This window comes from Solanum verrucosum, unplaced genomic scaffold (assembly GCF_900185275.1).
Source record: "Solanum verrucosum unplaced genomic scaffold, falcon-dt-bn FXZP01000294.1, whole genome shotgun sequence".
NCBI classification, from domain to species: Eukaryota; Viridiplantae; Streptophyta; class Magnoliopsida; order Solanales; family Solanaceae; genus Solanum; species Solanum verrucosum.
The window spans coordinates 713,647-774,594 of NW_026019925.1; the positions used below are offsets into that span (position 1 = coordinate 713,647).

Below are 60,948 nucleotides of genomic sequence, written 5' to 3' on the forward strand. Positions count from 1 at the left end.
ATTTTGAGGCATAGTGAGTCTATTTATGTTATAGCCTCTCTTAAATCTTCCTCTTGACAATAGTGATCTGCTTCAAGCAAAGCAAGATATTCTGCTTCCATGTTTGTTGCTTCGACTTTTCCTTTCGCCCTTGCATATAACAGGTCTCTTTTAGCATCTCTCACCATAAAGCCTATTGAGCTTGCACCGGTATTTCCTCTTGTCGCCCGTCTATATTGCATTTTACTCTATTTCTTTCAAGTTTCCTCCAGATTACATAGCGGTGATATAGTTTAGGCTTGTACTCTTTTAACTTTGTGACAAACTGGGGCTATGTGTCCTAAGATGTATCCAGGGGTATAAAACTTTGATGAGCTTCCTCACTTGTTTCTTGTACTTGCATCACCATTTCATTGTAGTTCCTTCATGCTTCAAGCTATTCCTTCTTTTCCATATTGTCCATAAGATGATTGTTGGCATTGCACTCAACACCACTTTAAACTTGGCATTCTGATTTTGCTTTCACCAGGTGATTATTAAGTGTTGTAATTGCTTGTTCTCCATATTTATACCTGCAAAATTAGCAAACTGCCTTCAAAGCCTGTTGGCAATGGGGATTGTTAGAAAAACATGTGTCATTGTTTGCTCTTTCTTATCTGAACAACACCAACATCTAGACGCTATCTGAATTTTCATCATCTTTAGATTGTCATCAATCGCAATTCTTCTTTTCTATAACCTCCACAAGAAGTTCACTTTAAAAGGTAGCCCCTTGTTCCATATAAATTGATAATCTGGCCTCCTTTCATGTTTATGTCTCATTATTTCCCAGGCTGACTTGACTATGAAATTGCCTTAGGTACTCCCCATCCACCATGCAACATCATTAATGTAATCTTCCACTGGAGGCTTAATGGACTCCATTATGTATTTTTTCATTTCTTCTAATAGCCTACTAAGTAGTTTCACTCTATCCAAGTTTCCTTGATAAATGAAACTATTGACCTCTAATTCTTCTTCCCTTGCATTTGTATTCTCCACATGCCACAGTGCCCCTAGTTTAGTCCAATTATCAAACCAAAAGCTAGAATTACCCGCTTTAACTTGCCACCAAATGTTATGCTCTATCTCATCTCTGGATGTGATCAATTTTCTCCAAGTATGTGAGGCCCCTTGCCTCTTAGACACTGTAGGATGCTTTTTCCTACGATACTTGTTCCACATATAGGATGCCCATAATGAAGTTGTTGTAGTTCTGAAATTCCACCAAAGCTTTGCACTAAAAGCTTTTGATACATCATGCAATGAGCTGAATCCTAAACCTCCCTCCTCTTTTGGAAAACACATTTTGTCCCAGGCTACCCAATGCTTATTTCTAGCTCCTATTGAGTTACTCCAAAAGAACTTTGCAAAAATCTTGTGTAACTGGTCTATTACACCTTTAGGATTCATAACAGATAGTAAATAGACTGGTACTAATTGTAACACGTGTTCAATAAGAACATACCTTCCTCCAAAGTATAGTAGCTTATTTTGCCAACTGTTCAATTTCTTCATGACTTTCATCAGCAGATTCTCAAAATAGCTCTTGTTCTTCCTTCAATAAAAAATTAGACAACCTAGATAGATGAAGAGGAATGATCCTTGCTTGATACTTGTGATTCTTTTGATGCGACAACTGACCCTACTTGGCACTTTATCATGTAAGTATATCAAGCTCTTGTCCAAGTTAATCATTTGTCCAGATACCTCCTCATATCTTCTCAGAATGTCAATAACTTTCGTGACATATGTCTTTTGTCCTGAGCAAAATAGAATAGTACCGTCTGCATATGATAAATGATTAATTTTTGGACCTCATTTAGGCATCCCATATCCTATGTACTCAAGATCTTAAAATAAGCTGTTTAGACCTCTTGATAAGACTTCTGTTGCAATAATAAATAAGGTAGGTGATACAGGGTCTCATTGCTTTAGTCCTCTAGAAGATTGATAGAATCCAAAAGACTGTCCATTCATCAATACAAAATACCAGTTATCGCTAATGAGTCTTACAATCATATCTATCATTCTTTCAGCAAATCCAAAGTTTCTCATTACTTTCACCAAGAAATTTCACGACACTCTATCATAAGCCTTTGTCATATCCAGCTTCACCACCACATTTTGGTTGTTGTTTTTTTGTTGATACCTCTGACTATCTCATGTGCCAATAACACATTTTCTGTGATACTTCTCCCTTTAACAAATCTTGTCTGATTTTTTGAGATCAATTTAGGCAACACTATGACAATTCTTTCATGAACCACTCATGAGATGATCTTATTTGTAAAAGTACTAAGATGTCTGAGATCCCCAAAAGTGCTCACCTTCTCCATCTTAGGAATGAGTACCAAATTAGTGTGTGTAATATATCTGGGAAGTTCTTGCCCACATAAGAATGCCTTTACCATTTTAGTCACATCTTCCTCTACAATATCCCAACAACTCTAAAAAAACAAGCTTGAAAAACCATCTGGACCACTTGCACTATCCCCTTTTAGAGCAAATACCACCCTCTTAACTTCTTCGTTAGTAGGTATTCTCACCATTGTAACACCCCGTATCCAAAAATAGAGATTTCAGATTTCTGGTGTTACAGGTGGCACTCACGGACACCATCCACAGACCGTAGATGGAGTCACGGTCCGTCCTGCAGGTCCGTGGTTCGTGACAGAAAACTTCCCCAGAACTCAGTCAGAAAATTTGGCTAAGTCCCGACTCACGGACAGACCCACGGTCCGTAGATTAGACCATGGTCCATGGTTTGTGTTCGTGGATCGAGACTTCCCTTACCCATCCTCTGACACAACCTATGGTCGACCAGCACAGACCGTCATTCGATCCACAATCCATAGGTCTGACCGTAGATGAGGGTCAGCAGCCAGTTAGCTGAAAAATATTGATGGGTCAACTTCAGATGATCATAACTCTTAGCACAAAATGAATTATGTGTCTCATGACCTATGGTTAGATATATAATTGAATTATCTTTCCAACGCCACCAAGTTTACTAAATTCTGACCTCCGAGTAAAAAGTTATGCTCGTTTTAGTGAAGCTTTGTCGGGCAGACTCGACCTACGGACCCAATCGACGGACCGTCGATTGATTGACGGACCGTAGGTCCATTCCGTCAATCACTCCGAAAGCAGTTAATTCAGGGGTCTTTTGGTCTTTTCCTATTTCATTTACCCCTTAGATACGTCGTTTAAACCCTAAATCATGTGGTTTTAATCAGTTTAAGCCTAGAAACATAACTAGAACTTATCCAAGTCAATTCATTAATCAAAATCTTAGAAAATTAGAATCAAGAGAGGAGAAAAAGGTCAAGAACCCTAGTTTAAGAACGCAGCAAGGTTCCATCAGTTCCAGCCTCGAAATAAAAGGATTTCCCCGTGGAATTCGTCACCAGGTATGTGGGATTTCACTAGTGGGTTCCTTTCGCCCATTAGGTCCCTAGAATTCAGTCAGATTCTTGATTCCATGATTATGAACAAACCTAGGGTTTCTAGAATTTCAACAGATCATCATGAATTATTTATTTAAATATTCCAAATCAGATTATCATGTTATTGCTCAGTTTCTTACATAAATTTCAGAACCCTAGCTATGTATTTCATTAGTTCTTGAATTACACATGCTAGGTTAGATATTTCAGTTATTCAGATATACATGCTCCAGTTTTATGCCACATTATCAGTATATTTCAGCATAAACCCTATTTTGAGTTATAAATCATGAGAAGCTTTTCTTTAAGACAACACTTGAGTTTTAAACTGAGTTTTTGAGAAAGTTAAGATGAGTTTTGAGAAAGAGCTTCTAAAACATGATTAGTATGACAATTGAGTAGGTCATCAATGTATGAATAGTATGGTATCTAGATATACCATCAATGTTTATGCAGTATGACTTCCCAAGTCATCAATGATCATAGTATAATATGATGTTGAATTGTTTTTTAAAAAAAAAGGGGTTTTCAAGTATGAGTATCTACATGTCAGTATTTTGAGTTATTTAGTATTTCAGTCATAATATATTCAGTTATACATGCCTCAGTTTATGAATGCATCATTATCAGATTAATTGTTGCATTCTCAGTTTGCATGTTCAGTTTCGAGCTATCCAGTATTTACAGAAACTCAGTCATAATGTGTTAACCACTTAATCTATTGGGAGTAGCATAATACCGAGTTGGACTAGGGTTTCAGCGTACCCATATAGTCCCAGAACTACAAGCCACGTAGGTGTAAGTCCCCTCTGTGGGCAACATCAGTTTAGTGATCACGCCAGTCATGCCTCTATACATTTGGCCGGGTATATTGGGTCCTCTCAATGGGGCGTATACATCGGACTCCACATTTAGCTCATGTGGTTTTATGTCGGTTATTAGTAGCTCCCATAGTTCAGTCAGACTCTATTGCATTGACCATATTTCAGTACAGTCAGTATTCAGTCTCAGCATGTTATAAATTTGGTCATTGCATTAGTTAGCTCAGTATTCAGTATTTTCAGTATCTATATCATGTTCAGATTATTTCATTGCTTTATTACTTTGTTCAGTTATATGTTATTTCAGCTTTACTCTATCCTGTATGCTCAGTACCCTTCAAGTACTGACGCATACGTGCGCTACATTTTCTCGTGATGTAGGTTCAGGTTTTCAGCATCCAGATCACGCTTAGATCGATTCCCGATCTTCAGTTCAGCAGCACCAGTGGTGAGTCCTCATTCTTCGAGGACTGGTGACATGTTTATCTTTATCTCTTTTAGTCTTTAGTTTCAGTTTTGCTAGATCTAGTTGGGGCATGTCCCAACATTTCTAGTCAGTTTAGAGGCCTATTTCAGACATAGTTAGATTCAGCTTAGTGTTTTGAGTTTGATATTTCTTTTGTATTAAACTCTCAGATTTGATATATTCAGCTATAGTATATGGGTATTCCCCATCCTTTCAGATTTATTTATGATTTAGCTTCCGCATCAGTTTATTATCTTTAGTATGCTCATGATCATGCCAGCAGGGTTAGCTTGGGATCACTTGTGGTCCTAGGTCCTGTGTCCGCGTCTCGGGGGTAGCTCGGGGCATGACAACCATGATGTCATTCTGGTCCTCTGTGATAACACAAGGAATGTGTGTTAATATGCTGTAATTAGTAACCTCTCTTTCCTCCTTGAACTATTTTTTGAAAACAGTAACAACTTCTTCCCCAATGTTCTGAGTTATAGTGATCATGTATCCCTGCATTGTTTGGATTACATTGATCACAACTTTCTTCTTCTTCCCTTCACATAAGTATTAAAGAATTTCGTGTTCCTGTCCCCGTCCTTAAACCAGTTCATTCCCGCCTTTTGTTTTCAGAATTCTTCTTTTATATGCTTGTATTTTTTCAGCTCTGCCTCCTTCTTGTGCAATTCTGCTCTGTTGCTCTCTATGGGTGCCATCTCCATTTGAATTTCCTTCGCTTTTATCACATCCTCTAGTGTAGCTATTTGCTGAAAAACATTCCCAAATGTCTTCCTTCTCCACTTTGCTAACTCCATTTTAACCCTTTTCATCTTACTGTGAACCACCATAAAAGGGCTGCCATTTATCTCCTCCTCTTTCCACACATCAGTAATTAAACTTTTGAAACTTTCATGTATGGTCCAAAAATTCAAAAACCTATATGGCTTTATAACATGTTCCTGTGAAGTATTACATATAACATGTAAAGGGGCATGATCTGATCCTTGCATTATCAAATGGTGAACTTGACTGTTAGGTAACAAGTTCATGAACTTATCATTTCGAAAGACCCTATCTAGCCTTTTGAAAATGCATTCAACTTAAATTCTTCCATTCCACCAAATGTAAGAGCTTCTTGTAAAATTGAGTTCATTTAAAGCACACGAGCTAATACATTGGCTAAAATCTATAGTTTCCAATTGTGTTACTAGAAGTCCTCCCAATTTTTCTGATTCACTCCTTATAGTATTAAAATCTCCTCCGACCAACCAAGGTTTCTACATGTTCCCTGCAATTTCTTCCAAAGATTCCCACAATCCCAATATTTCCAAAGCACTGCACATTGCATATATCTTGGAAGAAATTGAAGGGAACATGTAGAAACCTTGGTTTTGAAAATTGTTTGTCATCTATTGGCCAGTATCAATACTCTTTTGTTCTTCTTATTCGTCATCCCAGAAGATCCAATATTTTGCCGAAGTGCTTACCTTTGCTTTGGGAAGACCCAATTTTAGTCTATACTTCTCCAGTTTGGATGGACTTTTAAAAGGCTCCAAAAGAGCAATGTATGAGTATTGATTCCTTTTATGTAGGTCCATAAGTCTCTCAAAAGATTTTTGAGTTCTTACTGACCTAATATTCCAAAACATTACTTTGTCAATCATTGATTACTTGTAGATGTTGACCCTTTCTTGTTCCTTGTATTGATTTGTGATTGTGTTTGAATCTTTTCTCCTTTTTTTGCTTCCGCCTTAGCTCATTAATCTGCCTTGGTGACAGATCCCCATCTCTCCCTATACTTTCAATATTCTTCTACATGCATTAATCCTCGTCTCTATCTTGCCTACCCCTCTTTTCTTGATGTGTCATCTTATCTATCTCGGGTGCCTTTGTTGTCTCATTTGTATTTACTTGATTCTGTCTATCAAAGTACCCTGTTTGTCCCTCCTCTTGTGCTTCATGTGGTCCCTCCTCGACTTCTTTCCTCTTCTCCTCTGTAGTATGTTTCCTTTCCCCTTTAGTATTTGTTAATTGAATACTTGATAGTGAGTAATTGTGATCCCTGTTGCTTCTCTTAGTTGATTATCCTACTCCACTGTGTGCATCTGCCAGATTTTCCTCAGCTTTGGAGCCAATCAGAGTTTCGGGATTCTCATTTTTCTCATCCAGTATCCCCTTATGATTTTCTTTTGCAGCTTCAAAGAATTCCGTTTCATTAATTTGTCTTCCCCATTCTTCACCTCTTCTTCCTTTGATAAACTTCCAGATTGACTGTCACCCAGGACTCCAAATTTGTTAGTGGTTTCCAATGTTTTGTCTAATTGTTGTGGTCTTGGCTTCCACACCTGTTCACCTTTACCACGTACATTATAGCCCCCTTTATGTGCCCATATTCCTTTGTTCCTGAAATACATTGGTTTCCCCCATTTTGTCTTTCCCTTATCGAGCTTTCTCCGGCTCCTCTGCATTTTTCTCATCATTCTTTTTCTCCCCTCTTTTTTATTTTTCATCCTCTTTTATTTTGTCTTTATCTTCCTCCTTGGGGTATAATTCCGGATGAATAAAAAAACATTCCTTTTCACTGTGTCCCTACCGTTTGCAGGTTTTACAGTACTTTGGAACATAATCATATTGAATCGTGATCCACTTTTCCTTAATTTCCCAGTCTTTCTCCTCATTCACATGTTGATCCGTTTAGGGAAATCTCCCATCAGATCCACTTCTACCTTGACCCTAGCACAACTAGGTCTCATCTTGTTTTGAGTTGCCATGTCGACCTGTAGAAGTTTCTCCACAGCTGCTGCCAATGAGAAAATTGCTTCTTTTCCAAAAAAGTTTGGCGGAAGTGATGGGAACGATATCCACGCTATAGCTATCGACGTCTCCTCCTCTAGATTAAATAATGGATCCCACTTGAGAGTTCGCATTGGGTAGGACCAATATTTATGAGTAATAGACAATTGTGGTTTGGATATCAGACTAATATAATCCTCCAACAAAGTAGCCCTGATCAGAATGTATCTATTACTCAATAATCCTATATTCACCTCCCCTTCTAGCTCACATTGTTTGGTTACCAACTTTCTTAGTTCTTGTATGTCCGACCACCCATATGAAAATTTACCAATAACTGCGTATTGTAAATTCTCATTACTGATGTTGTCTACTTCCTCCCCTTTCCAGATTATGTGTGGTTCTCCATGTAGATAGGCAATTTGCTTCAAAGGTAGAGACTTAGATTGTGGTTGTGACGGTTTTATGGCGTTTGCATAGGTTTGCAGCCAAAAGCATATGCAAGTGCACGTGCTCACTCAAGTAGTACAATGACTCTTTCGATCTGGATTAATCGAACCCAAAGGATTTCAAATAACAAAAACACTAACTTTATTGTAACTAAAATAAATTTACTTATGCGACAGACAATTTAGGAATTTGTTTGTATCAACTAAATTGAACAATTTCAAATATTAAATACTACAATTAAACAGTTGTAAACAAATGAATTTCACAAAGTGGGAAATATTCCAGGGTTGTAGCATATACATATTTCAAACATAATAAAAACTTATCCTAGCATTCGACAGGTTAACCACATTATTGATTCACAAGGTTAATTTTATGATCATGTTCTCCCGACCTCTAATCGCCTACCACCATTAACTGCCTAACTACATCGTTGAGCGGGGATAGGCATGAACCGATGGAGGACCATTAAGCTATCATCTTTCCCATTAATCAAACGCGGCATATAGGTATAATAGTATCCTATATACAAAACACTCTAAGTTTTACCCTAGAATGAACTCGTTTCCCACATTCTTTGGTCTATCCCACTATTCGTCTTCTGAGTTCAAGAGTGGACAATGAGTTTATTTTAATGTTGATCAGTCATTAAAAAAGTTAAACAAGAATGTAAGCATAAATCATAAGAAAACCCATCTCATGCTAGAAATAAATACTATTACACCATTAATCGTAGCAACAATCCTAGAATAAGGGAATTTAGCTACTCATAGAATAAAACATCATCAAATAATGTTCAAACATCATAGAGGTGTTTACCAAAATAAAGGAGTAGAAGAAAGCCCTACATAATTCAGCAAAATCGCCCAAATCGTCTTTTCCCATTTTTCAAAAATTCGATAATAATAAAATAACACAGCTGGGCTATTTATATTCTAAAAGATAAAACACGTGGTGCAAATCTAGCACCTAGGTCCACGACGCGGACTTGTTCCCTCAATGTATGTTGTGAACAGATCAATCCAGTTCGCGACACGCTACCATCGCCTACTCATCTGTTAAACTACATTGTTTTCCACACACTGGCTTCAGCTCCGCGTCTCGGAGCTGCTCCCTCAAAATGTATTTTTCAACCTTCTTGGCCATTTCTCCTTAGCAACTTCGACTCTAAGCTCTGACCCCATGCATGACGTCCTCTTTCGCTCTTTTTTTCTTTCTTTGCACCCTGCAACATCTAATTATGTTGGTTTAAGGAGATACTATAAATGGACTTTAAAATTGCACTACCGATTAGTAATTTTCTCTCAAACTTAGCTAGATATATGGGATAAATTGGTTATTAGGCGCATAAATACGCCTAAGATCACCACCCCACACTTAAAGCTTTGTTCGCCCTCAAACACTTCCACTCTTTCATGCATACGACGACTCTACTACACTTCCATATAAAGGCATTCCAGCTTTGGCCACAACAACTACAAGAGCTTCACAATAGCGCGGCAACATCATTCACTCATTTGGACAACTCATACAAAACCTTCTAGTCTCAAGAATGGACTCTTAGAGCGTAGCAAACTCATGCACAACTTTTGGATACACAGTTATATCAGTTACTACACCTCATTAAACATGTGCCCTCACCACAAGTGAACACCCATATTTACTCACACATAAAAATTCACACAATAGGAGCGTGAATGGGTGTGGGAAGCAAATTTCGCTTACACTCTCAAAAGAATTCACATGCCACAACCAACGAACCATAGGCTTAGCCTTAGTGTACTGCATCACTACTTTCAAAAATACAGAAGTTCAATATCAATTAGGTCTTTTAAGGGTTTTAATGTAGGCTAGGTGGACGGGTAGGAACTATTTTTGGATATAAATAGTGACTACATTCCCAAGCGCTTTAATACAAGACAAACTTCATTTTTGGACCTTCTTTTAATAACCTTCTTCTTATGCCCCTTTTCTTGAAACCACTTGTCCCTTTGTTGTAAGGCACTCAACATTCATTTCTTCCCACCATTTTTATTCTCAATTCATCACAATTTGTTTTCTTTTTTTTTAACGAGTCAGACTTATGTTGGGGATTCCCACTCATTCTTTCATTTCCTTCACTATTGTTCACACAAAGTGCTTAGGAGCTTTTCGATCAAATTTATAGGCCATAAAAGGAACAAGAATTAGCTTCATGCTTGGCTACCAAAGAATAAGCTAAAGGCTCGAAGGGGTTAACTAAGGATATACATCAAGGTGGGTACATGAAGAAAACAAACAAGGCTATCAAAGAAATGCCTATATCACTTCCTCAACTCCTTATCCTTTTTTTCGCTTTGCAGACACACCAGGCAAGTTTTGGACCTCAATTAGTAGCAAGGAATACACAATTCTTACACACATTCAAATTAGAACTGATCACTACAAACTACTTCCCAATCACTGACACAAATTCATTTTAAGCACACGCCCTTTAGAGTCACATAAAAGAGCCTAAATGTCTCAACACAAAGTCATCCATTATTTTCAACCTTCAGTCTAACTCAAAGCAGTTGTGCAGCCTTAGCGAAATGCCAACCCTACAGACCCAATGAAGGAAACTGCCCTTAAGACGGTCGTCATCCATCTAACATAGGGCAGCTTGACTCAACTATGACATTGACTCAATCCTAAGAAACAAAATCTTTTTTATACAGTTCAACGGGACTATCCTTGGCCAAAGAATCAAAAACAACTTCCAAGGATCCCAAAATAAAATAGCAAAAACATAAATATTTACACAGATATAATACTCCCACCCCACACTTAAAAATGCAGCATTGTCCCTAGTGCGCATATATCAAAATGAAAGCAAAGTAGGGCAGGTGTACTTCCCTGATCACTTATCCATGTCGGCATCACTGTCGATGCCCTCAAGAGCCAACAGGTCACCCTCTTCTGCATCAGAATCAGATTCACTATTCGACATGGTTCGTCTCTTGTCTTTATCAGTTGGAACATCACCCCATACGGGCTCCAGAAATGCAGGCCTAAGTCCCAGCAATGCATCAACATGTTCATTCAGGGGGTTCCTCATTGAATCTCGTCCAACTGCTCTTGAGTTGAAGCGCGACACCCATTTCTATGGCGCAACATTTTGAGTCCAAACATGCACCCCGTGATCAGATCATCCCTCTTGTTGCGCTCAGCAGTAGTGAGGGTGAGTTCATGTAAATTTTTCGGCCCCGTTCTCTTTGTGACATCTAAGGGTGTAGGGAACAAAGGTGCCATGTAGTCCACGCTTTCCTCTGGTACTCTAGCTCACCTGCACAAATTAGTGATTAGTCCCCCAAAAGCATACCTTCGACCTCGATGCACTCTAGCCTTTCGCATGGCCGATTTCAACACTGCGCCTATATTTATGGGTACATCTTTCATCATAGCATAAATCAAGCACACGCGGTCTCTTGTCATTTCAGTGAAATGAAACCCCGATATTAAGCAATTCATTACAATTTTTAGCTACATTCGGGCATCACGATTCATGTGAGTATAATGATATGATTGATGATAACCCTGGTGCCCATGCCTAATCCACTTCGCAGTGAACTGTGCTCCACATAGAGTGTGTCTAATCTGCTGATAATGAGGGCTGACATTTATCCCAGTGAGGACATTAGAAGGCCCATCTGCGGTACCCAACATTTGATTGATAATTGAGGGTGTCAAAGGGACCTCCATACCACACATTGTTACAAAGTGAGAACGAGCATCGGGTTTCCAATTAGCATAGAATTCTTAAACCACACTAACATTGCACTCCGTTGGATCTTGAAAGATGAATCCCATGTGCAACTCTTGTAGGCGGCGCATAATTCGAGGTAACTCCCTCTTTAATTGCACATCATCAAGTATGACATCCGAAAAATACTTGGCTTCAGTGTGTGATTTATACCACTTTTTGCCCTGAGATGTGACTGCCTTAGCCCCGTAGCATTGGGTATGCCCTCGTGGGACTGCGGGTGCTGGGGGAATGGTTGAGCCAGTCCTCACTCTCTTATGGCTGCTAGACGCAACCGTTTTTCTAGACCTTTGTGTGCTAGACATGTTATCCTGCAATAAGACAATTATCATTTCATTTAATGAGACCTAATAATGAAATATCACCCCACACTTATTTTCAAGCACAAATTTCACAAGAAACACGGTACTCAGACTTCCCATTGTTATTTTAAGCATACAAACCCCTTACTACTTTGATTCTACTCCAGAATTCGAACCAACAACCATGATTTACTCCATCATACCCTTCATAACATATTTCCTACTCAAGACTTCATAAAACCCAATTTTCACCCAATTAATTCAAAGTTACCTCTTTCTCCTTCCCTCATGGTCATTCAACAAGTTATACATACATGGGTTCCATAACTTAGGTTAAACGATTAAATCAACTCACCTATTATCACAGTTTATACCAAGAAGAATCAATTTCAGAAACATTACCCATCAATCCCCTCCGCTTCATGAACTTACATCAAAATTTCACCCCAAAGAGAGAGTAAAAAATGTGAGAAACAAGTGTTTAAAAGAAAGAAAATTGAAGAACTTGATGATGATATTTCAACTTCGCGACAGAAATTTGATTGAGGAAGAGAGCCAGGGTTGATGGGGAAAGGGAATTTATGAAATTATGTGGAGAGAAATGGAGTTAAGGGGCGGATTTGGGGAATTAAAAGATCATGGAGGTCAGATTTTTACCTTATTACCCGGGTAAAACCTGACATTTTAATGAAAAAGTCAAAATTACTTACTAGGTCCGCGACGCGGAGCTGTCGTAGACATGCCTTGCGAATTTCCCTTAGTCACGCAGGAGAACTTCTATGTAGTGGAAATAGGTCCGCAACGCGCTCTGGTTGCGGACTCAACTATTTATCCCTCATAATTTTCGTCATTCTCATCAACGGGTCCGCGACGCAGAGCTGTAGCAAACATGACTTTGGATTTCTTTATTTGCATGGGGGATATCACCTTGCAGGAACAAGTCCGTGACGCGGTAAAGTCATGGACTCCACTATTTTTTGCCCAAAATTTCCCTTCTTTTTTTTAATATTACAAATTACAACTTCTAAAATAAATAAACTAACCTATTACTAACAACAACGAGAATTAACCTATAAAAAAATAAAAAGTAAATATCCTTTGGAGTACAAGGTCACAGGTTGCCTCTCGAGTAGTGCCTGATTTAATATTGCAACACGACTCAGCTCCCACTCATTCATTGCTCAGATCCAAACTCTCTTCTTCTCGATCCACCTCTTGTCCAAAGTAATGCTTCACCCTCTGTCCATTCATTATGAACATGCATTTCTTACCTTCATTCCCTAACTCTACAGCTCTGTGGTCGGTCATGCGTACCACCTCAAATGGTTCGCTCTATTTTGACTTCAACTTACTTGGAAACAACCGCAATCTAGAGTTAAGCAATAATACCTTTTGACCAAGCTCAAAGAGTCGGGGAACAATATGCTTATCATGTCAACGCTTAGTCTTCTCCTTATAGAGCTTAGCATTTTCATAGGCATGGAGTCTGAATTCCTCCAATTCATGTAGCTGACCCATCTTTTTTCTCTCGGCTAATTACGGATCAAGATTCAATTTCTTCACTGCCTAGTAAGACTGATGTTCTAATTCAATTGGAAGGTGACACGCTTTACCAAACACCAAGTGATAGGGAGAAGTCCCTATTGGTGTCTTATAGGCGGTCCGGTACGCCCATAATGAATCATCAAGCTTCATTGCCCAATCTTTCCTTTGGACATTCTTTGTTTTCTGCAGAATCTACTTTACCTCCCGGTTTGACACTTATACCTGGCCACTACTTTGAGGGTGATACGTTGTAGCCACCTTGTGCCTGACTCCATATTTAGCTAAGATATTCTTCACCAATTTATTTATGAAGTGCGTCCCTCCATAACTGATTATTGCTCTAGGAGATCCAAATCGAGTGAAGATATGTTTCTTCAAGAATTTCAACACAACTTTAGCATCGTTAGTAGGCAGAGCTACAACCTCAACCTACTTTGACACATAGTCCACAGATACCAGTATATACTGATTTCCATTGGATGAAGGGAATGGTCCCATGAAATCGATCCCCTAGACATCAAATATTTCAACCTCCAAGATGTTATCCAATGGCATCTCATGTCGTCTGGAAATAGACCTCATTCTTTGGAATTAATCACAACTTTTCACATACCCTGCAACATCTTTAAATAGAGTAGGCCAGAAAAAACCTGATTGGAGCACCTTATGTGCAGTGCGCTCACCTCTATGATGACCTCCATATGCAGATAAATGACAACTATCCATCACTTGTCTCATCTCAGATTAAGGCACACATCTCCTCATCATTTTTTCAGGACCTTTCCTGAAGAGATAAGGCTCATCCCATATGTAGAACCGAGCATCATAAATCAGCCTCTTCTTTTGATGTTTGGTTGCACCTGGTGGGAACAATCAGTTCACCAAATAATTAAAAATATCTGCATACCATGGTAGTTGTGTCACCTCTAATGCAAATAGCTGTTCATCCAGAAACTCTTCCTGAATCTGACTTTTCTCCCCCACATGTGACGAACTCTCCAACCTGGACAAGTGATCTGGAATCTGATTTTCAGAACCTCTTCGGTCTTTGATTTTTATGTCAAACTCTTGCAACAACAGAATCCACCTAATCAACCGTGACTTTGCATCCTTTTTATTGAACAAGTACCTGATAGCTGCATGGTAAGTGTAAACAACAACTTTAGTCCCTTTCAGGTAAGATCTAAATTTTTCAAAAGCATAGACCAAGGCTAGCATTTCTTTTTTGGTCATTGTGTAGTTGGTTTGGGTTGTATCCAATGTTTTTCTTGCAATATATATTGATTGAAATACCTTCTCTTTCTTTTGCCCTAACACTTCTCCTACATCCACTTCACTTGCGTCACACATCAGCTCAAAAGGAAGCTCCCAATTTGGGGAAGTCAGGATTAGAGCTTCTGTCAACTTCTTCTTCAAGGCTTCAAAAGCTTGAATGCATTGTTCATCGAATATGAATTTCATATCCTTCTCTAGGAGACTGCACATGGGTCTCCCAATCTTAGGAAAATCCTTGATGAATCTCATGTAGAAACCAGCATGCCCAAAAAACTTCTCACCCCTTTAACAGAGACGGGGGAGGTAGCTTTTCAACAACTTCCACTTTGGCCCGATCAACTTCCAGCACTCGCTTTGACAACTTATGACCCAATACAATCCCTTTCTTCACTAGAAAATGACAGTTTTCCTAGTTTAGGACGAGATTAGTTTCCTCACATCTCGCCAGCACCTTGTCCAAATTCTCCAGACACCTGTCAAAAGACTCCCCAAAGACTGAGAAGTCATCCATGAATATCTCCACAAAATCTTCAACCATATGCATCTTTGGAAGGTGGCTAGGGCATTGCATTGCCCAAACAACATTTGCTTGAAAGCATATGTCTCATACAAACAAGTGAATGTAGTTTTCTCCTGGTCCTCTAGTGCAATCATGATTTGGTTGTATCCTGAATAGCCATCCAGGAAATAATAATATTCTTGCCTATCTAATATGTCCAGCATCTGATCAATAAAAGGAACATAGTAGTGATCCTTTCTGGTGGCCTCATTCAGTTTCCTGTAATCGATGCATATTCGCCACTCTGTCACTGTCCTGGTTGGAATCAACTCATTATTTTCATTGGTGATCACTGTCATGCCTCTTTTTTTAGGCACACACTGAACCAAGCTGATCCACTTGCTATCTGAAGTATACAAACTTGCATCAATCCATTTAATCACCTCATTTCCCACTACATCTTTCATCATTGGGTTTAATCTGCGCTGAGGTTGTACACTTGACTTGTGGTCCTCCTCCATAAATATCTTGTACATGCATAAAGCTGGGCTGATGCCATGTATGTCAGCCATCTGCCAGCCTATCGCCTTTTTCTTCTTTCTCAATATTTTCATAGAGGCCTCAACCTGCACTTCAGACAAAGCAGAAGAAAGGATTACAGGTAATGATTCATTAACACCTAAAAATGCATACCTGAGATGAGAGGGGAGAGCTTTCAACTACAGCTTTGGTGCTTCATCAATTGATGGCTTGGGGGGTGGTCCCAAGACTCTGTTTAATGGCTCCACAAACTTGCAAAGCATACTCACATTTGGGTCATCTAGAACACTAGCCAACTCATGGGCTTCAGCGTCTCCCTCAATATCCTGCCCAATTAACACTTTCTCTAAAGGGTCTTGAGCTTCAACATATTTAGTTGTTGTTTCCTCATCAATGACAGTAATTGCGGACAACTCCTCATATATTGCAGGCAACTTCATCGCCTTGTACACATAAAATACCTCTACCTTGTCATGAGCCCTCATTGTTAATCTACCAACCAGCACATCAATTAACGCGCCACTGGTTGCTAGGAATGGCAGTCCCAAAATAAATGGGACCTCTGGGTCAGGCTCAAAATCCAAGATGACAAAGTCTACAAGAAAGATCAGAGTCCCCACTTGGACTAAGACATCCTCAATAACGCTATTTGGCCTTGCTACCGAACGGTTGGCTAATTGCAACATAATAGTTGTGGACTTGGGCCTTCCTAGTCCCAACTTAAGAAACATGGAAGTAGGCATCAAGTTGATACTTATGCCCAAATCGCACAACCCTCTTGCATCAATGCACTTACCAATTTTTATTTGCATAGTAAGACTTACTGGATCTTTCAAGTTGGGAGCCTATTCTGGATCCTAGAACTGCACTCCTCAGTGAATTCCACTATTGCATACTCCGCCAATCTACTCTTGTTGGATACCACATCTTTCACATATTTGACATACTTAGGAATTCCATGAAACACATCAATCAAAGGCAAGTTAACATGTACTTGTTTGAGTAATTCAATAAACTTACCAAAACATTCCTCCTCCTTTTGCTTTTTGAATTTCTGTGGGAAAGGAGGAGGTGGTTTTTCTTTTGGTTCCTCATCCACCCTTTGCTCACTTGATCCTGCTTCATCAACATGCTTTCCTTTTTCTTCAACAAGTTTGGTCTTTGGCAGTAACTTCTCCAACCCCTTTGTAGTCGAGAATTCTGTGCACTAGCGAACTGCCCAAACTACTTCTCCAAATTCTAAGTTGCTAATTGATTTATTCGGACATCTGCTGCTAACTTAGCTTGGTCAACCATGATTTGTTTTAGCATGTCCTCCATACTCATATCACCTTGCTTGGCAGCTTGCTGATTACTATGACCTTGTTGGTTTCCATGGCTTTGCTGATTGTAACACTACCTTGTGGCCTGTACTGGTTCTGTCCTTGGTGTTGGTTTTGATTGCCTCCCCATGAAAAGTTTGGGTGATTCCGCCAGCTTAGGTTGTAGTTATTGCCATAATTTTGGTGATTTCCTCCTCGCTGGGCATTACCTACAAAATGAACAGATTCTGGGTTTGCTCCACATACCTCAGTAGTGTGATCTCCACCTCCACATACGTCAGACCATGTTGGTGGTTGTTGCACCATATTAACTTGAGTTTGTTGTTGTCCTAGTGGTATGTTGCTGAAGTGTGTTGTCATCCTATTCTGTATTGCTGCAATTTGTACAGTAAGGGATGTCACTGCATCCACTTCCAACACTCTAGCAGTCTTTTGTGAAGTAATGTAAACAACTCAGCATATGTCTTCTCCAAAGCTTTTCCACCTGCCGCAGAATCAAGTAAAATTTTCGTGTTTGGTTCCAACCCTTCAATAAAGATATGGACCAACACTTCGTTAGCTTGATGATGATATGGGCAACTTAACAACAGGGACTTAAACCTGTCACAAGCTTGGTACAAGTTTTCTCCTCCTTTCTATCGGAAGCTTACTATGTCGCTTCTTAGCTTGGCTGTTTCCCGGATGGAAAAAACCTTATCAAGAACGTTTGGGCAAGATCATCACAAGATGTTATGGAATTTGTGGGCTCAGAGTTCAACCATATTTTTGCTTCCCCTAGCAGAGAAAAGGGAAATAAGGTGAGCCTCACATAATCAGAGTTTACTCGAGTTGGGGTGTACGTGTCACTGATCTAGATGTTATGGAATTTGTGGGCTCAGAGTTCAACCATATTTTTGCTTCCCCTAGCAGAGAAACGGGAAATAAGGTGAGCCTCACATAATCAGAGTTCACTCGAGTTGGGGTGTACGTGTCACTGATCTTGAGGAAATTCTGAATATGCACTCGTGGGGTACTCATGAGATATTTGCACTATGTTTTTTTTTAATTCAAATCTCCCACCAACTGTAGGTTTTTGCATACTTGAAGTAACACTGGTGGTTTGTGGGATTGCCACGTCTCTCACTTTCATTTCTGCCATCACTGCAGGTGTGTCTTGATCCCCCCCTTTATTCTGGGATTTCTAGTTCACTCGCGACAAGAGGAACATGATATGTGAGTCTTCTTTGCCTTCTCCGGTAACGAACAAATCTCTCTGATTCAGCTAGAGGCTCTACGAAGTCCTGGTCGTCTTCCAGTGTGAAAACTTGACAAAATCTGTGAAATGAAAAGCCAAGATCAAGTTGTCAACACTTGTACAAATAATTTAGAAACTCAAAAATTAAATATCTGCCAATTTTAAAGTCCCCGGCAGTGGCGCCAAAAACTTGTTGCAGCCAAAAGCACACACAAGTGCACGTGGTCACTCAAGTAGTACAACGACTCTTTCGAGCCAAATTAATCGAACCCAAAGGACTTTAAATCAATAAACACTAACTTTATTGCAACTAAAATAAATTTACTTGTGCGACAGAAAATATAGGATTTTGTTTGTATTAACTAAATTGAACAATTTCAAATATTAAATACTACAATTAAACAGTTGCAAACAAATGAATTTCACAATGTGGGAAATATTCCAGGGTTGTAGCATATACCTATTTCAAACATAATAAAAACTTATCCTAGCATTCGACAGGTTAACCTCATTATTGATTCACAAGGTTAATTGAATGATCATGATCTCCCGACCTTTAATCGCCTAGCACTATTAACAACCCAACTACATTATTGAGCGGTGATAGGCATGAACCAATGGCAGAGCATTAAGCTAACATCTTGCCCATTAATCAAACGCGGCATATAGGTATAATACTATCCTATATACGAAACACTCTAAGTTTTACCCTAGAATGAACATGTTTCCCACATTCTTTGGTCTATCCCTCTATTCGTCTTCCGAGTTCAATAGTGGACAATGAGTTTATTTTAATGTTGATCAGTCATTAAAATAGTTAAACAAGAATGTAAGCATAAATAATAAGAAAACCCATCTCATGCTAGAAATAAATATTATTACACCATTAATCGTAGCTACAACCTTAGAATAAGGGAATTTAGCTACTCATAGAATAAAATATCATCAAATAATATTCAAAGATCATAGAAGTGTTTACCAAAATGAAGGAGTAGAAGAAAGCCCTAGATAATGTCAGCAAAATAGCCCAAATTGTCTTTTCCCATTTTTCAAAAACTGGATAATAATAAAATAACACAGCTGGGCTATTTATAGTCAAAAAATGACATGTTCCCTCGCTATATGTTATTAATAGATCAATCCAGTCCGCGGCGTGCTACCATCGCCTACTCCTCTGTTAAGCTAAATTGTTTTCCACACGTTGGCTTCAACTCCGCGACGCGGAGCTGCTCCCTCACAATGTATTTTTCCAGCTTCTTGGCCATTTCTCCTTAGCAACTTCAACTCTAAGCTCTGACCTCATGCATGACGTCCTTTTTCACTCCTTTTTTCTTTCTTTGCATCCTGCAACATCTAATCATGTTGGTTAGAGGAGATACTATAAATGAACTTTAAAATTGCACTACCGAATAGGAATTTGCTCTCAAACTTAGCTAGATATATGGGATAAACTGGTTATTAGGCGCATAAATACGCCTAAGATCAGTATGCTTAGGTGAAATTGGGTTGGTGATGGCTATCACTGGCCCTGCCTTCACCGTAGGAGGGTGACCAGTGGCCGTCGAGGCCATGAAATTTGATAGGCAAGGCAATAATTGGGTTTTTGGCGGTGGCTCAATTTTTTATCTTTCCTTGTTCAAATATATGATTCATGAATTGTCTATATTAAATTGCAATAATTTATATATTATTTTATGCAAAATAAGATTAGAATAAGAAAACGTTTATCAACAATGAGGAAATTCAACTTTTTAAAGATAAAAAATGCTCCTTTAAACTTACCGTAAGTATTTCATATATAATAACCTTTTCATTATTAATCATCACATAATAGTTTCAAGATTATTAATTACCTTATAAAGCATTCATGCATTATAATTAGAGAAAATTATACCCCATGATTAAATAAGACCATATATCACTAATGTAGTTTTTTCTTATTTACCAACTTAATAAATATATAAACTATTGTATCATAATTGAGATTATCCACAACCCACAATTTCAGAAAAATGATATTTTTTCTCGAGAAAACTATACAAATTGGATCCATTAGGAAAATATTTATCCCCATTGGACCTAACCCAATATGTTTAGTATAATTTTTAGGAATCCCACATAGTATAAGGAGCAAATTATATTTTATTCCTACTCTTTTTCAATCTCCAAAAATCCCTTCAAATTTGTGTCATCTGGATACATCTCATTCATCTGGATACAACTTGTCTGTTGATATTAAAAAGGAAAATAAATGTAAAATTAAATGTCAATTCCTCAAATCAACCAAATCAAATCAATGTGAATCTCTCCCAAATCACAACAGATTCAGACAATTCAAATTTCAAAATTTCTTCTCTCAAATATCTCCCAAATCGTAAAAGATTAAAAAAATTTGAAAACAATGGATGATACATGATATATATCGACTTTGTTGAGACATTTAGATATGAAAATAGACCAGAACCCATATGTATCACAACAAAAAATAATAAAAATCAACTAGTTACTCTATCAATTGTGTCATATACATAACTATAAATATGATACAAACTAATATTATTATAAAACATTGGTGTTTATGTATCAACAATAATATTTGATAGTGTCTACAGATATATAGTCTTCTAGTTGAATAAGTTTAAGTGTATGTATCTGGTAGTAAAAGACGACCAAATTTGTAATAGTTATGTATCAAATACATAACTATGAACATGATACCTACTAATTTGTGTTTATATAAATTAAGGGTATGTATCAAAACTAATATTTGAACACGATACATTGTGCATGATAAAAATATAATGTATCATAATGTTGAAACGAAGACATTATATATTAATTTAAAAAACAAAAATAACTAGGTACATCAAAAGTCTTAACCCATAAGTATTAGAAAAAGAGGAACAACAAAAGATCGGAAAAAAGTCCAACAATATAATATGATTTGTTGAAAGCAAAAAGAAAGATGAAGAAATCCTTTTACACTTTCTCCTTTTCTTGTGCTAATGCATTTTGTATGTTGTCACGACCCAGGGGTACCCCCTAGAAGTAACATGGCGTCCTTGACCCCGAAGGGGTCTCATAGAATCCCTTAGCATATCACAAACATAGGTAATAGAAAAATACAGGAAAATTTAAAACTTTTACAATCGAAATCATTTTCATAAAAGAAAACGGAAGACTTTCTATACTTTATCTCAAACCATCTAACACAACTTTAGAATAAACGCTTGGGACACAACTCATACAATAGTCTCAACATGAAAAAAATTGAAGACATAAAGGTAAGGTGGATTTTTTCCTCGAAGCTATGAGGACTCACCAAAATCTTCAACTCCTTAGCTCCTTAGAAACCTAGCTTCAAGATAGCACTCAAGTATCCAAACCCTACATTTGATTAGAATGTAGGGAAAGTATGCATTAGTAAAAAATGTACTAAGTATGTTAGCTAGCATAATCATAAGAGCATAAGACAAGGGTTAGTCAATATAAGACATAATCCAAAATCATATGAAATACCTCATGAAACATCAATTATAAACATAAGAGACAATATCATCATAATAAGCAAAGTCTCCAACATAAGCATCATATAAGCATTCTTTGACTCTTAGTCATTTCTACGATAATAGTACTACTCTCAAGTAACCTCAAAAGCATACATGTGCAAAGCATGAATAGCATCCCATAATACCACCCAAGCCAAGTATCCCTTTTTGGTCATCTTAATCATAACCTATATGCATGGTCAAGTCTTAAGCTTTTCTACCATAAGGGAACCATACTCCTAAGTAACCTCAAATCACACTTGTGCAATGTATGAAAGGCATCCCATACTACCCTTCACACTAAGCATAACCTTGAAGTCATCATAGTCATATTTACCCTACTTTGGTCTAATTACTAGCTTATTTCATATAGACAAGGGAACTATCACCTTAGTCAACCATATCATGTCAAAGGAAGGCAATAATAGCACAACCCTATCTAAGCATACATTATATAAGAGAAACATCTTATGTGTCACCTTAAGGAAAGCTTGTGTCATGCATGAACAAGACCCCATAATCCTACCCATTCTAAGCTAGACACTTTAGGTTCATCATTCATGTTCATCATCTCTTAACATCATAAAGACAAGGGTAATCACCTCTTAGTCATGCATGAAGTGGAGAGGTATCTAGACTTCCTATCCAAACTAGTCATGCTCATGTTCACAAATGCAAAGGGGAGTCACCTCAAGGCATAAATGTTTAGTTCATCATGAAAGACAAAGGGGAATCACATCAAGCCATATATATCATAGAATCATACAAACAAGGGTAATCACCTCTTGTCACACATACTAATAAATCATAAAGACAAGGGGAATCTCCACAAGTCATACGAGTTAATGAATCATAGGTATTCACTTCCATGTCCATTTTAAGGTGATATAGGTATTCACCTCCACATCAACACATAAGGATCATAGGTAATCACCTCCATGGTCAACATAAAGGCTAATGGGTAATCACCTCTTGCCTTATGAGTCACACATATATAAAGGGTAATCACCTCACACTCCCCACATCATGACATGGGTAATCACCTCATGTTTAACTAATTAAGAGTAAGGTAACTCACCACACATTCCTATCATGTAAAGGTCATTTAGGGCAATCACCACAAGCCTCGTCACATTTTATAGTCCTAGGACTTAGATTCATTTTAGGTGAGAAAACGTTTCAACCTAGAATCATTTTATGTGAGAGAACCTTCATGTCATATCATATTTATGCATAAAACCATATCTAGAATTGTACATTAGTCATTGGTATCATTATGACTTAAGTGAATCTATCACTTCACATACTCAAGGCTTTATTAGGTAGATTAGGTAGGCAAAGATCTTCCACAATAACTCTGTCTATCAAGCTTATATTCTCATTTAGACTTTACTCTCAAAGCCGTAACATCAATAGTTAATCATATTAGCTTCACTCTAAAGCCCTAACTATTATGATCACAAGCCTTTATCTCAAGCTTTATTTCTTAATATTATCATTATGCCTAGATTTCAAGGTATTTCAATCATATCTTTCATTACTAGGTGATTCTAGTCACAATTGATCATAAAGGTTCACGTTCAACTTTACATGTCAAGATCTTTCATATTCAATAAAGTCTAGTTCAATTCATGATTATATGATCCTAACTTTTATCAATTACTACACATGACATTGATTTAAGAAGATCACCTTAGAACCTTCAATTTCACCTCTAATGGCATAAACCCACAAAATATAAAATTCATCAAGTAAACTAGAGTTAACCATAGAAATCACATGAAATCATCATAATATCATAATTCAATGCTAATACAATCATAATTAGATATTATCCACTAGATTGGAATCATACCTAAGCCCAGCCCACAATGTAAGAACAACCCTAGCTAGAATTGGGTTTTTGGCTTCACGATTGGGGGAAAACTAAGGGGGCTCTACGGGTGGAAGAACCCATAGATGAATAATCTAACATACCTTAATTCAAAGCCTTAATCAAGCTCTCATCAATGGAGGAATTTCGACCTAGGTTGTTTCCCTCTTCTCTTCTTCTTCTTCTTCTTCTTCTTCTTCTTTTTCTTCTTCTTCTTCTTCTTTTTCTTCTTCTTCTTCTTCTTCTTCTTCTTATTCTTCTTCTTCTTCTTCTTCTTCTTCACTTCTAGAGAGAGAATTTGGGGTTCTTAGATGAATGAGTTAATGATTTAGTTTAAGGGTCTAATAGGTATTTATAGGTGGTTAACTAACTAACTAACTGACCTACCTTAACCCCTAATTAATTACAAACTTAATCCCCAAACACCTAACTTAAACTAAAATCTTAAAAATCTGCTTGACCTACGCCTCCTCCACCCACAGACCGTTGGTGGAGCTACTGGACATGCTGCACCTCCATAAGTGAGGTCTGTAGCTTAATTTTTGTAGGCCATTACAGGCCTTGACCCACGACCCCAATCTACGGGGCGTGTCCATCTACGGCCAGTAGATGCCATCCGTAGGTCACTTAAATTTGGCAGTTTTGGGGGTGGCTCTGGGGTCCTCCTCAAGGACCCCTTTGGTTGGTCCTTATGGGGTCGTACCTCGACGTTTAACCCCTAAAACCTCCATTTTAAGTACGGAAATTGTTTTTTACGACTTTTAATCCTCATACCACACTCCAAAACTCTTACAAAAAACTCTAAAACTCTCTAGTTCAACTTACTAGTTTCCGGGGCGTTACATATGTATTGAATGGGACCGAGTAAAAAAAAGTTGTTTTGGAACAAAAATATATTCTCTAAATTGTTAAATGTACTTATAATCTTAATCCTGATATAACTATCATGATCTATATATATTAATCATCGTTTTGATTTATTAAAAGGTGAGATTCTGAGATGGGTCAATATGCCTGGTAGATTGGATGATAATAATATATATATATATATATATATATATATTGGTGAAATAACAAGAAAGTTGATGGAATTCATGTCTCGATATAGAGATTGATGATATGCCTTTTTTATAAGCTTATAAATTTTCATCGTGTCAAACCTTGCAAGTGGATTTATGAATCTGACATATGAAATAGGTTAAGAAATGCTCTAAAAGAAATTAATCATTGATTTAAATTCTTCAGTAATTTAATTTATTGATTAGTATATGTATTCTTAACATAGGGAATTTCAAAATATAATAGAGAAGTGCAATTATGAATTTCTAGTGGAATAATTTGTAATTTATTATGGTAAGAATAATTCAAATTAATTATTTGAAACTATTTCCATAATAGGAAGCCTCGATAATTAATTATATGGTCCCTACAGTACTCATATTTAACTAAAACTCAGAATTCTATTTCTAAAGGAAAAGGGAGAGACTCTGAGTTTTCTTTTAAAAAGAAAAACATGCGTGCCTTTTTTCTTGAAGAAGAAAAATATGTCTTTTGGTTCTCCTCGTTGGACTGGTGTAACACCTCGGATTCGAGAAAGGTTAGAAAAGGAATAAGGGGCAAACTCACAAGCCAAAATGTTACCATGGGACCTCCATGGAGCCCCACATGGGCCGTGAAGGGAAGCACAACTTGTTTAACGGATAGTGGTAAGCTTCCCCCAGACCTGCCTCGCAGGTATCCCTCCAACGAAGGCCTTGACGGCTCGTGGAGAGGGAGACGGCTCGCAAAAGAGCTTGTGGGAGCTTGGCAGTGGTTGCCATCACCAGCATCCCTCCCACAGAGGCCTTGACGGCCTATGGTGAGGATGATGGGCCGTGGTAGTCTCCGTCAAAGTGCCTCACCAGCAGTGGTCTTATCCCAATAGCCACTAGTCCAAGGACAGCGACTGCCAAAACAGCTAGTGGTCCCTTAGACGGCTCGTGAGGACCACTATTTTGGGGGTTGCATCAACTGTAAGTCATGGGCTTTTGTGTCTTTTCCTAATTATTCCATCCCAATACTATGTCAGTTTACCCTTACCTAGAAGTCTTATATAAGTGTTTTTAACACCGAATTCCCCAATTGAAATCATTCTCTAAAATTCCTAAACGAAAAACAAGTCTTCCTCTCAAAATATTTCTCTCTAGAAAACTTGAAGAAGAAGGGATAAACCTAGGGTTCAAGTCAAGTCTCCAATTCTTTCTTTGAAGGAAAGCTTTTGGCATTAAGGTATCATAATTTTCATCCATGGAGCCCTCTCCCTCATGGAATTCCTAATTTCTCCAATTTATAAAGTTAGAATTCCCCAATTGAGTTAGGGTTTTCTTCTATGTCATGGGCTCCTTTGAATATTGATTTATTTGATTGTTTTATGATCTATCAAGCATGAATTGATATAATTACATGATTTTATGATGAATTCCCATGAACCCATGTCCAACCCATATTTTCTAGATATTGATGATTGAAAGTGGGTTTTGAACCATGAAAGGGGAATTATGGAATTATGCATGTTCTTATGAAATTGATGTAAATACTTAAGGATGATTTGAGAGTGAAGTATCAATGATGTTGTTGTTGTTGTGTTGTTGAAAGGATTTCTCACGTACACATGAAAGCATGATTATGAAAGGATTTTCTTAGATAAAAGGGATTCTTAAGGTTGAAAGGATTTCTCACCTAAATGAACCAATGTTAAGGAGCTATTCTAATATTAAGGCAAGATGCGATTACACATGCTCTCGATTGAAATATAAGAGGTGATTACCCATGTCACGTTATGTAAGGACAAGAGGCTATTACCCATGTTCCTATAAAAGATAAGAGGAAAATAATAAAAAACTAATTCGTGGAAGTTAAGCTTAGAACCAGTGGACAAGTGATGATTACCCGTGTCCCATAAACTATGTGCCAACATAGGATTGTCTAGATAGACATTAGCTAGTGGATCCACATAAGCTAGAAGCTCATGGTCATTACCTTGGCAAGTAGGACTCCTTTTTTGGGTATGGGAGACACCAAATTCCATGTTGATAGCTCACATGGTCTTCTATGTCGGTTAAGGCTACTTCCCACAAGAAAGCTATGATGAATTAAGGTTACTTCAAGTAAGTATCTCATTCATGTTTAAGATGATGACTATGTGCATTGACCATGTTTTATGACTCATGTTTTCTAACTCTTTTATCTCATGTTTTAGCTTGTCATTGCATCTCATGAAGGTATATCTTTTAAGTATGTTTTCAAATGTTTTATGCATAGCTATCATACTTGGTACATATTTTGTTCTAACGCATACTCTTTCCTACATTTCCTAAAATATAGGGTCCGACCTTATAGATTCGCACTTTCGTTGCTAGGGATCCCACATAGAAAATCAAAGTGTTGGTGAGTCCTCATACTATGAGGACGGATATTGGTTTCCCATTTTGTCTTTACTTTCATATTTTGAGAACTTGATGTACAGGTTGCGCCCCGATAAGCTCTTATGTACTTGATAACTTGAGACGATGTTTAGATTTCCACTTTTCTCTATAAAACTCTTATATGTTGAAACTCTCTTTTAATCTCTTGATTTCTATTATCTTGTCTATGTATTCTAAGTGGCTTGTATGGGGCCTCTCGGGGTCATATACGTCATGTTATGCTTAGGAACTACCTTGTATTGTGACAATATTGGTAATCAAAGCACAAGGTTTAGAAAGGTCCTAGGAAGTCTCATAAGTCACGTCGAGTAGAGTCTTGTTCATGAGTGTGAAACGCGTCACATTTATGAATAAAAGTCTATAAGATGTTTAGGAAACTCCACTTCTTTCATTACTCTAAAGTCGTGCGATAGAGTTTAACTTTATAATGTCTCTCTCCTAATCCTTATCTGATGATCTACAAGATATGGTCACTCGAAGGGCATATGCTAGAAGGAATGCGGGAGAGAATACGAATCAAAAGACTCTTCCTTAAGCTCCTCAAGTTCCAGTCGATCCTTTGGCTGAGCAAGTGACTAATGCGGAGTTTAGGGATGCTTTTCAAGTATTGTCTCAAGCCATGATGACCCAAGACAATAGGTAAGTTGTGGTCCCCGTGAACCCAAATATGGGTATGACGACATCTAGAGTGAGGGACTTCACTAGAATGAGTTCTCTGGAGTTTCATGGTTCTAAGTTTGAGGAAGACCCTTAAGAGTTCATTGATGAGGTTTACAAGGTGTTCATGATCATGGGAGTGACGCCAGTTCAAAAGGCGTAATTGGTGCTTACCAACTTAAGGGTGTCACCCAAATATGGTTCAACCAATGGAAAGAAGAGAGAGCGAAAGATGTGGGTCCTCTTGATTGGGAAAAGTTTAAAGTTTTTTTCCTTGATAGGTTCTTTCCCCTTGAGATTAGGGAGGCAAAGGTTCTTGAGTTCATCAAACTTTGTCAAGGAAATATGAGTGTGAAGGAATATGCTTTGAAGTTCACACAATTGTCTCAATATGCTCCTACTATGATTGCCGACCCTAGGGCAAGGATGAGTAAGTTTATGTTGGGTGTGTCCGAGATGGTGGTTAAGGAATTTCATACTGCCAATGCTTGTCAATGATATGGACATCTCTCATCACATGGTTCATGCTCAACAAATCAAAAAGGAGAAACTTTAGGAAAAGTCTAGGAAGGCAAAGAGGTCTAAGACTGGTGATGGTAATTTCTCACATTCAAGGTCTGATGGACATGGTTGTTCTAAATTTTGACAAAGGTTTTCTTTTCAAGGTTCCTCCAATGTTCCTTCTAAATTCAACAAAGATAGGGTGTCTAACCCTAAGCCTCAAGGAGGAAATGGTAGTGGATCTTCATTGTCTACTTGTGGTAAATGTGGAAGGAAGCATGAGGGTAAATGTCTAGCCAGTTCAAATGCTTGCTTTGGTTGTGGTAATATGGACCACAAGATAAGGGATTGTCCCTCAGTTGCTAAGAATGAAGGAGATAGTCATCGACGGGCTAAACCTAATCCTTCATCTGGTCCTAGTGGAAGTCATAAGAAAAACAGATTTTAGACTCGTGGTGAACAAGAAGGTTCTCCCGATGTGGTAAGTCTTCCAACTTGATGTTTATGCTTTACTTGATCCTGGTGCTACCTTGTCTTTTGTGACGCCATATGTGGCTATGAGGATTGATATTCTTCAGGAAATGTTGTTATATCATTTTTCTGTCTCTACTATTGTTGGTGATTCTGTTGTGGCTAAGAAGGTCTATAGAAAGTGTCATGCGCCTTATCACATGAGTCACTCTTGTTGCCCTCGTAGAGTTTGATATGCTAAATTTTGATGTTATCCTTGGAATAAATTGTTTGCATGAATGTTACGCCTCTATTGATTGTAGAACCTGTGTAGTCAAGTTTCAATTTCAAAATGAACTCATCCTAGAGTGGAAATGGTGAAATTCTATGCCTAATGTCAGTTTGTTTCTTGTCTTAAAGCTAGAAAGATGATTTATAGGGGTTGCATTTATCATCTAGTTAGGGTAAGGGATATAGATTTTGATACACCTACGCTTGAGTCGGTCCCCGTTGTTAATGAGTTTCCAGGAGTGTTTCCAGAAGATTTATCCCGTATTCCTCCCGAAAAGGAAATAGACTTCGTTATTGACCTTCTCCCCGATGCACAAACTATCTCTATTCCTCCTTATCGTATGGCCCCAGCAAAACTTAAGGAATTAAAAGAGCAGTCGAAGGATTTGTTGGATAAGGGGTTCATCTGACCAAATATCTCGTCATGGAGTGCTCTAGTTTTTGTTTGTTAGAAAGAAAGATGGTTCGCTCCGTATGTGTATTGACTACCGGAAATTGAATAAGGTAACCATTAAGAAAAAGTACCATCTTCCAAGGATAGATGAATTGTTTGACCAACTTCAAGGGGCTAACTATTTTTCCAAGATTAACCTTCAGTCGGATTATAATCAACTGAGGGTGAAAGAAGATGACGTTTCGAAAATGGTTTTTCAAACTCGGTATGGTCATTATGAGTTTTTAGTAATGTCGTTTGGTTTGACTAATGCTCCGGCAACATTTATGAATTTGATGAATAGGGTGTTTAGACAATACCTTGACATGTTTGTGATTGTGTTCATTGATGATATATTGGTCTATTCGAGAAGTGAAGACGAGCATACCAATCATTGTGTTGCAAGTACTCAAGGACCAACAATCTTTGCAAAGTTTAGTAAATATGAGTTTTGGCCAAAGTCTGTATATTTTCTTGGGCATATTGTTTCCGGTAAGGGTATTGAGGTAGATCCTAAGAAGAGGAACGCGGTTAGAGTTGGCCTAGACCTCTCACCCCTTCGGATATTAGCAGTTTCTTGGGTCTAGCCGGTTACTATAGGGGTTTTTTTGAAGGGTTCTCTTCGATCACTTCTCCATTGACGACTTTGACTCAAAAGAAGGTTAATTTCTTATGGTCCGAAGCTTGTGAAAGAAGTTTTCAAGATATGAAGGACAAACTTACTTCCGCTTCAATGTTGACATTACCGGAATGGACAAATGGTTTTGTCATTTATTGTGATGCCTCGAGAATTGGGTTAGGATGTGTCCTTATGCAAAATGAGAAAGTTATTGCCTATGTTTCAAGGCAACTTAAGATTCATGAAAAGAATTATCTTACCATGACCTTGAACTAGCGGTGGTTGTGTTTGCCTTAAAAATTTTGAGGCATTATTTGTATGTAGAGGCTTTCTCCCAAGGGGAAGATGGTGTACTTAGATATCAAGGTCATTTGTGTGTTCCTAATGTGGATGACTTGAGAGAACAAATCTTATCAAAAGCCCATGGTTCTCGATATTCCATACACCCGGGAGCCATCAAGATGAACTGTGACTTGCGGGAGATCTATTGGTGGAATGAGATAAAGAAAGATATTATGGAATTTATGGCTAAGTGCCCCAATTGTCAACAAGTGAAAGTTAAGCATCAAAAGTCGAAAGGTTTATCTCAAGATATTAGCATTCCTACATGGAAGTGGGAAGACTTGAACATGGACTTTATTGTTGGGTTGCGTCGCACTCGGCGACAACATGACTCAATTTGGGTTATTGTAGATCAGATGACAAAATTGGCTCATTTCATTACCGTCAAGGTTTCTTATTCGGCGGAGGAATATGCCACGTTGTATTTGAAGGAAATGGTGAGGTTGCATAGAGTGCCCTTATCCATTATCTCCGATTGTGGTACCTAATTCACTTCGCAATTTTGGAAATCTTTCCAAAAGGGTCTTGGTACTCGTGTTAAGATTAATACGACATTTCATCCCCAAACCAATGGGCAAGCGAAGCGTACTATCCAAACTTTTGAAGATATGTTGAGAGTATGTGTAATTGATTTCAAGGGTAACTAGGACGATCACTTGCCTGTGATTGAGTTTGCATATAATAATAGTTATCACTCAAGTATTGGTATGGCTCCATCTGAAGCTTTTTTATGGTAGAAGATGTAGATCTCCTATAGGTTGGTTTAAGGTGGGTGAAGTGATAAGTCCAAGATTTGGACTCATTTAGGGTTGTATTTACAGTGATTTAGTGTCCTCAAATGCTTATTTTGTGCCCATATAAAACCCTTGATTTCCAAGTATATGGATTGAGGAACAAAGTAAGGACACTAATCTACAAAAAGGAACAAAGTGAGCTGAAAGAACGAAGAAATGCAAAGCCTGGTGATCGCCAAGTCCATTTGGCGAGTCGCCGAATGGGCATTTGACTGCCTAAAGTTCCAGTGTGCCAAGTCCTGAAGGAAAGAACCAAGTTGGCGAGAGAAAGAAGCAGTTGGTGGATCGCTGAGTGGTTCCACGATGCAGTGTTGGATCCCCCAAAGTTACAGACCTTGAGGATGCTGAAGGCCAAGGCGAGAAGGCAATGGACTTAACAAAAGGGCGGATCGCCGAGCTGTTCGGCGAGCCTGACTTACTTCGCCGAGTGGCTCTTCGCAGCACATTTTTGGCGACTATAAATACATTTTTGAACATTTAGTTTAGTATCTATCTAATTATCAACCTTTCATTATTGAATTGTTGTTTAGTTAATTTTAGAACTCTGAGTATTGAGGTTAGATTTTCTGAAGCTTTGGAGAATTGAAGTTTTTCACTTTTGAGAAATTGAAAGTGGGTCTTTGAGATTCTTCGACTTGGAGCATTGTAAGGACGAAATTAATCTTACCCAGTTGATGGAAACTCAATTTGGTAACGATTTTTATCTTTTATGATGTCTAGCTAAAACCCCAATTCTTGGGGTGTGATTATGGGCTGATTTAGCTTATGGGTATTGTTAATTGTTAGTTTAAATGTTGTTTAGAAGTGAGTTCAATCATTAATTGTGGTTTAATTTAAGAACTATAGTTGCAAATGCAGTTCTACCTTCGTGTTTTTGTCTTGCTCGAGAGAGAGGTTTTAAAACCAAGATTATTGATTGATGGTTAGTGGGTATTGGGTTGTCATGGGTTCAACTCGACAGAGTGAATACTAAACCCAATTCCACACATTCAGCTCGAGAGAGTGAATGGACTAAGGTGTGGGTTGTTCTTATTTTGTATCTTGTCGATGTTCGAGAGAAATCGACTTGATTCGGGGTAAATTGTTCAATATAAAGTTTACCTCCTTTATAACCTAGCTTACTCACTAATATCTAGCTCTTTACTAATAGTTGCAATTACCCTTTTGTCTATATTAGCCTATAATTGAATCACATCCCAAGAACCCGTCTCATTATCGTATATCGTATTGTTTGTTGTTGTTGTCGTTGATAATTAAACCCAAAACCCCCTGTTATTTGACATTCGTGTCACCTCCTGATTTGAATTATGTTTTTATTCGATAATGTTTATTCCTATGACTGAGTTGACCATATTCATACTTCCTATTTGATTCTCAAACACGTACCACTTCCTGTGGGATTCGTGCCAACTTATTTAGTTGGGTTATATACTAATTAACGATCGTTAACACTTAGAATTGGATGAAGTGTCTTTGAAACGTTATTAATCATGAAGTTTCTTTGTTAGGACTCGAGTTGGTTCATGAGGCTATGGAGAAAGTTTGGCTTATTAGAGAATGGTTGAAAATAACTCAAAGTCAACAAAAGTCCTTTGCCGATGTGAGAAGAAGAGATCTTGAGTTTGAGGTAAATGATTGGGTCTACTTGAAAATCTCACCCATGAAGGGTGTAATGAGGTTTGGGAAGAAAGGGAAGCTTAGTCCCCGTTATGTGGGTCCATATCAGATTTGAGACATATTGGAAAGGTTGCTTATGAAATTGATTTGCCTAATGACTTGGTATCGGTGCATTCTATTTTCTATGTCTCCTTGTCGAAGAAATGTGTTGGAGATCCGAAATCTATAATTTCCTTAGAAGGTTTGGAAGTTGAGGAGACTCTTTCATATGAGAAAGTTTCGGTTGAGATTTTAGACCGGCAAGTCAAGAAGTTGATTCCGTAAAAGTTCTTTGGAGGAATCAGCTAGTTGAGGGTGCTACTTGGGAGGCCGAGGCCGATATGATATCCCGATATCCTCATCTCGTTCCCTCTGTCCCTACTCAAGCTCGAGGTATTTAGCTCCTTATGGTTTACTCATTAGGTGTCATGTGTCTTAGATATTCCCATGATTTCCTCATTATGCATGATTTATGAAAAGCTTAAGTTTTGAGAAAATGAACTTACATGATTGATACCTACATGTTTATGTGCATTTCAGTATGAGTTTTATATAGACTTTATGATTTGATGTTTTGAACATGTTTTAGCTTGAAGTTGATGTTTCCTCCGGATATGTGCACCTATGTGATAACATGCATGTTGGTCTGTTAGGTTTGAGTTCCTACCTTCCTTATAATGTCTTGAATCTTATTTGAGGATGAATGACCCCAAGGGGGAGATAATGTAACACCTCGAATTCGAAAAAGGTTAGAAAAAGAGTCAAGGGGAAAACTCAAAAGCCAAAACTGGACCATTGGACCCTCCATGGAGCCCCACACGGGTCGTAAAGGGAACCACGATCCATTTAATGGCTCGTGGTAAGCTTCCCCCAAACCTGCCTCGCAGGGATCCCTCCCACGGAGGCCTTGACGACTCGTGGAGAGGGAGACGGCTCGTGAAAGAGCTCGTGAGAGCTTGGCAGTGGTTGCCATAGCCAGCATCCCTCTGACAAAGGCCTTGACAGCCCGTGGTGAGGATGATGGGCCTTGGTGGTCTCCATCAAAGTGCCCCACCAGCAGAGGTCTCGTCCCAAGCCACTGGTCCAAGGATCACGACTGCCAAAACGGCTGGTGGTCCCTTAGACGATTTGTGAGGACCACTATTTGGGGGGTTGCGTCAACTGTAAGTCAGGGGCTTTTGGGTCTTTTCCTAATTATTCTATCACAATATTACATCGTTTTTCCCTTACCTAGAAGTCCTGTATAAGTGTTTTTAACCCCAAATTTCCCCAATTGAAATCATTCTCTCAAATTCCTAAAAGAAGAACAAGTCTTCCTCTCAAAATATTTCTCTCTCTATAAAGCTTGAAGAAGAACGCATCAACCTAGGGTTTCAAGTCAAGTCTCCAATTCCTCCATTGAAGGCGAGCTTTTGGCATTAAGGTATGATAGTTTTCATCCATGGAGCTCTTTCTTCCATGGAGTTCCCAAATTCTCCAATTTACAAAGTTAGAACACCCCAATTGAGTTAGGGTTTTCTTCCATGTCATGAGTTCCTTTAAATATTGATTTATTTGATTGTTTTATGATCTATCAAGCATGAATTGATATAATTACATGATTTTATGATGAATTACCATGAACCCATGTCCAACCCATGTTTTCTAGATATTGATGATTGAAAATTGGTTTTAAACCATGAAAGGTGAATTATGGAATTATGCATGTTTTATGAAATTGATGTAAATGTTTTAAGGATGATTTGAGAGTGAAGTATCAATGATGTTGTTGTTTTGTTGTTGAAAGAATTTCTCACATACACATGAAAGCATGATTATGAAAGGAATATCTATGATAAAAAGGGTTCTTAAGATTGAAAGGCTTTCTCACCCAAAATGAACCAATATTAAGAAGTTATTCTAATGTTGAGGCAAGAGGCGATTACCCATGCTCTCTATTGAAAGACAAGAGGCGATTACCCATGTCACATGATGTAAGGACAAGAGGCGATTACCCATGTCACATGATGTAAGGACAAGAGGCTATTACCCATGTTTCTTTAAAAGATAAGAGGAATATAATCAAGAACTATTTCGTGAAAGTTAAGCTTAGAACCGAGTGGACAAGTAGCGATTACCCGTGTCCCATAAACTATGTTCCAACATAGGATTGTCTAGATAGACATTAGCTAGTAGATCCACATAAGGTAGAAATTCATGGTCCTTATCTTTACAAGTATGACACCCTTTTTTCGGTGTGGGAGACACCAGATTCCATGTTAATAGCTCACATGGTCTTATATGTCGGTTAAGGCTACTTCCCACAAGCAAGCTATGATGAAGTAAGGTTACTTCAAGGAAGTATCTCATACATGTTTAAGATGATGACTATGTGCATTGACCATGTTTTATGACTCACGTTTTCTAACTCTTTATCTCATGTTTTAGCTTGGTCATTGCATCTCATGAAGGCATCTCTTCTAAGTATGTTTTCAAATATTTTATGCATGACTATCATACTTGATACATATTTTGTACTAATGCATAATCTTGTCTACATTTCCTAAAATGTAGGGTCCGACCTTACAGATTCGCACTTCCGTGGCTAGGGATCTCACATAGAAGATTGAAGTGTTGGTGAGTCCTCATATTTCGAGGACCGAGATTGGCTTCCCTTTTTGTCTTTACTTTCAATTTTTGAGAACTTGATGTACGGGTTGCACCCCAATAAACTCTTATGTACTAGATGGCTTGAGACGATGTTTAGATTTCAGTTTTTCTCTATAAAACTCTTATATGTTGAAACTCTCTTTTAATATCTTGATTTCTATTATCTTGTATATGTATGCTAAGTGACTTATATGGGGCCCCTCGGGGTCTTATACGCCATGTTACACCTAGGGGCTACCTTGGGTCGTGACAACTGAGAAGAAATCTCTATAATTAGGAATTCTTCTAACCCTAGAAAGAAATAAGTTTTCTATTCGATAGTTGTCCACCCAAGTATTGAGAGAGTTCGGATGTGAACTTGGAATCACTGTAGAAGACAATGAACTATTGTTTAACTTGTGGAGTCACATGAAGGTCTAATTTGTGGATTTGCTTGAAGGTATCTGCTCACACTTCAACACTTCAAGAGGTAATTCTTAAATCAATTTTCATAAAGTTTTGTGTGTTCTAGCACAAACGAATTGATTATCTATTTTTCATGTAATCAATATGATTCTGGTTCGTTGTGCATATAGTTTCCAACATTCTCATATTCAATTAACAAAATTAATCATTTGTCATCATTGCCATCAATGAACAAAATTAAGTAATAGATTATTTGCTTACAAAAAAATATCTTGTTCTGAAGAAGAGATAAATAAACACATACTTACCCGGTATATTCCTTATACAGATCATTGTAATCATTAGGCATTTGATCAGTTTGCATCCTGTTTAAAAATTGTTTCCGTCGCAGTACTTTTAAGAACACATATAAGTACTTAATAAAACGTATTCTACCTTTGGAATGATTTTGTAGTGGACGGAAAATGATTTTGAATTGGTTAGAGTCTCATGTTAATAACGTGTTATGAAACTATATAAAATAATGAAAAGAAAGTACGGAGAAGACATAACTTATTATTTCTGATTTTACAATGAAGAGAACCCCTGTATTTATAGAGAAAAATTGACTTGGTCCCAAAGTTAGATTCTTAAATTTTCTCTAAAAGATATACATTCACTATAGTTATAACATTCTGGTAAAAATCACCCCTGTATTTATAGAGAAAAATTGACTTGGTCCCAAAATTAGATTCTTAAATTTTCTCTAAAAGATATACATTCACTATAGTTATAACATTCTGGTAAAAATCACTGTAATAACTAAACACAATAGCTTCCTCGGAAAGGAAACTTAAAGAAAGGTTCATTGGAACCCCTATGAAAAATGGGATTAATATCATAAAGAAGACATTATCTGGTAAACCGTTCATTGAAGCCTTAAAGAACTTCTCCTTAGCCACAACTCATACATAACCATATAAAAGGCATCAAAATCAATTGGGGAAACATGCCACTGGAAGTGTTCTCTTACCTTAAGAACATTGCTTTGCAATACTAAATACTCCTGTTGAGTTATGCCTTGAAGGATTTTCTTCAATAGAGGGATATCTAGCGTGGCAACAATGACTGAAAAATGTTTCCAGTCTAATATGTCCGCAAATGGAAGATCATAATGGTTGGCAATGATCACAGGTATACAGCCATAAAACAAGGCATCAACAATGCGAGAGTGTTGACTTCATAGCCTTTCACATGAAGGCAGAATTTGCTATCAACAAGTTCTTCAATATAAGATCTATCAAGGCGACCAAAGTGCACAAAGATGTCGGAATCATTTCCCCACCACTCTAGAAGCTTTTCACGTACAGGAGAATTTAGTGATCCAGCAAAAAATCCCAACTTTTTCCTGAAACCATCCAATAATATGAGTTTCTCTAAATCAAGAATCTCCATCAACCCCCAACATGGCAAACTATGTTATGAATAATATATTCATGCAAAAGCTATGGTTGAAATTTCTTTTCATAAATCATTAGCATATTTTTTTCGGAAAACGACCAAAAATACCCCTGAACTATCCGAAAAGGTTTAAATATACCCCTCATCCATCTATTGGGTTAAAAATACCCCTTAGTCCACCTTTTTGGTCCACTATTACCCTTAAAACTAACAGCCTTTTGTTTTTGAATTATTATTTCTATTAATTATTACGTGGCATCTTTCTATTGGATAAATTTTAGTATCAACCCATCAGATTTTTATCCTACCCACCCGACCCATACCCACATCCCTTAACCCAAACCCAATTTAAAGTTCCATCAAAAATAAAGATTGAATCATCTCCTCTTCCCCCCTAATAACCTACTTCTCTTCTTCCCTCTTTCGTATTAAGCAATTTCAAGATCAATTTCACTCCAAATGTTCAGATTTTTAGTGCAATATTTCGTTGAAGTTGAAGATTCAAGTTGAGCCTTGATTTTTGAAGTTACTTTAGCTTTAAAACACTTAACATTAGTCAATCTTACTGTGTTATTGATACAAATAAGAGTTCGTATGGTGTTGGTTGTAGTTGACTGCAGAAACATACCAGCCAAATCAAGAAACAAAGATGACATTTTCTAATTTGAATGTTGTACTATGTGAACATTCTTGTATTTCATTGTGCCACGAAATGACTTTACACTTCTGGAAAAATCAAATCCAAATTCAAAGCTATTCTTATCATTGTTAAACATCACAAATTCACCCAAACTATAAAATTGTAAGAGTATTGAAGAATACCAAGTCGATGAAATTAGAACTAAAATAGCTACAAAGCTACACCTAAACTCGATCAAAATAGCAGCAAAACTAACCTAAATTCTACCAAAAAACTACACCAAAACTTCAAAAATCAATGGTGCAACTTGAATCCTTCAACTTTAATGAAGTATTGCACTGAAAATCTGAACATTTAGGGTGAAATTGACCAATAAATGGATGAAGGGTATATTTAAACCTTTTTGGTTAGTTCAGGGGTATTTTTGGCCCTTTTCCGTATTTTTTTTAGTTAGGAATAGCAACTATAAATATAAATATGTGTCTTTGAGTTAGTAATAGAGTAATTTCCTTTGACAACATTGTTGTACTCTTTTCTCCTTTGATAATTATTAAATTTGATCGATGAGGATGAAATCATATTTTGAATCTATGATTTATGGATGTTGTAATGTAAGAACGATCCTTATAAACACTCCTGCAAATCCTACTACTGTCCGGATTAAAATAATTTCAAGAAAAACTTCAGACAAGACAAAGTTATTGAGGGTGTTTTTTAAGCAACAAAACTAAATGATCATAAAGAAAGAGAGAGATCAATATTAATTAAAAAAATGTGCAAGTTAAAAACCAGTAGAAACTGAGGAGGAGCATTTTTTTTTAATTGCAGTAGCTAAAGCAAAGAATGAAAGTTGAAATTTACTTTCAATTAGTGCAGTTATTTTTTTAGCATAATATGTTGCTTAAGTTTAGTATGAATCTAAATATTAAATTTATATTTTTATTAGGTTGTTTTAGTTTTATTTGAATTTTGTTATGCAGATTTTCTACAAAGTATGTCTTCAGCTTGGCTATTTAAAAAAACCTCCTATGCTTAAAAAAATTATTGAGAGATATTTGTAGAACGCTTCAAACCAATTTTGTTGCAATATCTTATAAAAAACCAACAGATTCTCTAACAGTGCAGAGTGAATATTTTCATTGATAGTGCAACCAATACTTCTTACCGACAGCAAACTTGACAAAGAAAGAAAACTTTGTCAAGCTTTGGATTAGTCCCCCCCCTCCTCCTCTTCTTTCTCTTTTTTGCTCTATGTGTCCTCTTTTCACATTGTAGAGGGTTACATGTACACACTTCAAACAATATGAAGATGGGTGTAACAATATCAGAGAACTGCCAGCCGGATTAAATTGCTTGCTCATCTACCAGTTTTTCCCTCTCTGCACAAAAGAATGAGCATTGGCACACATACAAGGGCCAACTCAAGATGAATTGGTGAGAACATTCCTTGATGAAGGTTGTCAGGAGGAACATCTGGCATACATCAGACCAAATAGATTGATGACCTTTGTTGAATGGATCTCAAGTAAGGGGGAAAAAGGAGAAGCTAAGGAAATGTAAAGAAACCCGGTGCTAATCACATCATCCATGAGTTGGCTGCCATCTTATGTTGTAGGATTGAATGGTTTCCTAATCCTTCTACATATGTATCTTGGTATGCCTTTGGGTGCAAAAATTAAGGATATTGTTGTATGGCAAGGGGTGATTGAATAATTAAGGACGAAGCAGTACAAATCCTTTAGAGGCAGGCTAACACTTACTGACAATTTTCTCAATGGAATTCCCACTCATATAATGTCCTTATTTCCCATGCCTGCAAAGGTTGAAAGTCAATTGGATAGGATTAGAAGAAATTTCCTATGAGAAGGGGGGCCAAACAAGAGAAAGCTCTATTTGGTGAAACAGGAAACTGTTACAAGAGACAAAAAAACAATGGGATCGAGAATCAAGAATTTGAAGATGCAACACAAGAGTGTTATTAAAATGGCATTAGAGGTCTAATGACAGAAGAAGTGACTTATAGGAAAATGCTATTACTCTTAAATATGGTAAAGGAGATGAATTGCGCACCAACAATGTTAAAAGTGTTGATGGCTTCTGTTAGAAAATACATCGTGGGCCTCTGTGATGAATTTTTTGTAATGATCGTCTAGGTCATTTCCTCTTTTTTTGTGTTAATTAGGCGTTTAGAGCTTTCCTATAGCAACCCCTAGTCATTTTTTACTAGATGGGACTCATAGTTTTGTCACCTGGTCGTTCGTTTGGTTTTGTCCGAGTTTTCGTGTTTTGGAGCTTTTGAAACATGAATGGTTGACTTCGGTCAAAAATTCAAGTCGACGGCCTCAGAATGCAACTATGACGGTTTAGTTAGCTACGAAACATCAAGTTTGGTCTAGAAGGACCTTTGGTGCGGACCTTGAGGCTTTTGGGCTCATTCCGAGCTACATCGTGGATTTTGGCTTAAATCAAAGCTTGAGTGTGGGATCCACTTTTTGTCGAGACAACCTCCGTTAGAAGATTTGACATCTCTGTTGAGTCCAGAATGTTGAATTTGGTGGGGTAGCATAGTTCGTTTGCATGCACAGGGTTCCGAATGATTCTCGAGTCCCTGTCGTGGCATTTTGCTAAGTTCAACTTGAGCTAGTGCAGCCTTTGATGGTGCACCTCAATTTTTTCATCGCGTTCGCAGGCTTGGAGCCACGTTTGGGAAGACCAAAAGATTTGGTCACCGCATTCACGAGCTCAACTCTGCATTCGCGAAGAGAAGGGTCCCGACCCTTTGTGTTCCCAAAGAAGGGTCGGGGTTGACCTGACCCTGTTGACCACTGCAATCGCGGCCATGGGCCTGCATTCACGGAAGTCATTTAAGTGATCTTTTTCAAAAGAGTAGTCTCGAAAAATCTAATTAATGTGCAAATTGGTGAAGTTGATTTATTGGTCTCTAGAGCTCTGATTGAGCTCGTTTTCATTGCGTTAGGTAAGGAATTAATGGAGCTACGTGTTGGGACCATCGAGACTGTGTGGGGGACTCTAATTAGAGGTAAATTCTTGTCTTGGAGACCCTTCTTTCTCTCTTTAATGGTGATTTTGTGATAGCTTAATTGCAAGAACCGTTTAGCTTGTTTCAGAGCTCGGATTGTGCCCATTTTCGGGGCACAACTTCCTTGAGCAGTTTGGGACCAATTGACAAAGTCAATTTCAGGATTCCCGATGTGGGTCCCACAATGCCATTTTTAGTCTTTTTGGGCCTATCTCCAATTATTGCGATATGGGTGTAACACACATTTGTATTGACGTTGTGATCACTTATTTGATAGCATGGCAGCAATTGGAGGTGGTTCAGAAGGGTAAAGCTCCATTTTAGTGGATTTGAAGTGCGCACGGGCAGCTTTGAGGTAGGCTACGACTTACCGGTCTTTTGATTGAGCTTGTGTTAGTAAATTCATGTTGATTAGCTAGCTTTGGGTGGGGTTTCTAGCTTGTTTCATATTTAGTTGATAGAACGCATGCCTTAGCATTATTTTCGGATAGTTTTGGGAAATTGAGCATGCCAACTTTGGTTGTGTGGATTGTATCGTGTCTTTTGGTATCTTTAGTGTTTATTGTATTGATTGGTAGCTTGTTCTTGGCCTTAGACTTGTGATTTGGAGCCGTTTTGCCTTAGAAATTCTCTAACGTCGCTTAGTACGGCTTAACTCTCTTTAGACTAGTGTAACACACTTGGGTATGATATTATGAATCCTTAGCTGGCGACAACTCAACTCTTGTAACCGTTCATCCATAACTTCTCTTATGGTTCAACCCTGCTTAGTTCTTTGGCGATTTCTGGCCTTGTTGGCTATATTGGGTCGGGTCTGGGATTCGAGCTAGAGTGGGCGGGCACGGGCGGTCTGGTGTCCGAGCCGATTGGTCAGACGACGACTACTGGTGACTCTGAAGATGGTTTCGCTCTATGGTATCTTCCCCTATGAAGAAGAGCGTGTGATTGGGATACATTCAGAGTCTACTAGCTGCAGTTTGAGGTTCGTGCGCATGATTACTAGATGCGGTTCAAGGTTCGTGTGCATGCCTATTAGCCATGGTTCAAGGTCCGGGCGTATTTCTACTAGCCAGGATTTAAGACTAGGTATCACTTCTATTAGTCGATATCGAGCCCTGACTCGATGGTTCTATTGGGTTCTTCGGGATGCTTCACCGTGGTTTGAGTCCGAGGATGGCCATTTCAATTCTGGAATACTTTAGACTTAGTTAGTGTCACCCTTAGCTCTTCTGTGTACTCATCGGGCTTATGGGGTCCGTTTGAGTTACTTAATTTTGAATTGCCTACGAGTGTACCTTCTGGGCTTATCAGGGTCCAATTAGTTTATAGCTAACCGTGTTACTTTACCATATCGTCCTTGTTCTAGATTGTGGGCTATATAGTTAGGATTTCCATTATCGCTTCGTTCTTGTGACCTCTAGTTGCTATTACTTTCTCGCTTTCATATTGTTTTTACTTTCCAAGCACTGATGCTACTGGGTACCTGTTGTTTTGGTACTCATGCTACACTATGCATCTGTTTTCTTGATGCCGATCTGAACACTAGCCGACAACGATGATTCAAGCCTTCTTGGAGCATATCTTCAGAGATAGAAGGTGAGTTGATGGCGTCCTAGTTCGACCTATCTCCATTTGTATATAGTTTTGACTAGTCTTTTGTATTCAAGACAAGTATATACTTTTTGGTCCACTTTTGGGACTTGTACTCTTATAGTAGATTGTACTTTTGTTCCCAAGTCGTGGGATTGGATCTTGTATTCTGGCCTTTGTATATATTGTTGTTGTTCTCTTTTCCCTTGTGTTTCCTTTAAATTATTTTACTTTTCCCGTTGGATGTTGATTTTGCCCAATATGCATGTTACTGGTCGTTCCGGGATATGGGTTGGCTTACCGACTGATGGGCTATGGTAGGTGCCATACTAACTTGAGGTTCTGTGTCGTGACAATTTTTGACAATGTAAACCTGAAAGTTGGCAATAAAGGAAGGTAAAGTGTGGACACATAGGTGGCTTGATGACATTCCTTTAGAAGAGCAATTTCCAGATTTGCTTTTGAGATTTGTTTATAAAGGAACTAAAGTGGCAGAATGTTGTTCCTTTTGGGGATGGGACCTTCATTTGAGAAGGAACTCATTCGATTGGGAAATTGATAGTATTAATCCAGATGAAGACAAAGGTCCAGTGTTGTGGCTAGAGCAGGGTGACAAAAACATAATTTTCCATAGAATGGCAAATTCTCAAAGATGATTTAATAATTTAAACAAGCTGAAAGTAAATGGAGAAATGACAGATCCAGAGAGTATTAAAGGGGATATATTAGATTTCTACAAGATCTTATATGCTGAAACTGAAGTTTGGAGACCTGATTTCACATAGAAAATGTTCCAAGAATCAGTTGAAGAAGAACAATGCCTACAAAGACTTTTTGAGGAGCGTGAGGTTTTGGCTAGTATCAAGCTTTGTGCTATCGACAAGCACCAAGTTCATATGGTTATACAATTAACTTATTAGAAAAAAAAGAAAAATATTCTGTCAAATATACTTAAACTTACCTTAAATTGTTCCACTATGTTGGATAACCTCACAGGCTCAGCAAACTACCCAAGACCAAGTAACATGTGGGGATAGTTATTACACTTGATGGTGCAAATATCTCTTCAGGCTCTGGTGTGATGTCCACATCTAACAATTTTCTTAAATATGTAAGAGGGATATTTGTACTAATATGGGGACACCAAGGGGATGACAATCCTCCACAAAAGCCAAATGACCAACAGGAATAACTGAGAAGACCAAAACATAGGCCATATCCATGAAAATGGAACTAAGACTAAAGGTTGAAACAATAAAAACGTCTAACTGAAAATTGGATTTGATTGCTTTGAAGTTCTATGAACAGATTTCCGTACAAGACAAGTCAAACTGCAGGTTTGGGCAACTGCATCTACTAGAGTTGACTTAACACCAAGCAAATATCTTTCCTAGTCTAGGACTTATAGCTTTGGAAATGGAATTAGCCTGCAACTCCCCTAGCTGCACATCAACCCTCACCCCGATCCAAACCCTTGGAGCAAAAGTCCCTTGTAGAAGGACTCCCACTTCAATTTAACCTCCCTAACCCCCTATCATAAAGGGAAGATGATTGGTTATCTCTTGAAGGAATTCAAGCCCTCACAGGCAGGTGTAAAATCTAATAAGGTTTAACATGCACGACACCAGAAAGAATGGCATATGATGAATGCCAATAAAAAGCTTCCCAAAAGTTGGAGATATGATGAATCCCAGTAAGAGTTTTCCACGATTATATGACAAAATAAACAAAACTATCTTGTAAGATTTGATATTAACCTCAGATAAGTAGTTCCATATCTGAAACACATGCATGAAATAAGTAAATAACTAGAAAGGACTCAGCTGACCTTTTATAAGGTGCAAAATTTGGGTTACCACCTGGCCTTGGCCAAATCTGTGGCAATGATGCATCTTTATGTGGAATATATGCTGATACGAAATAACTTGAAGTACACACAACTTGGATCGCGTTGATCTTAACATCAACTACTTTCTCCATGGCAAAACGACCAATAGAATGACAGGCAACATAGAAATGGTCAGCCCCATTGGTTAGGTTCCAGTAAGGGTACTCATTACTAATATTGAAGATGTAGCTTTTTATGAAGTCTTTAATACCATTGATCCCCACTCGTGGATCATGTCGCAATCGTGCAATTGAGAAAAGTAGAAAGAAGAGATCGGCATTGGAAGGATCCCTTGTAATAAAATGGCTCATCTTGAGAACTTTCTTGAAGTAACTTTCACTTGCATAGTTTCCACCTGGCTCAAAATCAACAGCCAAGAGTACATTGGAAAAGGGATCATCCTTTTGGTGAGGATAAACATATATCTTCAGGCTCCTATTCATTTCTTTGTAGTTGTCCACAAAGGCATCTCTGTCATGGAATACGTCATTGTCATTCACATGGTTTCCTGAAAATAAAAGCCAACCATTTCTAGATCCAGCAAATAAGCGACAAATCACAGACAATACAGTAATCAGGGCTGACAAACCCTGCCAAAATGCCAATCAGGACAGAATATTGTCGGGCTGAAGGCAATTACATTTGCAGCAGATACTATAGCATTCATAGAATATAATTATTTCAGTATAGACTATCTGAACTTCATACTTAAGAAAAGAAATAGTAGTTATCAATATGGCAAAGAGATACAACTTAAAGAAGGCCAAAAGGACATGGTTGGACTCCACAATTGCATTACACTACAATCTATTTAGTTTTTCAAAGGTAAACTGGGTCAAAGATACTAGTTTTTCCATATTAGTTTAACTTATAAAAGGCCAACCAGTGGATAACTGAACAAAATTAGACTGGAACACCTATCTACAGGCCGTGCTTAATCAACATAATAAGACAGGATACAACAAGAAAATGTTACATTGTCATCTTGTTTACTTATCCGTTTCTGTAAGTCACTACAATAGCAGGTAAGTTCTTAAAATGTCTCCTTTACACAGTCCCAGGAGAAACTCAAAAACAACTAATTCAACCCTCAAGGCGATAGTAGTTTGTAAGACATGTCTCCCAGATATAAAGGCATCTGTATAACAATTTAAACATGGTGAAGTAAGAAAAAGATTGCACTTCAGGTGTGATGAAATATAAAATATAAACCTAGATAGTGGCTCTAGCAAACAGGGAATTGCTGTGAAGACATTTCACAACAGAAATTGGGTGCCAAAGGTTTTATTTATTTACATATACATATAAACAAATATAGTTGTGGTATTAGGTGGCTTAAATAATCAAAACTGGGATTCCTTAGACATATAAGTAAGAATATAGTTGTGATGCTAAATATTTCTAAATAGTTGCTGAAAGAGAACCCTAAGTTGTGCTGATGAATAACTACATTGTGGGTTTAGAGGACCTACGAGGGGGTTATGTTTTTATTTGCTATCTATTACAGAAAAATCATTGCACTCATCTGATATAATAAAGAAAAAATACAAAAAATGAGAGGACAAGCAGGTTCAGATGACAGAAGGCACCTTAAGAAAAACCAATAGCCCAAACCCTTCGGGGTGGCCCAATGGTGCCATCCCGATACCGAATTATGAAGGGACCGGAATGCTTGAGAATAAGATTTAAGAGCGAATGTTGGAATACAGCCGAGTTTTCAACACTGATCCTGCCTACATATCCCTCAACTTAGGAAATCAGGCTGCTTGTAGTTCGACTCAATCGGTTGAAAAGGAAATCTATTATGCAAGATAACATTTGGTTCTGGAGAAGTGACAAAATAAGTCGAGTATGAAAAGGAGGTTTGCAACCTCTTAGCCATGAATGCGGCGCGCTTCACACCCATAATCAAGAATTTACACGGACATACTTTCCAAAGCTCTTGGCGCATTGTCATTCCGATTGGAAAGTTGCTTCCGGTAGTGGGCTTGGGACTTCCATGTTGGAGGTCTCAAGTTCGAAACCCCTTGCCAGCGAAAGCAAGGGGTTTGCCTTCTGGGTCGAGCTCGTCGCACCAGGCTTGCCTAGTGCAGGTTACCTCTCCTATGTGGTTTGCGAGCTATTGCATAGGAGCGGGGGTTTTACCCTGTGCGCACTCAAAGGGTAACGGCTGCGGGTTTCCCTTGTCATATAATTTAAATAAAAAAAAAAGCAATGGCCCAGTTTTTCCTGTTTCACAAGATTTCGCTACCTTTCCAAAAATAAAGTAATTACTTAAGATTCAGCTTAGTATATTCATACTCGAAGTTTGAGGTGAAAAGGAAAACAAAGAGAGAAGTGAAATCTTGCATATGATTTGGAGTTTTATTTTATTTTCCTTTTTCGATTTTTACGTTATGGCAAGCAAGGGTCCAACAATGTTTACCTTTCCCCTACTAGACAATCCTGAGAATATCCTTCATGTTCTACAATTGGAAATCATTTCTGTCAACCCCTTTTTCTGTAATTTCATATCCTGCTAATTGATTTCCTTAGTTTCTTTAGCTGCTTATAAGCACTTGATGTCTCTAAAGGAGATGCAAATCAATGAATACATCAACAATCTACTGAAATAGCTTTGTAGTACATCTATCTATCCAGCCAAATGAAGAAGTTGGACACAAACAGTTGAGGTTCTCCAATTCTAAAATAGGTAAGGCCTTTAAGCATCATCTCAAACCCCTAAAATTTAATAAAAATCAGCAATTCTTTTCAGTTGTGAATGAAAAGTGAGAGATAACAAACCTCCCTTTTCCATTCTGTTCTCAGGTTCAGATTTGGTGAATTAGAATTTGTATGGATGATACAAAATAAATTATTTTTTTCTCATTCAAAATGACCACATAATATCTCTTTAAATCAAAAGGTAGAAAATTTGTGCAGAATAGCCTACACCCAGAGAGAGAGAGTAAATTATTTTAGTGGTGTGGTCATACCATTGAATTGGACATGCGTATGTGTCTGAATAATTGGATTTCCAACAAATGAAATGTTGAGGGTAGAGTTGAATGTGAGATGGGTTTGGTGGGAATGGATAAAGAAATTGGAAGTGAAAGAAATGTAGAATAGAATGAAGAGACAACTCACAACACCTAAGCCTGTCGGTATCAGTATGAACATCATTACCGACGCCATTGGAGCTGCTCCTTGCTCCTTGTGCACATTCCAAAATGTAGGTGGAATGGAACCATTTAATGTTCATACTTGAGGGGTACAACCATTTATCCATTTGGTACAACAACACTTTGAAATTCTTCATTACATTCTTTCTCAGGCTAAAACTACGAAAGAATCACCTATGTTTATTCACAATATCCAAATGGACCTTGAATATTTCTTAACACTTTCATTATTTTCAAATTTTCTCCTCAAACCACAAGTCATATTAGGAAAATTAATACTCCATAATCAGTTTTTAATAAAATTAATAAACTATTCTAGAGTTACTTTTTTAGTTTTGGAAAAAACTAAAATAAGAATTTAGATCTAAAACTTATACTTTTTGATTACTCACGAACACCAGAAAATAAGTAAAAGAGCCACTTATTTTCCTAAAAGGCTAAAACACATTTTTTAGAAAAATTTTATGAAACATTTTCACTCCTACCAAAGACACCCTTTAGACAAAAACAAGTATTCGTTTAGAAACATGTTGCTCCCATTATCGTTTTTATTTATTTTGCATACTTAGGCTTGTAGAAGTGAGCTTATGCTATTTGCAAATTTAATCGTTCAGTTGATTTGGAGAAATGCATATTAGAGCAATTAAAAACTCATGAGTCATGCCGGAGTTTGAATCCTATAAATAGAAGTGCTTCCAAGTGTAAATAACACTTCATTTGTTTCAGGTAGTGAAAACAAGATATGAATTGGGATTTGCCTTTGATGGAACAAAAAGGATTGATATGAAGAAGACCAAATTTTCACTGGTGCTGGATATCTGATCTGAACACCAAAGTCTACTAAATAAAGTGAACATTTCGCTCATACAAACTTTTCCTGCATTAGGACAGGATGCTTCTTATACATACGGTATAACCAAATTGATGAGGAATAGAATATATATATAACGTTTTTTCCTAGCTACTAATTCAGAGAAAAGAAGCATAGACAGGTCAGTTTCTGGCTCAATTGGGGCACATTTCTAAATTGTATTTCAGCTTACACATGCCAACAGCTGAATGATCTCTGCAGCATAGTAGTAAAATCATCAGTTATGAAGCAAAATTTAGTAAATGCACCATGAACACAGATGCTAGTTTGAAATTTCCAAATAATTGGAATAACTACAGTTACAATCCAAACTCACCCAACAACATGCTCCACCAACTGAAGAATGACTTATGAGAACAAAATAGCATCCTTGTATAGGGGCCTTGTTCGATGCCCATAAAACACCTCAACATGTCAGTCTCATATTTCCCTGTTTGGTGGCACAAGTTTCTTTTAATACTTTCTCCAATGACCAATGGAAAAAAACAAATCAAATAAGAGATTGTGAGGATATTTAGGCCATGACGTTAGACCTCTGAAAAAGCCCTATAATAATGAATCAGACAAATGAAAACCTGCTGAGTCGATGAATTTCTCAGGGTGATTTGTTGACCAGACCCATGAACAAGAAGAAGAAGATCAAATCAGAAGGAGAAAGTAACAAACAATCAAACAGAGTGGATAATAAAAAAATATGGAAACTAGTGAATTAATTCTTGAAATAAAACAGATGAAAATTACAGCAGCCCTGTTACAAGAAAATTCTGAAAAAGATAACATATTACCAACGAAAATCAGTTACAAGAAAACAATAAGCATTAAGCTCGTTTGCCAGTTCTAGGTGAAGACTTTGGGCAGAGATCCCATCGCCCCTTTGCACGTCTCCGCTGAATAGTTGCTCTGCCACTGGTGGTGCTCATACGCTTGCGAAAACCATGTGTTCGAGCCAACGACTTCCTTGACCTATTCCTCTTAGTCTGACAAAGAGCATACTTCTTTGCCTGCACCACCAGGCCACTCCTTTTAGTGGTGCTCACTCCAATGTTGGAATTGAAGCCAAAGCCAAATGATGAACCTACGCCAGATATTAACTATTAGCTCCCTACTACTCATCATGCCAATTTAAGATCATATGCCTCTTGGCCCTTAAGGGTTTTGAAACTTTTTCCGTTGAATTGTTTTAGAATAAAGCTTTATCCAATTGATTTTGACTATAAAATCAGAAATACGATTCACTTTTTTCAATAGCACACCAATGTCAGACCACAAATATCCACAATAGACACTACAAATTTGAATTATATGGAATACTAGACATCAGAATGAAGAATTGCAAGATAACACACAAGGGAATAATTGCCTATTACGGAGTTCTCAAAAGAAGCAATTCAAACGAACATACTACCTGCCTACAACAGGAATCAATAAACAACCCCACATTACCAATTCAAATAACAACTGAAATCTCCAATTCACAGTAAATTTCTCTTTTCCCATTTCTCCATCAAAATTAAAAACGAAGATAGAGAATTTATGGGACTTACCGGAAAAGGATGTTGAAGAAGATAAGGTAGAGAGTGCAGAGGAAGGAAGAAAAGAGCAGTGAAGCAACCCAGAACGAGTAGAGGCATTAGAAGCCATTTTCAAAGTAGTCATTCTTGAAGAACCAGTACGTAGAGAAAGCGAAGCGGATGGTCCGTGGTTTCCTATTCCTGAACAGACCCAACTTCCCATTGACAAAGAAGCCATTTTTTCTCTCTTTCAAAACTCTCCCTCCTCTTCTATCTATCTACAGCCTACTTAAGAGGGTTTGATGCCTTATCTGCAATCCAAGGGACTCTTTGGGTAATCCGAAAAGAAAACGGGTTAAAGATGGATTTAGAGAGGGTTTCACATTGCTCCTAAAAATTACTCTATTTATTTCTATAAGCACTTTTAAAAAAATGACTTTTAGAAAAAATGATTTTGAAAAAAGCAGTTTGTGTTTGGGTAATTCATTTGAAAAGTGTTTCTAATAAGTAAATTGTGTTTGACTAATATTTTTTTTAAAGTGTTTTTAGAGTCAAATTACGAGAAAAAAAAAAGTAACTATCAATGTACTTTTAATATTAAGATTATTTTATAAAAAAAACTATTTTAAATATCTATTACAAAAATTGTAATTAAAATGTACATATTTAAATTTTCAATCAATACTATAAATAAATAAAATATTAATATAATATGAACATAAAATATTAAGCAAAACAAATTTAAAAATCATTCCCTTGAGTACCAAGACCTTTCTGAAATGACCTCCAAAGATGATAAGTAAACTGAGTACCCTTGTCGAAGATAATGGATAGAGGCACTCCGTGCAACTTCACTATTTCCCAAATACAAAACCTAGTATAGTCTTCGGTAGAAAATGAGGTCTTCATGGGAAGGACATGAGACTTCGACATTCATTCCACAACAACCCAAATAGAATCAAATTGTCAATGAGTACGAGGTAAACCCATAATAAAGTCCATATTCTAATCTTCCAACTTCTAACGAAAATGCTAATATCTTGAGCCAAACCTCTCAGCTTCTGATGCTCAACTTTCACTTGTTAACAATTAGGATACTTAACTGCAAAATTCGTAGTATCCCTCTTCATCTTATTACACCAATAGACCTCCCGCAAATTACGGTACATCTTGGTGGCTCCCGAGTGAATAGAATATTAAGAACTGTGAGCTTCCATAAAATCTGATGCTTCAACTCATCAACATTTGGAACACATAACCAACATTGTTAATGAAGCACACCATCTCTCCCTTAAGAAAAAGCCTCACTGGCATTTTTGGAAACCATTTTCTTCAACTCAACCTTAGTCGGATGAAGACTTGCTTAGCTTTCACATCAGAAACAAGAGACGATTTTGAGTCATTATAAACACAGACAACCATTCTCAGAGCCAAATAAGAGAGCACTCAAATGATATAGTCTCTACATCACGAACTAACTCTTTATTACCATCCACAATGTGAGCAACACTACTCATCGACAATCGACAACCATTTTGTCATACCCGGATGATAAAGAACACTCATATCATAGTCTTTTAACAATTCAAGCCACCTTCTTTAGGGAAGATTCAAATCCTTTCTCTTAAACACATATTGCAAACTCTTATGATCGGTGAACAAATTCATATGAACACCATAAAGATAAAGTCTTCAAATCTTCAAAGTAAAAACCACCGCCGATGACTCCAAATCATGAGTCGGATAATTCTTTACATGAACCTTCAATTGCCTCGAAGCATAAGCAATTACCTTACCATATTGCATCAATACACAACCAAGACCAATCCGCAAAGCATCATAATAAACAACAAATCCATCGGATCCTTCCGGTAATGTCAAAATTGGGGCTGAAGTGAGTCTATATATCTTTCAATTCTTGGAAACTCTTCTCACAAGCTTCCGACCATTGGAATTTCACATTTTTCTGAGTCAACATAGTCAAAGGAAAAGCAATAGAGGAAAATCCTTCCTCAAACCATCTATAATAACCGGCTAAACCTAAGAAACTCTGAATATCTGAAAGGTAAAGAGGTCTAGGCCAGTTCTTAACTGGCTTAATCTTCTTAGAATCAACTTTGATACCTTCACCAGAAATAATATGGCCAAGGAAAGAAACAGACTTCAACCAAAACTCACATTTGCTAAACTTAGCATACAATTGATTATCTTTGCGGATTTGCAACACGACCCATAGGTAATCAACATGTTCATCCTCACTCCATTAGTAAATCAAAATATCATCAATGAACACAATCACAAACATGTCAAGATATTGCTTGAACATTCTATTCATAAGGTCCATGAAATCCACTGAGCATTAGTGACACCAAATGACATCACTAGAAACTCATAGTGATCATACCGAGTTTGAAAAGCCATCTTCAAACTGTCACTTTCCCTTACACTTAATTGATGATACCTCGATCGAAGATTAATCTTGGAGAAGATACTAACACCTTAAAGTTGATCAAAAAAGTCATTTATCCTCATAATAGAATACTTCACTCTGTCAGTAGTCAATGCAAATATGAAGTGAATCATCTTTCTTTCAAACAAACAATACCGGAGCACCCCATGGTAAGATATTTGGTCTAATGAAACCCTTATCCAACATATCCTTCAATTTACCATTTAACTCCTTAAGTTCTACTGGATCCATATGGTAAGGACGAATAGATATAGTTTGCGTACCTGGAAAAAGGTCAATATAAAAGTCTATTTCCCTTTCGGGAGGAACATTAGGAAGATCATCGAGAAACACTTCCAGAAACTCATTAACAATCAGAACTGACTCAAGAGTAGGGGTTTCAAAATCCACATCTGTAACCCGAACAAAATGATAGATACAACCCTCAGAGATCATTTTCCTATCCCTTGGGAAAGACATAAACCGACCTATAGGAGTTGAATTTCAACCCTTTCATTCTAAGATAGGTTCATTCAAAACCTAAAATATGTTCAATATAGTACAAAAATATATGGAAGCATAACAAGAATTAAGTCAACTCATCCCAAGAATGATATCGAAGTCTATCTTATCTAAATCTACAAGATCAACTAGAGTGACTCTATGAGAAACTGAAACTGAGAAATTTCTATGTACTCATCTAGAAATAATGGAGATACAGACAAGTGTAGAGACTTGAAAAGAATTTTGGGACAAACATCACACTTTATAGCCACATAAGGAGTGACATAAGACAATGTATCACCTAGATCAATCAATGCATAAACGTCAAACTGAAAGGTTCAAAACATACCAGTCACCACATCCACAGAACCCTCATGATCTTATCGAGTTTGAAGAGCATAGAATCTATTCAGACAAGGAGCACAACTAGAACCAGAAAAAGCACTAGGCTAAGCCTCACAACCATCTTTACCCTTGCTAGCCTACAAAGGGCAATCTCTCAATTTGTGACCCGAATTACCACAGTTAAAACATGGACCCTAACCAACTAAAAACTCTCTCGAATGGTTCTTCCAACACTTTTTACATACAGGGACATTCTAACCACTAGGGGAATCACCTTGAGGCCCTTGAGCTAGGCACCCTATACTTGTTGAACTTTTGAACCAGAGTAATTGATGAATTTGGGTCGAAGAACTTTTTCTAAAGCCATGAACGTCTATGTGCACTAGACCTAGAGTGAGAGAAATCACCATTATTCGTCATTGCCCTCTTTGACTCTCTATCCTTCTCCTTAAACTTTTCCTCCTCGATTTGTTGGGAATGAGACATCAACCTTGAAATATTCATCTTTTTTATCAACATGGTGGTTTGACATTCTTTGACCACCAATTCGGACACACCCGAAACAAACTTACTCATTCGTGTCCTAGAGACAATGATTGTTGGAGTGTACTTAGACAATTGGGATAACTTCAATGAGCAATCATTCACACTCATATTTCATTGCCTTAGATTTATGAACGTTTGCACTTTAGCCTCCCTCATCTCAAGGAAAAAGAATTGATAAAAAAAGGCCCATTTGAACTTGTCTCAATCCAAGGGACCCGCATCTAATGCCCTTTCTCTCTTCCATTGATCATACCAAACTTGAGCAACCCCTTTCAATTGGTAAATGGCCAAATATGCCTTTTCAACCAAAGTCACTCCCATAATGTTCACAATCTTATGGATCCCCTCAATAAACTCTTGTGGATCCTCATCCACCTTCAAACCATGAAATTTTGGAGGATTCATCCTCATGAAGTCTCTAACCCTTGTTGTTGTCATACCCACGATTGGATTCACGGGAGTCACAACCTCTCTATAATCTTAAGTGATCATGGGCCAACTTTGGAAAGCTGCCCTAAACTCGGCATGTGAGGCTTGCTCATCCAAAGGATCAATCAGAGCTTGAGGAACTCTGGGTTCCACATATTATTAGCATTCCTTCTCAATAGAGCTCTTCTTGGAGGCATGTTCTAAAAATGCATAGAACAAGAGTTAGGAGGAAGACCCATATAGAGTTCAACTATATCTCACGACTTTAGAGTAATGAAAAAAGAAAAGTTTCTTAAAACATCTTGTAGCCTCATATTCATAAATATGACACTCTCCACACTTATGCACAAGACTCTACTTGACACGACTTGTCAGACTCCTTGAAGCTATAAAACCTGATGCTCTGACTACCAATTTTTTTCACGATCCAAACTACCCATTGTTGTTACATGGTGAATACGACCGAGAGACATAAACAAGTCACTTGACATAAGCTTGACTCTAACATTAACAATTAAAAAGAATAAAGCATCAACGAGATGTGTAATTCTCAACATCAACATCTTAAGCAATACCAAAATCATAGTACAACAAACTCATAAGTAGAAACATAATAAGTCTGACAACAGGCCTCTATATCATAGGTGTGACTAGGACAAATCCCTAGGTCACGAAAGAAGTCTGAAATAACATGAAATAGACGTCACATGTGATGACACCCTTGAACCATGAGGATTCACCACAAGCTGAGCAAATTTGAATCAATCCACTAGCAAGCCACAACCGGATGCAAAAATGTCAGATCTTATATTATGAAATAATATAGACACAAGAGATATATATGTGTCAGTACTATGAATGTACTCAATATGAGGAACATGTATAAACATAAACGTGAAATATGTTAAGTCTTGAAAACGTGACAATGCATGACCAAGTGAAACATCTCAATTCTTGATAAGCTATAATCATAAATCATGCGACAAGGTTGTAACATTTAAAAATTATAACATAAGCTTAAATCATCATCTTTGAGGAATTCATAAACTCTTTAAAGAAAATCATAATCTTTTGTGAGATGTTTACCATTAACTAACATAGACCATGCGAGCTATAACATGGAATCCGATGTCTTTCCCACATTGAAAAGTGTGAACCGTTAGAAATAAGGGTATTTTTTAGCCAAAAATTTGTCACCGAGGATATTTGGGGGCCAAAAGGTGGATGGAGGGTAGTTTTGTACCAATTTGAATAGTTGAGGAAGATTTTATTTCTTTCGCCATTTTTTAAAGGGAAAAAAGGACAAATATACCCCCCGAACTGACGTAAATGGTATGCAGATACCCTCCATCCACATTTTCTACATTTAACATTTTTGGAATGGTTTGATAGTATTACGACTTATTTTCTGAAAGAATCGTGATAGACATTGATAGTTAAATATTGATTGAACGGACCTTTTAGGCTTATTCATTTTGTCCTATTCTCTACTATTTCATGTATATTTTTCGTAAAAGAGATAAACTTAACATCTGAAAATGAAAAATTTGGTTAAAGTTTGAACACAGAAATCACTCTTCTGTAATATCTGAAAATGCTAAAAAAAAATTACATGCAAAGAGAACTGTATCCAATATTAATATTTATCTATGAAATTTTTGCTTAAAGTATTGAAAAACTGCATAGAATGTATTTTCGAATAATTCTCAAAAGAAATGAAATAACAAATGGATTATAAAGAAAGACATCTGAGTCTCCATGGTAGCAAAAGTTAAGCTCGCCAACAATCTTCTAGCATGAGGGAGATCTTAACCCGTTTGTGCAATCGTCTGCAAAATTTGGGTCAACATTGACCAGTGTACTTAGAGTGATTTAAGGGATAAGGTCACTCCTATCACAAAGTAGAGTTGGAAGCTACATCACAAACTAAATTTCAAATAAATTCGCATATGTTCCAATTTCAAACAAGAAAATTTCCTAGACTACTATAATGTGTATATGGTGAATTACATATAAAATTAAATGACTTTCATCAAGTTTTCAATGTATTAACGTTCGTCGGTCTGGATTTTGTACACACAATTTTGATATTTTACTGAAATGTGTTTAATGAAGTACAAATTGTGTAGCACAAATTACAACTCATAAAATAGCTAAGTTTGTATTAATAAAGAGTAAATTTTTTGATTTGACTAATAAATTTTAGAATCATTTTTACTAATATTAGAACAGATATTGTGTTGGCTCATTTGCACAAATGTCTCTACTTTGATGTGGTCTTTAATTTTAATCTTCATCACTTTAGTAAGACAAAAATGACCAAAAATATCCCTGAAACCTTAATAACAAATAACGTTTGCTCGGCATAAATTTATAATTTCATATCATAATATAATATAAGTTAATTCTTAAAAGCTATAATAAGTTATGCCACTTAATTTCTATAGAACCTATTTCCATAGAGGCAAAAAATCGATTCAGATTTCACGAGTTAAGCTGAAAAAGGGCATAACTTAGTTCCTACAAAATTTATGTCAATAAATACAAAACTTCAATTTTAGAACCTACAAGTTATGCCGTAAAAGGCATAATTTAGTTTCTATCAAACTTATGTTGAGCAAAATATTTTTTTCTAAATTTATGTCTAAGGAAAATAGGTCATAGAATGACTACACAACTTATGCCGTGATATAAGGTAAAATGTATATATATTTATCCATTATTTATCCTATATTTTAGCACATTCAATTGTCTTTTGAGTATTAATTATATGATTTTGTGCATAATATAATATTTTTATTGTATAGAAATATGGAGCAAAAACAAATTAAAACTAGAAGAAAAAAATAAAGAGGGAGAATAAACATCAAACCAATAGAATATAATACAGTAGAACATCGAATTGTTCATGAGTCCTTTCAAAAAATCCTAAACCTTGCCTAGATTCATCAGATTATGACCGCGGCGGCCATGGGGCAGCCTCCACCATTGGAATTTGCTCCAACATTTAAGGGAGTTATAAATAATTTAGGGCAACCATTGAATACCACTTACGCCAACACCATTAAATCAAGAAACTCACAACACAAACTTATTCCAATGAAACAAGTAGCATATCTCCATGGAGAACCAAGGATAGTGTGGGAACAAGAAGAGGTAGAACAGATGATCATCAACGAAGGCATATCGTTTGCAATGATAGGAAAATCTTCCTATGGGTGGCTGGAGATCCAGGAGTTACGGAGATTAATACCAAAACAATGTAAAAACTGAAAGGGGATGTAAACATCGGCTTACTAAGTAATAGGTATGTTCTATATGGACTACACTATTGGAAGATTATGTTACTCTACTGTCAATACCACAGTTCTACATCACGCATAATTATTGGTCATATCCTATGAGAATCCTTAAGTGGGATCCAATGTTTGATCCGGAGGAGGAAACATCAATTACGATTACGTGAATATCATTCCCACCGCTCCCTCCCAATTTCTTTGGGAAGGAAGCAATTTTCTCGTTGGTATCGGCTATGGAAAAACTTTTACAAGTTGACATGGCAACCCAAAATAAAACAAGACCTAGTAGTGTAAGGGTCAAGGTAGAAGTGGATTTAATGGCAGATTTCCCTAATAGAATCAATGCGGGAGTAAGGAAGAAGACAGGGGAATTAGTGGAGAAGTGGGTGGAAACTAAATTAGACTATGTACCAAATACTACAAAACATGCAAGACATAATGAAAATGAATGGTTTATCATTCATCCAGAGTTATACCCTAGAGAAGAGAAGGAAGGTAATCTTGGAAAGTTGGCAGGGGAAAAGAAGGAAGAACTGGAAAGAAGATCAAAAGTGAAAAAAAAATGGTGGAGCATAAGGGGGATACTAAGCACAGTGAAACCAATAATTTGAAAGAGCAAAGCAAGAAGAATTTGGAGGAAGGGGATAGATATCATAACCGATATGGAAAGAGAGAACATGTATGGCATCCAAGAAGACATCCATCGATAGATCAGAATGCTCAAACACATAACATGTATGAAGCTTTGGGGGAGAATAAAGAAAAGGAAGAAGGGGAAGTCAGTGGGTAAAAGAAATGGCAGAAGGAAAAATGAATGAAGAGGACAGAAGAGATGCCGATCAATGTGAGGAAGAACCAACAAAGTCACACATTGGAGGTGGGATAAATAGTGATAAAATAGAGGATGAGAACAAAGAAAAGGATGATTGTGGGGAAAAGATCGAAGAGGAGAAGAAAGATAATCAAGCGAGACAGGAACACGATATCATGGGGGAAAATCAATCAAGAAAAGGATTAAATGAGGGTGAAATCTTGATCAAGGAGAAATACTCAAATGAAATAGGGACATCGAGGAGTACAAATAACTCACCAGAGAATTAACAAGGAGAAAAGATCCAACATCAAGTTGAAAGAGTAAGGAGACTAATCAAGGACAAAAATCACATGGATTGGATGTAGAGCTAACCCCCCCCCCCTAAAAAAAAAAATCCATACCATTAAGCAGTAGGAAAACCAACATAAACTGGATATAGAGGAGGAAGAAAACATGGATGCAAATATAGATAATATAGGCAGAAATTGAGACTTATCACCAACACAGATAGAAAGATTAAAGAGAAGAAACAAAAGAGGATCCAAGCAGAATCAGTCGTCACAAATAAAGACAAGGAGTAGGATGAGGTCTTCATTGTCATCATATCAATGATAGATAAAGTTCTTTTTAGGAATATCAGGTCGGTTAAAACTTAAAATGCTTTTGAGCGAGTAATCGACTTGAACGAAAGACATCACTATTCATATATTGCAATACTAGAAACTTTTCAAAGTCCCTCCGAACTGGAAAAATATAGGAGAAAGTTGGGATTACCAAATTCTAAGGTGAATTGCTCGGCTAAGATTTGGATTTTCTGGGAGAAGAAAGGTTCTATAGATACCATTCAATAACTCATGATGAATTACAAATTAAAAGGCACACAATTTAGATTTGCACTTACAACAGTCTATGCGAGATAAAGTGCGATAGAAAAATTAGAGTTATGGGAGGATTTGGAATTCGTGGCAAACCAGAGTGTACCTTGGATGGTTGGGGCGGGGGACTTCAACACAATAGTGGATGGCACTGAGAAATTAGGAGGCCCAACATGGTCTTATTTTGAGACATATGACTTTGTTCGATGTATTAATAAATGCGCTTTGAATGACCTGAAATTCATAGGTAGTAGATATACTTGGTGGAATGAGAGGGTTTAAGAAGATTGCATCTTTGAGAGACTTGATGGGGTCTTTGGAAATAACGTTTTTATGAATATTGCACCAGAAAGTGAGGTACACCAGGTCACACACCACTACATGTAAAATGTAACTTTGATCAGAACCAGTCAGCATGCCTTTCAAGTTCTTGAATTTTTGGACCAAACATGCATAATTCAAGAAGGTTGTAGAGGAAAATCGGAGGAATCAGGTTGAAGGATCCCCTTTTACCATTTTTCGTACAAAATTGAGACGACTAAAAATTGTACTCACGCAGTGGAGCAAAGAGACATTTGGGAACATCTTTCAAAAAACTGCAACTTTGGACGATGTGATTAAAGAAAATGAGGTGCAGTTTGAAATAGCTCCTACGGAGGTCAACAAGGATGAACTTAGCAAGGCTAATACAGAGTTAAAAAGATATATGAAGGTGGAAGAAGAGGTTTGGAAGCAAAAGGCGGGAATGAGGTGGTTTACAGATGGGGACAGAAACACAAACTGCTTCCATACATATGTGAAAGGGAGAAGGAGGAAATTGAACATTTAAGAAATCACAACTAGGCTGGGGAGACTATTAACTCACCTCAGAATATTGGAGAGGAAGCAGTAAATGTTATCAGGGAATAGTTTAAGGAAACACAAGAGGCAGTGGACTTTTCACTACTTCAGTGTATCCCAAAAATGATCACAGAAGAGGAGAATAACGAAATGGAGAGGATGCCTACAAAAGAGGAGGTGAAGCAAGTGGTTCTTAACTTAAATGGAGATAGTGCGAGTGGGCAAGATGGCTACTCAGTCCATTTCTTTCAGTATTGTTGGGAAATCATTGAAGATGAAGTTTGGAATATGGTAAGGGCCTTTTTCAGTGGTTTTGAGCTACCAAGAGACACACAAAACTAGTCCTAATTCCAAAGAATGAGGTAGTGGAGAACTCTAACGATTTAAGACCAATCCGTTTGAGCACGTATACATGAGAGAATCTCATTAGTGCTACCACAGATTATATCAGTGAAGTAGTCGAGGTTTGTTAAAGGGAGAAGAATAACTACTCGGGGTTTGTTAAAAGGAAGAGTATAACTAAAAATGTTCTATTATCTCA

The 60,948-nt window shown here is 37.4% G+C and overlaps 1 protein-coding gene and 1 pseudogene across 1 annotated transcript; both read right to left on the reverse strand.

Annotated features, from left to right (window-relative positions):
- Positions 1-37,033: 37,033 nt before the first annotated feature.
- Positions 37,034-47,953, reverse strand: LOC125827468 (probable glycosyltransferase At5g03795; annotated as a pseudogene).
- Positions 47,954-49,477: 1,524 nt separating this feature from the next.
- Positions 49,478-50,623, reverse strand: LOC125827507 (50S ribosomal protein L34, chloroplastic). The gene is made up of 2 exons (XM_049506806.1): positions 50,340-50,623; positions 49,478-49,870 (listed from the first exon to the last, which is right to left on the reverse strand). The coding sequence occupies exons 1-2, from the start codon at positions 50,542-50,544 to the stop codon at positions 49,614-49,616; spliced, it is 462 nt and encodes a 153-aa protein (XP_049362763.1). The 5' UTR covers positions 50,545-50,623; the 3' UTR covers positions 49,478-49,613.
- Between the last annotated feature and the right edge of the window lie 10,325 nt (positions 50,624-60,948).

Bases quoted from the DNA above. Each gene is read 5' to 3' on its own strand.
- LOC125827507 (XM_049506806.1), bottom strand. From the start codon at position 50,544: ATGGCTTCTTTGTCAATGGGAAGTTGGGTCTGTTCAGGAATAGGAAAC. The intron at 49,871-50,339 runs GTAAGTCCCATA...TATCTGGCGTAG, and splicing joins TTCTTCAACATCCTTTTCCG to GTTCATCATTTGGCTTTGGC.